The 72,089-nt window shown below is 39.2% G+C and overlaps 2 protein-coding genes and 1 pseudogene across 5 annotated transcripts; 1 reads left to right on the top strand and 2 right to left on the bottom strand.

Annotated features, from left to right (window-relative positions):
- The first annotated feature begins 9,021 nt into the window (after positions 1-9,021).
- On the top strand, positions 9,022-27,728 carry LOC135715332 (protein ROP-like). 4 transcript variants are annotated; one of them, XM_065238655.1, is made up of 8 exons: positions 9,022-9,103; positions 12,257-12,418; positions 12,480-12,635; positions 13,221-13,324; positions 24,158-24,306; positions 24,497-25,271; positions 25,363-25,547; positions 27,126-27,728. In XM_065238655.1, the coding sequence occupies exons 1-8, from the start codon at positions 9,076-9,078 to the stop codon at positions 27,343-27,345; spliced, it is 1,779 nt and encodes a 592-aa protein (XP_065094727.1). In that variant the 5' UTR covers positions 9,022-9,075; the 3' UTR covers positions 27,346-27,728. The 4 variants fall into 4 exon arrangements, with proteins under 4 accessions (XP_065094727.1, XP_065094726.1, XP_065094723.1 ...); XM_065238654.1 differs by having other exon boundaries at positions 27,123-27,728; XM_065238651.1 differs by lacking the exon at positions 9,022-9,103 and adding an exon at positions 9,280-9,328.
- LOC135715330 (uncharacterized) lies at positions 17,230-19,024 on the bottom strand (annotated as a pseudogene).
- A 15,913-nt stretch (positions 27,729-43,641) lies between the features above and the next one.
- Positions 43,642-69,449, bottom strand: LOC135715333 (putative fatty acyl-CoA reductase CG8306). Its single transcript, XM_065238656.1, has 7 exons — positions 69,278-69,449; positions 60,643-60,752; positions 58,860-59,052; positions 56,068-56,187; positions 55,600-55,719; positions 55,279-55,536; positions 43,642-43,888 (listed from the first exon to the last, which is right to left on the bottom strand). Exons 1-7 carry the CDS (start codon positions 69,418-69,420, stop codon positions 43,750-43,752), a joined length of 1,083 nt encoding a protein of 360 aa, XP_065094728.1. The 5' UTR covers positions 69,421-69,449; the 3' UTR covers positions 43,642-43,749.
- Between the last annotated feature and the right edge of the window lie 2,640 nt (positions 69,450-72,089).

Raw genomic sequence — 72,089 nt, 5'->3', positions numbered from 1 at the left:
TTTTTTGCTGTGTAGTATATTTTGTATCACTCAGTGTTGTCAAAAAATGATTATTCAAATACTTCGTTTGAATACCGATACTACCGAAATGATTAATAAGATATTCGCTCAAATTAAAAGTCACTTGAAGTAAACACAAAATTGCGGGTTGCCAAACCTTGCAGATAAAATAACTTTGTTGGCCGTGCAACCAGATTTACTCCGCGCGTCTCTTATTAAACATCGTCTCTGGTTTCCTCTAGTTTCGATAACAATACTTCCTATGCAACAGAGTCAGTTTGTCTACTATGCGCGATCTCGTGCGCGATAGGTAGACGGTTTGACAGTTCGATATGTAGATTTTGGTTTCAGTCTGCGTAACTCTTCTATTATCAACTCTGGAAACAACCACAGCCCCATTCGAATGTATGTTTTTAACCGCAATCAGCGTCGCCATATATACTGATTTATCGGTTTTCGATTTTCGAACTTGGTAGACTTGAAGGTTCCTCAGAATGTTTACCAATTTTTTTAAATAATCAAAATGATTGCTGCCAGCCCGCTCAAAATGATTGCTGCTCAAATGTCAAAGAAAACTATTGTGAGAGACTTTTATCTTTTTATATATCTTAAATGATCAAAAAATTATTCTTCTTTAAAAATTTCTTACGGTTGATAGTCTTTCAGCTAGTGTTTTCATTTCCTCGCCATTCTTGGCTACCCGACGGGAAATACTGTTTTCCAGTGACCTAATAGCTCCATCATTTGATACTTCCCGAATTTTATTTTATTTTCCCTTGGAAAGTTTTTTTCAGGATTTTTTTTTCAGGCTGTAGAAGAATACGCAAAATACTGTTAGGGTAGGACTCGGGGTAGGATATCTGTGCACTGCTTTTCACCATTCAAAGCTTACTAATTTCCTTTTTCAAAATTGATAGGCTGTGGCCTAAGTTGGTGCGCTTCAAAGTCGTAGCGCCAAAAAAAGGAAGTTGAAATTTCTAAAAAATATATGACAAAACTAAGACAAAATAACCTAAGTAACTGTTAGTACATAGTACGTTAGAACTGTTCAGTACATTTGAAAACATCAGAGAATTATAAGCTCTTGGTACAATTGAAAACATCCAAAAAAAGTTTTGTTTGTACATCTAAATGAAGAGAATTAGCAATGTGTGCTGCCCCTCGTCATCTACCGGTTGGTCGTGCCCCACACATCTTTTTTCCATTGGGACGACCAAACCTCGCCGACGCTGAGACGGCGCGAATAGAGAAGTGTTTCAGTTGAACTTTGTACATCCGACAAGAAAGACCCATTAAAAGTTCCCTTTTAATAGTTTTATTAAATCCTCGTGGTCGATTCCTTTTTCGGTAATCCGAAACCAACGCTGATTCCCCTGTGCGGTCAATCCGACTCTCCCACAGGTTATGGGCCCAGGAAGCGTTTCGGAAAGTGCGAAAGAAGATTTTTGAGAAATTTTTCGGTTCGCGTTGCGGTCGTCGCAAGTGGCTAGTCGGCGTCGGGAGTGAGTGAACAAAATGGCGGATTTCAAGGGATTCAATTTCGACAAATTGAACAATTTCAATTGGAGCGCATGGAAATTCCGCATCGAAATGTTGCTCACGCGGGACGAGGTTTGGCACACGATTGCCGAGCCGAAGCCGGAGCCAGCGGACGACAACTGGAAAAAGGCTGACCAGAAGGCGAGAACGGCTATCAACCTTTCGATCGAGGAAAACCAGTTCTACCTTGTGAGAACTGCTGATTCGGCGAAAAAGTGTTGGGATACCCGAAAAAAAAATTACAGTGAAATTTTCAGTGGAAACAATGCTCTAACATTAATATTTATGGTCGACAGTAAAAATGATTGTTATAATGTTGTACTCTTCCGAAAACGGCATAACTGCTACCTAGATGTACAATGAATGTACATAATAAAATATTGTTACAATGATTTTTATCGTATTTTCATTTATTTTATTGTTAACATGATTCGATCATGAACAATAATGAACAACTCTATTACAATAAAAATCGTTGTTACATTAAATATTGATGTATTTTCATTGTGGGTTACTTCACGAACAATAAAAATAAATCTGATTGAAGCATGCAGACTATGAGAGGGTCAGCAACACTGCCAATGTAATTAAGATAGGCGCTGTTCGTATGGCTCTGGCTTTGACAGTTCGTTTGGCTCAAAACCAGGCAGTCCGCGTCCGCTCATATCTTATCCTAGACCCTCTCTAAAGCTTAATGGAGACCTTTTCCGTGCAGTCAATAATCATACATTAATAATAAAAAATTCCACCACTTGAAAATGTCAGGAAGGAACTCTCAGGTGGAAGCATATTTCATGGGCGATTCTCTCCAGTCGAATGCATTAACTTATCAACGACGCTCAACCACCAAGGAGACGTGACCTAGGGATATCGAGCGCAGAGGAGTTGGCCTGCATTTCTCACAAGTTCCGGATCGAATCTCGATCCATAACCAGTAAAAAAAAGGACCACCCGTAACAGACATACCACCCCCTTCCCTTCCCGGGGCAATGTTTTATTTTTTCGATTTATTTTTAAAGTCGATAAAGTAGATCTGTCAAGCCAACACATACACTCTAAAGTACACTGTTATTTTTTTTAATCAAAAAATTCGCCAACCAACAGTAAAATAACAATAATATATAATGTTATTGAAAAAAAATTATATGGGAAAATCACGAAAATTTCATTGTTAAGATACTTAACAATTCCCCTTTTTTATTGTAAATTTTCCATTTACCATGAAATTTATTGTTTTGTACAACATAAATCAAGGTAAATTTATTGTAGACGTAACAATATAAATCATTGTTAAGACAATAATTTTCGTCTTATTGTTACATTGTTTTTTAATGTATTTTTGTTGTTATTTTTTTTCGGGTAATTTGTGTGCACACCACGAAAAAGCGAGCATCACGACGCAAGTGGCGCTGCTGAACAAGCTGTGGCGCATGGATCTTTCCGAGGATGGTGATGTTGAGTGTCATGTTCGGGAGTTGGATGCATTATACGATAGGCTTGCGGCTGTGGGGCACGCTCTAAGTGAATCTTTCAAGATTGTGTTGCTCTTCCGAAGCTTGCCCGAATCGTATCAAGGGCTGACAACTTTGTTGCAGAGCCAGATCGACGCCGGTACGACGCTGGAAGCAGTGAAAGTGAAAGTGCTTGACGAATATGAACGCCGATGTGAGCGTTCTGGAAGAGCTTGTGGATCGGCGAGCGGTGAGGCTACCGCCATGAAGAGTGCGACAAAGAAGAGTCGCGAGAAGAATAGTGCGGGGAAAACGTGCTTCCATTGTGGAAAGGCGGGTCATATTCGGCGTGACTGCCGAGCGTGGAAGAACGAGAAGCAGGGCGATGCAGAAAAGAAGAAGCCCGAAGTGAAACCGAGTGCGAAGAAAGCCGATAAAAGTGCGAAGAAATCTAACGATGTGTGCTTTATGGTTGCCAACGAAAAATGCACCTCGTGGTACATCGATAGTGGCGCAAGCTGTCATATGACGAATGACGAGCGGTTTTTCACGGAATTGGAGAAGAAGAACGGACCAAGTGTTATTTTGGCAGACGGAAAAGTAGTTAAAACGGCGGGTTGTGGTTATGGCACACTGCGCGGAGTGAACGGTAGCGGTGACGTCATCAACGTGAATCTTTCTAACGTTTTGCTTGTGCCGTCGCTGACAAGCGGCTTGGTGTCCGTTGATAAACTAACCGCCAAAGGTTTTACGGCCGTGTTTGGGGCTAGTGGTTGTGACATCCGTGATAAAGCCGGTGACGTCGTCGCTGCCGGGGAGCGCTGCGGCAACTTGTATCGGTTGAAGCTCGGTGAAGTGTCGCGAAAAGTGGAAGAAAAAGTGCATAATCCGCTGTGCCAGCACCAGTGGCACCGGCGGTTTGGCCACCGGCATCCGACAGCGATTAGCCGAATCAGCAACGAGAAGTTAGGTGAAGGCATGAAGGTCGTGAAGTGCGGCATTCGGCTCACCTGCGAGCCATGCATCGAAGGCAAACTGGCTCGGGACCCGATCCCGAAGGAGGCAGAACGCAGGTCTACGCAGCCGTTGGAGTTGGTTCACACCGACCTGTGTGGGCCAATGAAGACAACAACGCCGGGCGGTAAGAGGTTCATCATGACGATGATTGACGACTTTAGTCGTTATACGGTCGTCTACTTACTCGCCAAAAAGTCGGAAGCTCCAGGTAAGATCAAAGAATATGTTCGTTTTGTCCAAACTTTGTTCGGCCGCAAACCAAAGGTTGTCCGATCGGACGGCGGCGGGGAGTACTGCAACCAGGAACTGCGTAAATTCTTTGCGGAAGAGGGAATAAAGGCACAATATACGACTCCATACAGTCCGCAACAAAACGGAGTAGCGGAGAGGAAGAATAGGTCGCTGCAGGAGATGGCGCGTACGATGCTCCTTGACGCTGATCTTCCCATGCGCTATGGGGGGGAGGCAGTGGTGGCAGTGGCGTTCCTGCAGAATAGGCTTCCTTCACGTTCTGTAGATACGACTCCTTTCGAAAAATGGCACGGACGCAAACCAGAGCTGGGATTCCTCCGCGTCTATGGGTGCCATGCCTACGTACACGTGCCAGACGTCAAACGAGGCAAATTTGATGCAAAGGCACGTAAGCTTCGTTTCATTGGGTATTCCGAAGAACACAAAGGTTACCGTTTTGTTGATCCTAGCACCGACAAGATCACCATCAGCCGGGACGCGCGGTTCCTGGAGATGGATGATGGATCTTCCAAGGAGAGCTTGCAGCAGGGTCCGAGCCAGGAGCCTGAATGCGCCGAAGAGTTTTGGCCAATCGAGGACAGCACGGAACAGCAAGCTGAAGAAGAAGATGTTCCTTTGGATCAGGAAGAAGCCGTGGAAGAGGCTGATGAAGAGGATCAAGATGAAGACGGTGAAGACTCGCATTACTTCGAAATGGAAGATCCGGATGATAAGCGCGACCCCCTGGCCGTGAAGCAGGAGGAGGATGAACTGGAAGCACCTGCGACATCGACTCCAGAAGGCACTGGTCGTCAATCTCATCGGCGAACGCGGCTACCCGGCCGTCTGTCGGACTACGTGGTTGGGGTAGCAGCGCACTCAGAGCAGGAGCCGGCTACGTTCAAGGAGGCAGTATCTGGTCCGGATCGGGATGCTTGGATGGCTGCAATGGACAGTGAGATGGCGTCGCAGAAGAAGAATGGTACCTGGCAGCTGGTGCCACTTCCACCAGGGAAGAAGCTCGTCGGCAGTCGATGGGTATACAAACTTAAGCGGAATGAGACCAACGAGGTCGTGCGCTACAAAGCACGAATCGTGGCGCAGGGGTTTACGCAAACACCTGGCGTCGATTTCGATGAGGTGTACGCCCCTGTGACGCGACACGCCACTCTTCGAGCTCTCCTGACGTTGGCTGGGAAGAAGAACCTCGTACTGAATCATCTAGATGTCCGAACCGCCTATCTGTATGGCAAGATCAGTGAGGAAATCTACATGAGGCAGCCCCCGGGCTACGCGGCTAAAGGCGAGGAGGAGCTTGTTTGCCGGCTGCTCAAAAGCATTTATGGACTGAAGCAGTCAGCCCGCTGCTGGTACGAGAAGCTGACGGAAGTGTTGAAGAAGATGGGGTTTGCAGCGAGTGAAGTTGATCAGTGTTTGTTTGTGAGCACCGTGAACGGGAAGAAAGTGTATTTGGTAGTTTACGTGGACGATTTTCTCGTGGGGTGTGAAAGCGAAGCAGTGATTACTCGCGTATACGAACAGTTGCAGAAGAGTTTTGACATTCAGTGTCTCGGCAACGTGAAGTGCTTCCTGGGTCTCGAAGTGCAGAAGAAGAACAATGTGTACAGCGTAAGCTTGATGAACTACATAGACCAGTTGGTAGCGAAGACGGGACTCAGTGAAGCAAAAGTGTCGAAAACGCCGATGGACAAAGGATTTTTGAGTGATGAAATGAACAGCGAACCGCTGGAAGACATTACGAAGTACAGAAGCGCAGTGGGTGCATTGATGTATATTGCCGTTTGCGCTCGCCCCGACATTATGAACAGTGCTGCAATCCTGGGGCGCAAGTTTAGTGCTCCTTCCGAGAGAGACTGGACGGCGGCCAAACGCGTTATCCGCTACCTCAAAGGAACGCGCGATTGGAAGCTGACTCTCGGGGGCGAAAATAGTGGACTTGTTGCATACTCGGACAGTGATTGGGCAGGAGATGTCGGAACACGGAAGTCTACTACGGGCTTCGTCGTGTTCTATGCAGGAGGAGCGATTTCGTGGGCCAGTCGGTGGCAAGAATGTGTAACGCTGTCGACACTGGAAGCGGAATACGTCGCCTTAACGGAGACGTGCCAAGAGGTGATCTGGCTGCGTCGACTACTTGATGATCTTGGAGAGAAGCAGGCCGCCGCAACTGTGGTGAACGGCGACAATCAAGGATGCCTCAGTTTTGCTCGGTCCGAACGATCTAGCAAGAGGTCCAAGCATATCGAGACTAAACGACACTTCGTGAAGGACCTTTGTGAACGCGATGAGGTGGTGCTGAAGTACTGCCCTACGGAGGACATGAAGGCGGACGTTCTCACGAAGCCGTTGGGTGGAGTCAAGCATCACGGCTTTGCCAAGCAGCTTGGATTGGACAGTGGCGAGACGAGGGTCAACCATTGAGGAGGAGTGAAGAGAATTAGCAATGTGTGCTGCCCCTCGTCATCTACCGGTTGGTCGTGCCCCACACATCTTTTTTCCATTGGGACGACCAAACCTCGCCGACGCTGAGACGGCGCGAATAGAGAAGTGTTTCAGTTGAACTTTGTACATCCGACAAGAAAGACCCATTAAAAGTTCCCTTTTAATAGTTTAATTAAATCCTCGTGGTCGATTCCTTTTTCGGTAATCCGAAACCAACGCTGATTCCCCTGTGCGGTCAATCCGACTCTCCCACACTAAAAACATCCCAAAATCGTTTGGTTATAACATTACAATAGCAAAATTTTGTTCGAAAATGTTTGATGTGTTGGATGTGAAAATACCCATGATGGGTATTTAATACTTTTTCTTAAACCGGAAGCCACAAACTTGGATTTCAAAATAGCGTCCGTTATCGATTTTCGGTCTCTAGAGAAAACCCTGATTCCAAAAATACTCATATTGTTGGGTATTGTACAGTATTTCCCACATTTCATACACCGGAAGCGGCCATTTTGGATTTTAAAATGGAGCCGGATATCGATTTTTGACCTCTAGACCTCACTGCGATTCCAAAAATACTCATATTGACGGGTATTTTATGGTACTTCCCACTTTTTCTGATACCGGAAGCCACCATCTTTCATTTCAAACCTCGACCTCGGCGTCATCCTGATTCCAGAAATATCCATATTGATGGATATTTGACGTATTTCCTTATTTTTCGAAAACTGGAAGCAGCCATATTTGGTTTCAAAATGGCGTCGGATATCAATTTCCAATCTCTAAACGTCACCCCCATTCCAAAAATACCCATATTGATGGGTATTTGACAGTATTTCCCACTTTTCTGAAACCGGAAGCTGCCATATTTGGTTTCAAAATGTCGTCGGATATCGATTTCCGAACCCTAGGCGTCATCCGGATTCCAAAAAGATCCATATTGTTGATATTTGACTATTTGGCTGCATCCCCCAGGGCAACCGGAATATGTCCGGATGTGGCCAAAGTGGTTCTTGGAACTAGATTTGATTTCCATTGAACTATTCTTTGAATTGTCATTAGAGATGAACTAGCCTAAGGCTAAAAATCTCTTTAGTAAAGAATAAAAAAAAAAAAAAAAAAAATTGAATTCTCATGTAATTTGATGTGTTACATGATGGGTTTGATCCTAATCAGATGTTGGCCTGTTGTCCCGGGACACCCGGAATGTGTCCGGATGTGGACAAAGTGGTTATTGGAACTAAATTTGAGTTCCATTGAACCAGAAATTGAATTCTCATGTATTATGATGTGTCGCATGATGGGTTTGACCCTAATCAGATGTTGGCCTCTTCCCCGGGACACCCGGAATGTGTCCGGATGTGGCCAAAGTGGTTCTTGGAACTAAATTTGAGTTCTATTGAATCACTCGTTGAATTCTCATGTGATTCGATGTGTCGCATGATGGGTTTGACCCTAATCAGATGATGGCTTCTTCCACCGAGACACCCGGAATGTGTCCGGATTTGGCCAAAGTGGTTCTTGGAACTAAATTTGAGTTCCATTGAACCAGTCTTTGAATTTTCATTTGATGTGTCACATGGTGGGTTTGACCCTAATCAGATGCTGGCTGCATCCCCCGGGACACCCGGAATATGTCCCGATGTAGCCAAAGTGGTTCTTGGAAGTAACTTTGAGTTCCATTGAAATAGTAATTAAATTCTCATGTAATTTGATTTGTCACATCATGCGATTGACTTAGCTTGTAAGATATTATTGCTAGGTTAAGATCTATTTAATAAAAAAAAAACAAATATCATATAGTTATAAGAAAATGAAAAATAAAGTTTATTGATGAAGTCATGTTTATGCTTACACTGTTTTTAATTTTATTAAATTAAAACCCATTGAAAAAGAAAATGGTGGTGAACAACCGTGAGCGCGCGCATGGGGGCGGACAAAATGGCCAAAACGATCAGTTTTCTGACAGGTATCGTTTTCGTCTCAGGCGCCCAAATGTTGCAAATATGCGCGCCGGCGCGGCGGGGGCGACCAAATGGAGCCGCGGGGTTCGAGTCGCCCAAGTCCGCCCCGTCCGCCGAGCCGTCCGGGAGCGAGCCGTGGGCGACTCGCCCGCTGTATGTGGATACTCATAATTCATAAACTGCAGTTTCTTCCATGAGTAAATTTCGTATGGAAAGAAAATTCTCTGAGTCAATTATTCTCAGTCGCTGAGTTGGTATGATTGGCCGTGTGCAATAGTGTGCGCCGATTAAACGTCAAAAAGCTTTATAGCGTAGTGTTCGTGAGATCTAGATTAAAGAACTCTATATAATTCATCATCAAACAAAAAACTCAGTCTTCGATCACAGTTCAGAATTAGTAAATTATCGCGATGGCATTAAAATTGCTTGTTGGCCAAAGTGAGTAAATCTGTGCTTATTTGTATTTAATGTATTCGGTTCAAAACAACTAAAACTTTCAATTCATATTAATATCAAGCTATGACTGGAACTGAAAATTAGATTATAAATTATATATGAGAGTTTCAAATTAGCAGCCAAGTTACCTCACAGATGCACCACCTGGAAGTGAAAATTCAATCGTTTTCAATATGCTATTAGTCATTAGAAAGCAGTGGAAAGAAAGTAATGTTTAGCATTTTCAAGACATCTGTCACCCTAAATAATATGGAGAAATCTAAGATTCGAACATTTAAACGTTTTTTGGAAAATTCCAGAGTAGGGCTACCATATCTCACTTATCAGAAAGAGTAATTATGTATAATTTATAATAGAGTAAATAACAGTACATGAAACCGCATTTAAAAGGGTGTAAATTTATAAATAAATGGAAGTCATGAAACAATTGGAAAAATTGAATGCGTTATTAACTAAACTATATTTATTATCGTCACTGGATGAATTAACTATCGCACAAACCTTCGACAAAGTCCCATCGATTTTTTTTGTTAACGACAAAATTTCTCCATGCAATGAAAAATGTTGCATCATGCAATTTTATTTGAACTAATGTTATTCATGCAGTTAAGAAACTCGAGAATTATTGTTCATTTTGATTGTTCCTATGAATTATTTCGCATTAGTCCATTAGATTATAATTTTGCTGACATTAAACCCTTTTTTCACGCGGTCTTATTTTCGTTTTTTCTGATGTTCAAGTTGAAGTTTGGTGCTACTGGTGTCAAAAAAAATAAAAGTAAAATATGGTACATTAAGAAATTATCTAACTTCACCACAGAATAATAAAAATCAACTGCTTAAAAATAGTTGGGTGTAATTAAATTCTAGCTACTTGATGTCTTAATAAAAAAAATACCATACCCGAGCGATAACCCATATGATTATTTCACAAATTGTTTGGATGATACCCTTGGGCCTATTCTGCGCGGCGTGTGAGGTGAGGTGACAGTGAAGTGATGGTGAAGTGACAATTGTCACCTCGGATGAGGTGACTCTCCATTTGATTTGCACGGAGAGTCACCTCACCCGAGGTGACATTTGTCACTTCACAAGTGACAGCGTGTCACCTCACCTCACACGCCGCGCAGAATAGGCCAACCTGAACACATCTTTTGGCATCACAACCATACACATTTTATTGGGGAATTCTTATGAAGACGACGAAATTCTACAGTCTACTGTTTAAAACTTAATTGTGCTGTTGTTGAAAAAACTGGGTTTGAATTTTTGGAAAATGCACCAAAGTAATTTGCAACTTATACAAAGAAATTTTGCTAATGAATAAACTGTTCTTAATTACACAGTTTGGAATGAAAAATGACGACAAACACCATAATTTTTTTAAATTGAATACCTCACAAATCGCAAGTTGGAATTTTCAGAGAAAACTAAACAATACTGAATGAACTGCGGTGGTGGTGGTTTACATCTCACTACAGTCTGACAAATATACGAAAAACTACCATCAGATGGTTAACCCCGGCGGTGCAAAACCTTCAGGCCTATTTTGCGCGGCGTGTGGGGTGAGGTGACAGTGAAGTGATAGTTAATTGGCCTACTTATACCCTCTGATACCTACACAGCAAAAAATATATTGAAAATTGATCAACGTAATTGACGCTTATGTATTGCCAATTCAGAGAAAAATAAGCATTTGGCGTCAGCTTATCGGAGATGGACTAGCCAAAGCAGTACCAACATTTCAAAGGGGCGTAATTGCTTTTGTAAACAATGGCTTGGGCATAGATTTGTCGCGAATAAAAGCTCACTCGTGAAAGTTAATGACACCAGCAGGTAGATGAATGTTTCCTCTACCAGCTAGCATTGTTAATTTGGTGGGGTGGCTTTTATTTGCAAGAAATCTACGGCTAAGGCCATTGTTTACAAAATCAATTATGCCACTTTGAAATTTTGGCACTGAAAGGCTAAAAATATCCTATAAAAAGAATTTTAAAAAATCAGCTTATCAACTTAATAGCATCCTGCGGCTGTCAGTTTTGTCGTAATATTTTTCCTGAAATGGCAATGTAATGATGAAAAGCTAAAGGGCAAGACAGCTTTTGATCATGAGTAAAATCGGAGTCAATTTTGAGTAACTCGCGTTGATCAACTTCAAATGTAGCAACTATAGTCACTATATTCATAGTCTGGCGAAGACAATCACGGGAGCCAATTTGACCTGTCATTTGCGGGAGCCAATCGAGCATGACTGTTGCTTTATTGATTGTGACAATAATGAGTTAACGACAGAGAATATACTTTTGAAACGATTTTTTACGGATAGTATGGCAAATTGATAAATGCATTGCAAATGCGTTAAATAGTACAAGTTGAACGATATTCATGGAACATATTTCCTTCTATTCAGCCTAAAACTGTAAGCCAGAAGATACTACGAAGATAAACAATATTCATGTTTCATAAACCAAAAACGTCCTGCAAAGGCTTGAGCATTTTCACGGGGTGCCGTATTTTGATTGCATAATCCAAAGTTGCCAGTATGCAGGATTTTGTATCCGCCAGACTATGAATATAGTGACTATAATAGCAACCCGCTAGCTAGCATTTCACATGATTCGATTTACGTCCAAAATAATAATTGAGTGCATCGCAATATTATGTACAATTTCTTGGTACCATTAATTAGCCAACTAAGATCAATTAATCAATAGAGTTAGAATATTGTTTTTGATTCCAAAAACTAGTTGTATTTGAGAAGCACACGAAACATAAAAGTGATTGAATTTCTGTTCTATTGCAATACTCTTAAATTTAATGTAGTAAGAATAAAAAATTCTAATGGGGATGTTCGATTGGCTCAGAGTTTGACAGTTCATTTGGCTCAAAACCTTCTCTCCACCCATCTCTCCTTCTAAGTATTTCTAATAGTGCCTATAGTTCGATGGTATACATATTCCCGACAAATTCAGGTCATTACTGTATGCATGCATGATGTATATGGGGCATGAAACTATCATATTGATTGGAAAACACTCGAACTTTCTGCTGAATTTGGTACCATATGTTCTTAGGGTGGCCAAACTGCCCCATCTCTTCCTAACTGATTTCACGAAAAAAAAATGTTATTTTCAGAAATTATGAACGAGGTGGTCCGCTACAATGGATCACCGAGTAAGATTAATCCCAATGGAAAACCTGGCACAGAGTGGAGGATTTTGATTGTTGATAAACTCGCAATGCGTATGGTTTCAGCATGTACCAAAATGCATGAGATAAGCGCCGAAGGCATAACTTGTAAGTATAATTATGGGAAGTATTCATGCATATATACAATCATTTTACTCCTTTTCCGCAGTGGTTGAAGATATTAACAAAAAACGAGAACCATTACCAGCGATACAAGCAGTATATTTAATCACTCCATCCGAAGATTCTATTAGGTTGCTGATGAGGGATTTCGAGAACCCCGCCAAGCCAACATATAAATCCGCTCATGTATTCTTCACTGAAGGTATGTAAACACATTTTTACCGCATAATTTCTCGCTCAACTTTTCAAATAGACCAATTGCTCGATTATCTTCATCGACTTTCTCTTCCGTTACAAACTTCTCTACAAAAACGATTCCTGACGTATTTTTAGTATTGAATGCTGCATCGTTTCATCGAACAGGGTGTCGAAAATACACAAATGCGTAAACGTACACGTACACGTAAAAATCACGAAAAAACACGTAACAACGATCCAAAGAAATAGTCGTTGAAGATAATCGATCGATAATTAGTCTACACCAGGGTTTTTAAACGTTAACGTCTTCAATGGGAATTTGCATTGAAGACGTTAGCGTCATAACAGAGAATTTAGACTCAATTCTGTTTTTACGCGATTTCCATTTTCCATTTGGATACAGCATTTTTAATATCAGCTAAATTTTCTTTAAATTTAAATTTGGTAGCAATGATCAAAAATAGAAGTGGAAATAATCACGTAACAACAGAATTGAATGTATATTAAAAGTTGTGCGAGATTTGTACTTTTTTTAAAAGAACTTGGGCATTAATTAATTTTTAATCTATTCAATTGCAATTGCTTTCAGTATGTCCTGAGGAACTTTTCAACGATATTTGCAAATCTGTAGTTTCCAGAAAGATCAAAACACTAAAAGAAATAAATATTGCTTTCCTTCCCTATGAATCCCAGGTAAGTTAAAAGTAATCGAAACTAGATGGGGCGACCCCGGCGTAGTGGTTATCATCCATACCTCTCACGCCAAAGTCACGAGTTCAAATCTCACCCTGGACAAGTCACAAATAACCTAAGAGCGTTAAAGTGATTATTAAAAAAATAGGAAAAAAAAATCAACTAGATAAATCTCGCCAAGCTGCCCTAATAAAATTGTTATGGTTATTTTGCTTAACGAACGGTGTCATCCAAACCATTTGTGGAATAATTCTATGATTTGGGTTATCATTATTTTATGGTATTTTTAATTAGGGTGGATTGTCAACATCAACAGGCCCCAATGCTAGTTGAAAAATTCAAACCATCATTGGAAGAACGCATAGAAAAATTAGCAAATACTCAAACCCTTCGCCTGAGGATGTAATCTTTGCTATCAAATTTGTTCGAAGCATTTACCTTTGCGCGGCAGATGACGCGATTGTACCTGTCTCATAGCGTTCGTATGAGAAAATGGAAGAGTTGCCAGTCTTCTTGATTTGTTGTCTTCGGCTTTAGGGAAGCAACCCGAGCAAAGTACAGCATCAAAATAACAGCAAATTGAAATCAAGTTTTGATATCAACATCAAACTGAAATCATAATTTGATTTCAGTTTACGCAATTGACAAATTTTGGTACTCAGTACGGAAAGCAAGATCGAAGGAAAACAAATGAAGGAGAAAAAACAACAAGTTGGAATAAGGGCCTCACAGCTTTTGTAAACAATGACTTTTTATGGTGATTTCTGGGAATTGAAGGAACGGCCACGCAAACCAAAACCTCAATCGGGTTGGGGAAGTCTGATTTTCTTTGGCATTCCCTTGAAGTTTTTCGACGTATGACTACGTCTTTTAGAAAAATACTGGGCTGGAGTGCAAATCAAAAATTGTGTGACGAAATAGTGTCAGGTTTTAAACGCTTATAACATGGCCATTTATGTTTAGATTTCAATTCTTATAACACCATTTGATTCAGATTTGGTGTGAGCTTCGGCATACAGATTATAGTAGTTTATCATTTGCAAACTATTGAAAATTTATTAAACTTATTGGCCGTAATCAACCAATCACGTGCTTGCTTGATATAACTATCGACAAAACAAAAAGACAAGCCGATAGCGAGGTTATAAAATAGCATTACTTTTTTACCGTTTGTAACATTTGTTGATGCATTTCTGTATGTTTATCGTATCCTGCAGGTCTGTGTGAGTTTGAATAATAATTGCCAATCAAATACCCCTAGGTTTACTACACCACACAATACCACAGTACACTACCAACTGGTGGAATAATAAATAGCAATAAAATCAGTTCAGTGGACTGAACACGAACAGAAAAGCTGATAATTATCGAATGATAGGGACAATCAGAGTTGCAAAAAATCAAATTCATTTTGCTGACGCAGCGAGAGCTGAGTCAATACGGAATTCAGTATACATCTTTCCATGATTTCTACCCAATGAACAACAATGGCACTAATAATTTTTGCTTCCACTTTCTGTGCATTTTATATTTCACGCAATCTTTCTACACTCATTCGTATTTGGATTCTATGACAATGAACCAGGAAATAATTCACGTTCATCTTATCATGTCACAAGGACTGCAAAATTCATTCATTTCACTTTATATTTACGTAATGAATTTTCCAAGCATAGCAACGCGGCACCTCAACAAATAATTTTGGTTGAAAAATGAATTGAATATCTTGGTAGCATTATTTTTTATTTCCAAATAAAAGTGCGAAAGACGTACCGTCTCCTCGTCGTTTAACCTTACTCAATCAGATGTAAACAGGTATGATCCAGTGAATTTGTCATTTCTGTTACTCTCCCGCTGCTTTACAAAGCTGACGTCACACCATCAACCATAAAAACAGCGGGAAAACGAAAGAGACGAAAAATTCACTACACGGAGAAAAAATACTACCCAAAATTTGAGTTTTTTTTACTTAATTTTGGCTTCAGCCTCTCACTTGCACTCGTTATTGTTGTCAAAAAAGGAACGAGAGATTCGACCCAACGATATAGTTCAGCCCAATAAGTTACTTTTGAGTAAATTGCATATTCTCAAATTTACGTGAATTAAACTCAATTTTGGGTAGAATATACTTAAGTGTAGGTAATTTTTTTGCTGGTGTTAAATGAAAACTACTATATGCGATTTACTCAAATTTGGGTTATTGGGCTGAACCCCGGAATTGAGGGAAAAGTACTTAATTTTGGGTAGTTTTTCATCTCCGTGTAGACCATACCTGTGTTGAAACGTCATAACATAGCAAGCCGTGCAGTCATAACCAAAACATACCAGTTTCTTCGCTGCGCGCCGTGTGCGCTGAATGTTAATCAATCGAAAAACGGACTTGTTTTCACTAAGGATCACTCATGGGAAGTATAGTTATAAAGAAAATAATTCAGTGACAACATTTCAAAGGGGCGTAATTGCTTTTGTAAACAATGGCTTTAGCTCTTGATTTCTCACAAATAAATGCTTACTTCTCCAAATTAACAATGCTAGCTGGTAGATGAAACATTCCTCTACCTGTTGATGTCATTAATTTTCATGAGTGGGCTTTTATTCACGAGAAATCAGCTGCTAAAGCCATTGTTTACAAAAGCAATTACGCCTCTTTGAAATGTTGGCACTGAATTATAGTTTAAGAATGATACTTTTCGTTTTGCAGCAGGTATCTCAGGTAACGTTCTAGAATCAGCAGCAAAAGGAGCTGGAATTCCTATAAGCATTTGATGTCATAGGACGATTGAGGATTCGTTTTTGGTGATAGAGCGCCCCGATTATCAGATCGATTATAAAATCTATCCAAAATGCTACATTCCTTGACAACAACAAATCGCAGTGGCACGGAACCTACAAGAATGAAGACGGAAACCCCATACACCAGCAGATTTTACCACCTACGAGGACAGTGAAGAAAAACTCCAGATAAACGGGATCCTAATCCCAATAATAAATTTCGCGGACAGTCCACGGTGGACTACGTTTGTAAGAAGGAATCTGTTTTGCGGAAAGTGCACAGCATCAATCTAACTCATGCTCATGAAGAATTCCAGGGAACCTTCGCACGTTTTTCTGTTCGTAGCATCTTAGTAATCGGCAGGCAGGAGCAAATTTACTATACAGCATTCCCTCCATATCTGCGGTGGGTGATATCGTCCACCCACAGGTATTTCTTTGTTGCCCTTAAAGCAATTCAGCTGATTTTTAATATGTGATTAGAGTGAAACAAACTAGTTATCTACAGAAAATCAACTCAATTGGTGAGTAATCGGCGTTTGAATTCAATTGTTTCCATTTGGCACTAAGGTCCTTACACATGTTGTTCACGTTTTACGTGAATTCCGGACTGAGTATTTGGACTTGCTCCACCACTATTTTATAGCAAAGATGGAATCGCATCTTTGTAGGCTTGGTATTCTGCTGAAATTGTCATCTATAGTTTCCAGTGCTAGATCGCTCGGAGAACAGTAATCGAGATTGGGTGCTTGTTAGGGATCGTCGATTAATTATGTCACACTTTTAGGGGGGAGGAGGGGTTTTGAAAACTGTGACGAGTGATACAAAAAAAAATTAAGGTCCATACAAAAAATGTGACAAAGGGGGGAGGGGGGGGTTGAAAATGGGCCAAATTTGCGTGACATAATTAATGGACCTTTCCTTATGTGGTGTGTGCGATTGGAGTAGGTTGTTCCATGGTTTTGGAAAATAGTTTCAACATATTTTTACTCTTTTGGTTTTATTTACTCTTTTACTGCAAGTTAGCTTCTGATTGATTATTGGAATAAAAACATATATCAAAATAAACAAATTGAAGAGACTAAACAAAAGGTTCTGATTCAACAATGGAATGAAAAGAAAAATGAGCAAAATTAAACTACCATCGATGTTTCGTCACCGCAAATTTCAACATATTCCTTCCAATTGTAAACTGACTGAATAGTTTTCTGGAACAAATTTTTGTTTAGTTTTATCATCAAGATATTTGCCAATGTTTCCTCTGCCAGCCCTGTTCGTAGATTAGAGAGAACCAGTCCAAGGGCACTAAATGACCTCTCAACTGAAACTTGGTTCGAGGGTGTGGACAACACAATCATAGCCACTGCGTGGAGCTCAGGATGCGTGGTTTTACGGCGTAGCCAATGATTCCAGACTTTATAGTTGTGATTTTGGCGTGGCTCCAAGTCAAGGGACTTGACTTGCTGGAGGAAATTGGTTGCGTTTTCTTGGATGCTGGTATCAATTGAACCACCGAACATTTCAGTAAGGTATTGATCAAATTCATCAGTAGATCCCGACAACGATTCATTGTTCATGTTGGTGGATGTTGGTTCAAGTTGACGGATCCGTTCCCAAGTTTCAGTTATGTATCTCTGAAATTAAAGTCACACTTTTTAATTTAGGACGAATACCAGGCAAGTAATACGCACGCGCGCTTATGTGTGTGTGTTGGTGATATTATACCTGTATTTCTTCTTTTTCATTTCCCGTGAATAATTTTGAAGCATGGTAGTTGAATCTGGGATCGAGAAACAATCCCATTTTGAATGCTATTGAATGACGCAACGCATCCAATCTGGTCCTCAATGATTGTATTAAAGCAGGAACAAAAGGATTATCGGTAACCTTTTGGACTTCACTTGTGGCCATGAGCCAAGCCATGTAGAAATCAGGTAGGGATACATGTGACTCCTGCATTTTTTTGGTGCAGATGTACAACGGCTTGAACGCATCATAATAATGGTCTACAAATGTCCAAAGGCTTGAAAGATCTGTGAAATACGGAATGTTTTATAGATGAGTGTTTGAGTACTATTTTGGAAAACTGTTTTGTACATACCAAGCTCGGGAAATTGATCGGCAAGTGTCGTGAAGAAAACTTTTTGATCTTTGAATGATTCGACCATTTTAAAAATACCACCCCATCTTGTTTGGCTCCAAACGGGGGGGGGGGTACGACGCGGTGTGGAACTCGAAGAAGGTGCGATATTTGACATTTTTGCACTTCTTGGCAACATCAGTGAGGCTCTTGACGGATTCATTGGACTTGTTCACAACGTCCAATATTGCGAGTTGGAGAGTGTGGACGGCACATCTCACGAGATTAATCCTTTCTTGGAATTCAATGCATAGCTCTTCACTGATGTCACGCTTCGATTCTTCTGCTGACTGACCTTCTTCACCGTCATCTCCATCAGTTTTCTCAAAAAGGGTTAACTCCAATTCGTGCTTCAGTTTTCTAACGGTTGCCAACATATTGGCCCCGTTATCACAGGTCACTGAGAAAATCTGTTCAACAGACAGTCCGTATTCAGCCAACGTTTCCATAACTTTCGATTTCAAAAAAGCTGCTGTCTGGCTTTCTTTTACTTGAATCATTCCTGGAAGAAATGCATTGCAAAGAAAGATTAATTATGACCAGGTATCATGCATGTGTGTGTGTGTTAGTGAAAAAAATAAGGACAAGTTAAACCACTTACCGAGCGTACGAATAACCACTTTGTCACCTACAGCATATTGAACATTTATTCCTAAAATGTGACGGTTGTGCCGGGCCGCGGAATCTACTTTTAGGCAAATTAGCTTTCCGTGCATTTCTTCCTTCAATATTTCTTTCAAGCGCATCGCAATTTTGGTGTGGTGCTCCCGCATTGTGGATCGATTCAAAGTACATCCGAGAGCTGTTGTGATCGGTTGCAAAAGATCTTTGAAGCCCTCCCACTCAAAACATGACAAAGGAAGCTGATGGTAGGTTGTTAGCTTTACCGTAGATTCAATGAGCAGCTGCTCATTGGGACATTTTGGGATGACTCTTGGCTTCTTTGCCGTCGGATCGAAACCTTGCAACAGGCCATTTGAGTTCGCCAGCTCGTCGTGTCGAAGTCGGAAATGACGGATGAAGTTTCCTACGTCAAACCTAGCTTGAACGTATTTACAGTTGCCTGCGGGGTCGATGTTGCAGAAAGCTTTTGCTCCATCCTTCAAGATAAATGTGGAGGCTATATCGATTAGCGTTCGTTTACGTTTCTTGCTGTTTTCTCCGCTTGTCGAGGCCATCGTCAAGTGATGATGGAGAAAACAGGGATGCGTATCATATATTAACAGTCAATTAAAACTAATACGACTTCACGCGAAAACGAAAGTTTTACAGCACGCTTCAAATTACTGCTGGTGAAAAAAATCACTGTGCGCAAATGAATGCGATTTTTTTCTATATTTATCTTCCGTGAATCCAAAATGAAATGAATATTCTGCATAGAAAATAGAAATAAGAGGGAACTAAAACCGACATTCGTGGATTAACAACAAGAGTTCACGCGTGTTGAATGAGAAAGATAACAACAAAACAAACCGAAAGTGAGAAATTCACTGAAACGTCAAATCATAATGACCTGCGTTAAGAAAGCAAGGAATGAATTTCAGTGAACATTTTTGCACTGATGTATATCTTATTGTGATTTTCAAAATATAAGTTCAACATTTTTCAACTCTGGGGACAATACATCTCGAAGAGAAATAGGGAGCCTATTCGATTGTGAATCAGGTCATATCCTCTAAAAAGTGAAAGTTAAAGTTAAAGCTTTGGTTTGTTTTTTCCGTCGATCTTGTTTTCCGTGCTGAGCACCAATGCTACCGACGTGCCAGGAAGGCAGCTCCCACACCTGGACCCTACCTATCGACCCATCAACTCATGAACCGGGGACCAACGGCTTTACTTCCCATCCGAAGGAAGGCGTGATCAGAGATGTTATGCCTCAGAACATCCCGGCGGCGCCGACTGGGATTGAACCCAGGCCTGCTGGGGTGAGAGGTAATCACGCTTATCACTACACCACCGGCGCCGTTGAAAGTTAAAGCTAGAAGTGTTGAATGTGTTAGTTGGAAACTATGTGATTCGATGTGGAAGTAGTCGTTTTTTCTTAGTATTTCCAGAGGAAATCAGCAAGGAGTTGTGAAAAATCCGTAGCAATCCAAGCCATGTGGTATGTAGGTGGCTAATGTGGCCTTCCTTTGTTGTCCAGCCATCAGGCCTTCCGTGGGCGACTTGACCGTTAGAGAGTTCAGATGCATAATGCTTATTGGATGGGAACAGGCTAGTTCAGACTTCAGAAGGTGGCAAAATTTGGACCATTAAATCAAATGATGGCTACTAGACTGATGCAAAATTTGACTTTTTCGCTCCACAGTGCTTAAATGGTTTCAAATCGGGTCTTGATTAGCCTCCCAAAGTTACAACTCATTTGGTTAGAAACAGACTTCGCACAAGCCATTTGAAGTTTACATGTAAATTACTATGGGAAATCTCAACTTTTTGTTCATTGCCTTCTAGTATTTTTCTATATTGAGCTGCGAGAAAGTTTGATAGCCATTCTTATAGAAAATTTTCTCAGCTACAACTTTGCTCAAGATCGTTTCTATGTAAAACGAGACAGGAAAATGTTATTAATTATTTAAGAGATTGGTAAACTTATGACATGATCAAGCAGCTGCTCTGTAGGCAACACTGTATTTTGCAGTGTGGCATAGTAGCCATGATTTTTGTGTCCTATTCAACGCCCCAGAAACACCAATGTTGCCTGCTGAGCAGTTGATTGAGCATGATCATAAGACATCAGCGCATTGAACCATTGATAACTTTCAATCCTTGCATTTAATCAAAAAGTGGTCTTCAGCAAAGTTGCAACTTAGAAAATTTCCTACAAGTACAGTTGAAAGTATTTGAAGCAGACCAATATGGTGAATTATTAGATAGACATGAACAAAAATCTTGGTTTTACCATAGTAATTCCCATACAAACTTCAAATGGTTTGTGCCATCTCAGTTTCTCACCAAATGGGTTCAAATTTTGAGAGGTTAGTCAGGATCCGATTTGGAATCGATTAAGTATTGTGGAGCAAAAATTTCCAATTTTGCATCACTCTAATGGCTACTTACATCAAGCACTGCGAAACTATTGACTTTACAATGATAAAAACCAAACCAAAGCACCACTTCAATTTAGTTCGTAATTTTAACACGTAAAAATACAATATTATTAAGGCAAAGGCCGCTTTATTTATTTTACATGTAATTTTTTATTCATTATTACTATTAAAAACAAAGAATGTAATTGTTAATGTAACAAAACGGTCTACATATGATTGACGACAATAAATAAATAAATAAAAGTTATGTGCCTTGCTTAACTTGACATCTTGATAAGATATAAGTTTTCTGTCTTCAGCAAAGTTGTACAAGTTATGAAGCCTTATTAATGGAAAAATATTATGTGCGTACCCAATGTAAACTAAATGAAAATTTTGTTCTTTGTTTTAACGCTGATGAAACATATTGAACATCCAACAATCCCAAAAATCTACAAAAGAAACAATATCTTTGTATAATAAGAGGTTGAAAAAAACTCGCAACAAATTGCGATCTCCTTTTTGGCGTTCATTCAGACGATTGAAGCTAAGGACTATTTAAGTTATAAAACAACACACACTTCCAGTCCCAACTTTTTTATTTGACTACTTAGCTTAATGCTTTCTTCAGCAAGTTTTAAGCTCTACTTATAAGCAAAATATAAAACAATAATAAACAATATATGCTGCTTCAAGCATGCAATTTTTATACTCATTTCAGCGCTTAAGAACTGTTTGTTTACAAATGCTGATGAGCCCTTTTCTATTGTTAATCCAGATTTTTTTATAGTCATTTTACCACGAGGACAACAATTACGAATTTAGGTGAAGCTCACATTAATGTGATGAATATAGTGGGTGAGGATGACATCAAATGTTTCCACTATGGGATTTCACTAATTTGACAGTACCCTCTTAACTGGTCTATAAATTTATGGCCCATAACAAACTTGAACAATACATACGAACTTTACGGCTGTATTGCATTTTACACGAGATTTTACAGCTGTCGCGTACACCGCATGTGTTTGTTTTGCGTTGGTTGTAAGTGTGTTGGTGAAAAATAGCAGACAACAGAAAAATGCTGGCTTAGCATCCCCTACACTAATAAAAATCCAAAGCTAATTTGTATGTTTCCCACACATGAATTTTTGCAATGTGATAAACAAACGATATATATGTGTCGGACACAAATAGTTCTTATGTGTACACATAAAATTCATGTGTAACTACACATTCTATTCATTTGACTCATAAATTTCATGTGTACTTCTGAGTGGTTTCTGTTTATGTGTGGACACATGAAAATCATGTGGAATTTTACATGGCAATTCGCCAATAAAAATGTGTCGAATTTTATGAGTGATAGGTTCATTGCGACAAGAAAGTCGAACAAGGTCGTATTCGGTCGAGGAAGGTTTGATAGTTATTTTTGACAGAAAAATCCGGGTAACAACTTGCATATTCGCGTCAGTGCTAGCAAAATCAGTAATCAAAGTCTTTTCAATCAAAGTCTGAAGTCTTTTTTTACACGGTTTTTTTTTACGCGGTTTTTTTTACACGTTTATTTTACACGGTTTTTCGCGATTTACACGGTACATTTTTAACGATTTCTCGACAACGATACAACCTATCGACTTGATTCCAATCACATTATCCGTTTCAAGCTATAGGTAATCGCATGGCATCCTTAAAAAAAATCACAATTTTTGGTGTAAATACAGAAATTCTTAAAATATGTCTATATGGACCATAGCATGCTATAATTACAAATGGCATCAAAATCCGATTTTTTAAAAACATTTAAACATGTGAAAAATCAAAATCTCGTAGATTTTTTTTACACGGTACATATCCCCGTGAAAAAAAAAAACGAGGGTATATTGCGCGTTTCACACCTAATAAGCACGTTTTCACTTATTAAAAAGTGTGATGAAACTGCAAGTTTACGTCTAATCGTCTTGGTGTCTTCAGTGCACTTATTCCTTATGATGCAAGCAATAAGTCAAAACGATTTGACGGAAACGTGCACTTTTATCACACTTTTTGCATTTTTGGGACAGTCCAGTTTTAGATGCAATCAGCAATATTTTCCGCCCTTATACGCTCGGTGAGAAGCGCGTTACCAAATTTAGCAGCGCGGGAGAAAGGTTGCTATTCGTAGAAATGTCAAAATGCTCACTACCGGTGTTCCGTCTCCGCCGCAAGTCAACTGATACGAACACCACCAACAAGCAGCGAAGAACGAGACCATCAATAGGCTACAACATCCACCAATCAGCGACGACCACATCAACGCTCGCCGCTTTAAAAGAGGCATGCATCACCGTGCAAAACAAGAGTTCTTTTCCGACCAAGCACCAGCAAACATCAGCAGCAGTAGATGCAGAATTTGTAGAGAGAAAGAGGATAGAATAAACAGTTGTTAGCGTAGCCGTCCCGATCAAGTTTATTCTGCACACATCCCTGGTTTGGAGCAGCGTCGAACCCACCAGCTCTTTTCAGAGCCCTTACGAGTTGATTTCCGATCGACGCTTGCTTCCTCCACCACCCTGCCGATACAGTCCACTACCGAAAGGGAAAGTTCCCTCCCAGTCCGAACAACCGGTACGGACTACGGCGAGTAAATTGATAACCGCGATAGCAGCAACCGGTGTGGAGAAGAGTGAATAAACTAAAATGAGAGCGCTGTACGGTGTTAAAATAGTCGCGCAAATGACAACGACCGTTACGGTTGCTCTAATATCATCAACAGTTGGCCGCTTGTGTGTGATCTTGGGCATTGGTGAGATTTGATTTTTTGATATTTTCCAAACACTGATAAAAATGTTATTATAAGCATAAATCCAAAAAAACGTGTTTTACATTATTAATCAAATCTCCGTCTTCTTTTAGGTATTTTCACTCGATTCTCCGTTTACATTCCAATGTGCTTACTCACCGGCCCACGCTTCAGAAAGAGGCAGCAACATGGAACGTATCGCTGAGCAGATTGCTACACTTTGCGCCACTCTTGGAGAGTACCCATCGGTACGATACCGGACGTAAGTATAACAGGTTGTTCAACTTATTTGGTGGGTTGACGAGTGTCCACGACAGTGTATGGAAGATTATCCACGCAAGGAGATGTGGTGATATCTTAAATTTGACTTTCCACATTCAATAAAATGGTTGAAACCCTATTATAACAAAGGAGGATGCTATTCGAACATGTTTATTTATTTTCCTTTTCAGCGAGGGGGAAGGCAACATGGAACTGGCCCAAATGGTACAACAAAAGCTAGATGCGTACAAAGCAGATGAACCAACGATGGGTGAAGGTCCAGAAAAGGCTAGATCTCAACTGTTAATTATAGACCGCGGCTTCGACTGTGTTTCTCCGTTATTGCATGAACTGACATTGCAAGCAATGGCGTACGATTTGCTTCAAATTGTCAATGATGTATATAAGTTCGTTCCATCACCGAATGCCGCCGAAAAGGAAGTTCTTTTGGACGAAAATGACGACTTGTGGGTTGATCTACGCCACCAGCATATTGCAGTTGTGTCACATAGTGTTACACAGTATTTGAAAACATTTACTGAATCCAAGAGAATCACCCAGACTGAAAAACAGTCAATGAAAGATCTTTCACAAATGATCAAAAAAATGCCACAGTATCAGAAACAATTATCCAAATATTCCACTCATCTACATCTGGCTGAGGATTGTATGAAAACGTACCAGGGATATGTAGACAAACTTTGCAAGGTAGAGCAAGATTTGGCCATGGGCACTGATGCCGAAGGAGAAAAAATTAAAGATCATATGCGGAACATCGTGCCAATTTTGTTGGAGCAGGCGGTGTCCAATTACGACAAAGTTCGCATTATTGCCCTGTATGTCATGATTAAAAATGGTATTTCCGAAGAAAATCTGACAAAACTGATTACGCATGCCCAAATAGAACCAAAGGAAAGGGAAATGATCACCAACTTGCACTATTTGGGAATCAACGTTATTGCTGACGTAAGTATAATTTCATTAAGTAATTTAACTCGAATACCCAATAGTTTCCTCCAGAACAGCCATAGCAAATGTAATTTATCGCTTATTTTAGGGTAACCGTAAGAAGGCATACAATGTACCAAGGAAAGAGCGTTTAAACGAACATACCTATCAAATGTCCAGATGGACCCCGGTCATCAAAGACCTCATGGAAGATTCCATTGATAACAAACTAGACGAACGGCAGTTTCCCTTCCTTGGTGGACGCAAAACAGCCGGATTCCATGCACCAACCAGGTAATTATAAAAAGATCCATCATCAAGAAAACATGTTATAAAGTCCCCAGTATGTCCAGTGTTTCAAACACATCATGTGAGTAGTTTAAAAAGATGTTTCCTACACGGTAACCGCAAAATACCCAATAATGACTATAAAAGACTCTATATTGACTACAATGTAGTCAATATAGAGTCTTTTATAGTTATTATTGGGTATTTTTCTCTCTTTATTATCGTGATTTTTAGCCGTAGGCTAGTTCATCACAAATGAATACTTACGTCAACGTCAACGAATACAAGTCAAACGCGCATTATTTTGCCTGTAGATAGTACTTCTTAAGCCCCCTCATCCAATAAGTGAGCTAGGCAAAGAAATGCGCTATTGATTAGTATTGTCGCATCAATGGTCCTTCGTTCAATTTCAACTTCAGGATTAATAAGTAAAGTTAAGTTTTCTTTATTATGGAGGCTTTCAGCCTAAGGCTTCCAGGATTAATTATCAAAAGGCTATGTTCATAAACAAGCTTTAATCGATTTCACTCTTGTGCCCCATAGGGGTTGGCACTCTTGCCCCATTGCAGTTTCAAAAAAAGATTTTAGGAGACATTTTGAAACAACTTTTGGCGAGATTTAATTTGCATTGCATTGCAGATTTTTATTTCCGTCGATCTTGTTTTCCTATTGAGTACCAATGCTACCGACGCCAGGGAGGCAGCTCCCACACCTGGACCCTACCTATCGACCTACCAACTCATAGACCGGGGTGCAACGGCTTTACTTCACTCCCGAAGGAAGGCGTGATCAGAGATTTTATGCCTCAGAAAATCCCGGCGGTGCCGACTGGGATTGAACCCAGGCCTTTTGGGATGAGTGACAATCACACTTACCACTACACCACCGGCGCCGCTCATTGTAGATTTATGAAGGCAAAATTATGAACTTGTAATACGGTGAATAAACTCCTATAAATATCAACTATTTGGCATTCAATTGTTAAAGTGACACTTCTGCTCCACCAAACGCTTTTATATTGGTGAATAAGTGCTTCAATCACGGCTGCATAACTCCACCACAACGTATTGTAGCATGGCATATGGTATTCCCAAATGCCACTACAGAAGCACACCACGTCATGTATCACGAATAGTTATTTGAGTAAAGTATTTATGATTGTTACTAGCTTCGTCTACATAAGCGTGAATTGCGGAAATACCCGCCAGTATCACACCTGATGTCAGTGCCTTTATATAAACGTACTCTACGACGTTTCAAAGAAATAAAAGTACAGAATGTGTGATACTTTCACTACTGGTCAAAATGTTGGTCTCCCATCCAAGCATAAGATTAAGCCCTCCCCTCGGCCCTCCCACCTTCGGCAAGGTGATAAAAGTGACCAATGGGAGGGAACCTCGAAGGGTTCAATGCTTATCAGACACTTATCTATAGCAACTACTTCCGATAGATTTTATTCAATACAATTTCGTCAATGAGACGAATTGTTATTTAAACTATGCATAGTTATATCTCGTAAATCCATTATTCAAACAATTTTGTATGCCCTTATTAATATGTTTATTTACTTTCGCTTTACAGCAGTGCGCGATACGGCCATTGGCATAAGGACAAATCCCAGACGGCGGTCAAAAATGTTCCACGCCTAATTGTGTTCGTCATTGGTGGTGTAAGCTACTCGGAAATCCGTTGCGCCTACGAGGTGACGGCTGCAGTAAAAAATTGGGAAGTCTACATTGGCTCATCACACATCTTAACACCAACAACTTTCCTCGAAGACCTGGGTAAATTGAACAAGGAGTAAAGTCAATACAAGCTTAAAACGTTACATTTAGATAATCTTAACGGACCTGTACGCTACATTAATTCAATTAAATGTGCATGTTTCGAAATAATTAAACTAATATCAAAAATGATTCAATTTAACATTTACGAAGTTGTTGGCTTTGTTATTATTTAGTGTTCTGTACATACATAAAACGCGGAAATGAATACATAAGGCATTTAATAATTCATTTATTCCAGCTTAGGTATAATCAACAGTCTAATAGCTTGTATCTTCATAAAAAGTTTTTACATTTATAAGTAGTATTTTAATAGCTGTCCGGAAGATAAGGATAGAATTGTGTTAATAGGACAGCATCTATTCAATTAATCAAACGCATTGAATATATAGAAGTGTACCTATCTCATTCTTCCCACTATTGTTTACTTATAATGGTATCATATCACATCCAGTGAGCATCTGTTCCAGGTTTGTCCAGGACATCATTGAAAAATTTCCAGGTTTTTAAAATTGTTTTTATTTTGGTTAAAAGAACAACTAAAATGCAACAAACGTTTTTTAAAACATATGACAACCAGTTTCAAAAGAACAGCTTTACAACTATTAAAAAGTAGGTATATGCTCAGGAATCTGCTTCTTTGATGTCACCCAGACACTAAAATCCTGGTCCACTATCGCACATACTTTCCCACTTACACAGTCCCCACTACAACAGGATCATCACCTACAGTATGGGCCTTTTGGAAGATGTGATGGATGGTACTCTCGATCAGACAACACTCTTTCTCTTCTCGATCCTAATATGATGGTTTTAAGGGGAATATTTCGGAACACCATCATCGATCGATCAGAATTTAGAGTAGGATGAGAGTTTATTTTAATAGATCGACACTTCTGCACCCACTAGTCAATGGTCGGGAATGGTTAGTTGGGTTGGGGTACACGAATTTTAATCTGTTCAATGTTTGTGTTATGGTAAATAAATTTAAATTGGCATAAGATTTATTTGGGTGAATATATGGTTTGGTGATACGTTTTTAAAAAAGGATAAAATTAGAATTACGAACTTACTCGACTGAAGGTCTGAACTAGAATGATTTATTATTCCAAAACAAAGAGTGTCAACGTGGTATATACTAAAGGGTTTAATGAAAAACACTAAGTGCGCGAATTATTACTTATATGCTATCTATGTTTTGTCTTCTGCTGCTAACCGTCTCGTTGTCGCTGATGGATGGTCGCCTCGTGGAAAGGAATGGGAATGCTGATATACAGAAATATGATTATGCATTGGGATGCTGTTCTGTTGTTGTTGTTGTTGTTGATGTTGTTGTTGGTGCTGGAGTGTTCTTGCTGATATAGACTGAAGTTCCTGTCGATAGTGTCGTTGCTGTTTCTCGGATTTGTTGAATTGCTTATAGTTTTGGGTTCTGGTATGATTTCAGGAAAGTGCTGTACTTAACTTATGTAGTTTACGGTAATCCGCGAGTGTATGTTACGTGTTTTTATGGAAGAAACCAAGAAACCTGTGGCATCACCGGAAGTAAATTAATTACCCGTGTTGGGGTTTGGATCCAACCCACTGCTTTGACTAAAAATGAATCTCTTCAAGTACCACTCTCCAACATAGAGTCTAGACCAAAAAAATTTGTATTTGAAAAGTAGTTGCACCAATCTCAAATCAGTTCGAATGTATGGTGTATGTATGTATTTCAGATCATTGGCGTAGTCAGACTCCAAATATTTAAGGATCAATAACGGCGCCGCCCACGTCCTTGCAATCAGATGGGAATGGGAAGGGAATGTTAGTGCGTCACTTTTCCTCAATGCATCAGATCCGGTCCGGATCTAATGGGTGGCCTGAACGAAGGCTGACAAATATGAATCAATCTAAAATAAATCTGAAGATGTCCCTTGATCGGAAGAATTGAAAACAAACTAAAATAATTGAAATAAACAAATCCAGACGGACTAACGGCGCCGGTGGTGTAGTGGTAAACGTGATTACCTCTCACCCCAGCAGGCCTGGGTTCAATACCAGTCGGCGCCGCCGGGATGTTCTGAGGCATAACATCTCTGATCACGCCTTCCTTCGGATGGGAAGTAAAGCCGTTGGTCCCCGGTTCATGAGTTGATGGGTCGATAGGTAGGGTCCAGGTGTGGGAGCTGCCTTCCTGGCATGTAGCATTGGTGCTCAGCACGGAAAACAAGATCGACGGATAAAACAAACCAAAGGAAAAAAAAAAAAAAATCCATACGGAAGGAAGGCTGACAAAAGAGAATCTAATGATATTCTTTCATCTAAGAGCTGAAAGTAAACTTATATAATTTAAAACAAAAGATAAAGCCTAAACGAAGGCTTAAAAAAGTGATTGTGCTACATTTCCTCGAACGCCATTCCCCCACATGCCCATATCCCCGAATCCCATGCAAACATATACCCCATTTCTCCGAATGAAATCCAAAAATTGATAAAATACCTTGACTGTACTACATTTCTTAGGTTGGTTTCGCGAGCATAAAGAAGACATCTTTATATATTGCAACAATTAACCTTAAAAGATCAGCTCATGATTAAAAGAAGGGAAAATCTCAGTTCAAACAAAGTCAATTGGGCGAGAGTTTTCGTGAGGCGGCGGCAGTACCAGAAGCGGAAGTGTAAAAATTGGTAATATATTTTTAGGAGGTTTTTCCTTCTTTTATACATGACCAGTTCTTTTCAACGATTCAACGAAAATCGAGGCAATAACCAAGCTTTCGCCTCCCACTGACGTCTCTGGAGTACGATCTTTCCTCGGCACAATAAATTATTATGAGAAGTTTTTGCCGAATATGCGAAAGTGGCCTAACACGCTTCAAGAGCACTCACCAAGGCGGAACAAAATTACAGTCAACCGGATCGCGAAGGTCTGGCCATAGTATTTGCCGTCGCCAAGTTTCATAAAATGCTGTTTGGTCGCCGTTATCGTCTACAAACGATGCACTGCTTCGAATCTTCGGATCCAAGAAAGGTATTCCCGTTTATACTGCCAACATGCTGCAACGATTTGCCTTGACTCTACTGCTGTATGACTTCGAGATTGAGTACGTATCGACCAAAGCCCGACGAAGATAGCGTCATCGCCAGTATCCGTCTCGAGGAAGATATCAGGTCGGTAGCCTCATGTACAGTTAACGCTCTTCCTCTCAGTTTCAGAGTCGTCGCTCAGAGAAAGCAGTCCGATCCACTCCTTCGCAAGGTGTTCCAGTATGTCAAAGATGGTTGGTCATAAACGCAACTCATCGAGACGGAACTCAAGCGATTCCAAGCCAGGCAGGAGTCGCTCAGTCTAGTGTGTTCCGTCTCCGCCGAAATTGAACCAACCATCTTGACAATCGCCGTTGACGAACAGCGACAAAGAACACTAACCAATCAGCGACGTCCATATCACCATGCGCAGACAGCGTGCTTCTATAAAAGTGGCATCCATTAGGCAAACTCAATTCAGTTACCTTTTGACCGACCACGAGCAAGCATTAGCAGCAAAAGAAAGCAAACCTTTGTAAAGAAAAGAAGTAGAGAATAAAAGTAGTTACTAGCGTAGCCGTCGCCGTTTGAATAATTACCCATTGGTTCGGAGCAAGCGTTGAACCCACCCCCCAGCTCTTTTCAGAGCTCAAAGAGTTTGATTTAGATCGACGCTTGCATCCTCCACCAATCATTGCCGATACAGTCCACTGCCGAAAGGGAAAGTGCCTTCCCAGACCGAACATAGTGGATGGCTGTATCCTGTTCGGAGAACGACTCGTGATTCCTTCGCAATACCGAAAACAGTGCTTGAACCAACTACATCTTGGACATCCCGGTATCAAAAGGATAAAAGTACTCTCCAGAAGCTATGTGTACTGGCCCTCGCTTGACGAAGCAGTAACGGCCTACGTCAAGGCTTGTCAACATTGTGCGTCAGTCGCACGATCTCCTCCTCACTCGGATTCTGTCCCATGGCCCAAATCTTCTGGTCCGTGGCAACGTGTTCATGTCGATTTCGCCGGTCCAGTCGAAGGCGAATACTATCTTATCGCCTGAAGTGGTATAAACTCCCACGCTACCATCAGCATTCTGCGTGGACTATTCGCTCGTCTTGGGATGCCCGCAATCTTGGTATCAGACAATGGAACACAGTTCATCAGCGCTGAATTCGCCAACTTCTGCATGGCGAATGGGATAGAACACATGACAACAGCCCTGTTCCATCCACAGTCAAACGGGCAAGCGTTTTGTGGACACGTTCAAATGCTTACATATCAGAGCACACCAAATCGCTCCTTACCGGAAAGAAAAATGCCATCTGAGGTCATGTTTGGTCGCCAAATCCGGACATGCCTCGCCAGAACAAACAGTAAGAACGATCAAGTTTACGCCAAGGTCTACACACGAAACAGTTGGAAATGGGCACCAGGCATCGTGTTACAACGGCTGGGAGACGTCATGTACAATGTGTGGATCGAAGACCGTCGAATGCTGCGCTCACACATTAATCAGTTACGAAGCCGGACCGTGACAAATTCAGCACCAAGCCAGTCAACTCACCCAGTCAGCAGTTGTGAACAGAAATTACCATTGGATGTTCTACTTGAAGCCTGGATCTTGCCTGAATCAGGTCCGAATACGCAAGCTCCACTTCCAGCTCCAGTAACACCATCGTCTGAGCAAGCTTCTTCATCAGCCAGAACATTGCAAGCTTCTACGGCACAACGAGTATCATCTACTCCGCGGCATGACCAGCCGCTAGATCCTGTGATGAGTCCGTTGTTGTCTGTCCAGTCCCCATCAACGTCAACATCAGTTTCAACCGAATTTGAATCATCAGTTGAGGCAGATCCAGTGGTAACAGTTCCTCGGTGTTCTTCTAGGTATCGAAGGCCGCCGATGTGGTTTGACCCGTACCACCTTTATTAAGAGGGGAGATGTTGGAGACGACTGTATTCGGTCGGAGTGCTAACACCTGCGCGTGCGTTGCAGGGACTGAGCTATTGAGTGACAGTTCATATGTCACTGCGACTATGCTGGAAGGCGCATAAATGTATGTGTAATGGACAGTTGTCATTATTCAGGAATGACTTCCGTTTTAACTAGTCAGTAGAATGGTAGAATGTCGTGTGTATTTTAGCTAAGCAATAAATTATATCTTATCAGTTAATGTGCACGTCAGTTATTCCGTATATAGGGAGACCTTTCATTCACATACCGAGTTTCCCGTAAATGCAAAATTTTATAAACGAGCAGTTCATCCGAGAACTTAGACAATATGTGAGGTTCATGGAATTTAAAAATTGGTAACATAGTTTTACGAGATTTTTTTAACGAGGAATTTGTTATTTGTCTGTGATATTACTGCGCACCTTTGCAGACTAGACGCTGAAATCACCGACGTTCCTTTCCGAGGGTGGTAAATTTCCTTCAACGCCTCACAGTCTGATACCAGCTTGAAGCGATGCCCGTAAATGTATTTGTGGAAACGCTTCACCGAAAAAAATATGACTGAAGCTTCCCAATGGAGCTGTGATTATTTTTTTTCGGCAGGAGATAAGGTACATGAGGAAAAAAGAACGATTTTTTTCTTCTCCGTCTACAATGTGAGATAGAATAGCACCTACACCATAAGGGCTAGCATCTACAGCGACCACTATCGGTTTTTGAGGATCATAGAGCTGTAACAGATCATTCTTCAAAATAAGCTGTTTGCTTCTTGAATAGCACTCTTCACAATCTCTATCCCGGACAAAATTTACATCTTTCTGAAGCAATCAGTACATAACTTTTAGTTCTGCTGAGATGTTAGGTATAAATTTCGAATAGTAATTTACCCAAGGTATGATTGCAATTCACTAATATTTTTCGGAGATTGCAATGCGTTCACAATTGCATCTACTTTGGATTGTTTTGGTCTAGTGCCATATTTGCGAATGGTGTGACCCAAATAATCCACCGATTCCAGAAAAAACTTACTTTGTTTCAACGTTTATCATCACGTTATACCGACTCCAGAGTTCTAGAACATGATCTAAAATACGTCTACACTCCTCTACTGTTCTTGTTCCAATTAGCACACGCAACCCTCTACTTTCCCCAAAATCTGGCAATCAAACATATTGAAAAAAGTCCAATGTGTGTATTAATCGTGAGATATTGCTGAGAATTCTTTGAAACATTCAGCTGCAGATATGCCCCACGAAGGTCAATAACGCAAAAGAATTTACAATTCGCCAATTGAGCGAAAATGTCGTCAATTCTCGGTAACGGATAATGTTCCGATCGTAAATAAGGATTAATTGTCACTTTGCAATCAATGCATAACCTCAAACTCCCATTGAATTTGGGTACAACTCTCTTCGAAATATTTTCCACACAAAGTCTGTTCAACTCGGCTTCAATGGCAGGGCGTTGTTGAAAAGGAGGCGAATAAGCCACGTGGAAGATAGGACTCACGTTATCTTCCATGATAACCTCCGCTTCGAAATCTCGAATGGGAGTCTTGTCGTTACAAATAGCATTTGGATATTTCAATCGAATGGAATCAATAAGGGAACATTCAACATGGTTCATACTCACGATGTTCTCCTTGAACTTACTCCTCCATCCGGGCCAGATGATATCCATCCATGTGCGTCCAAGCAGCGGTCTGAAAGCCTTGTTACTTTCGATCACTACTAGCAATAGCTTTATGCCCGGACCACGTTGGTTTTTAGATACTTCTTTTTCTTCTTCTTCGCATTTCAAGCTTATTGCATATCGCATATTAGCTTATTGCGTGCTCTCAACTTAGTGTTCTAGATGCACTTCCACAGTTATTAATTGAGAGCTTTCGATGCCTGCACCATTTTTGCATTGGTATAATTGTGTGGCAAGTCCAATCATACTTCTATGCCCAGGGAAGTCGAGAAATTTTCCAACCCGAAAAATTCCTAGACCGGATCGGGAATTGAACCCAGCCACCTCCAGCATGGTCTTGCTTTGTAGCAACGCCTTTGCCGACTGAGCTAAGGGAGGCCCATGTGATGGGAGATACATGTGCACTTAATCCCCCGATTACCTTGATTCCCTGTCCCGTTACGGTTGAAAATTCATCGTTAATCTTGAACAACGGAATGTTCGAAAAACACTTTTCATACAAGCAATCGTTTATCACCGTTGCACAAGCTCCACTATCTATTTCAAATTCAACTGGTCGACCTTCGACGTATAACACCTGCTATCTGGTATTTTGCAGAAAACACTTATTTTCAGTATAACTACGCTTAATGCCGTTAAATCTACCATGATTTCAGTATAGTTGACTAAAAATATAATCAAATTTACTACCATTCTGTCAAAACTACTATGCTTACTCAAACGGCATAGTAGTTTTGATAGAAAAAATAGTAAAATTAAATGAATTTCGTTTCTGCACAAATCTATTGGTGGGAGTATTTAATTTAAACCATCAATATAGTATTTTTGCCAATGGATTTTGTTTCTGTGTACGAGGTTATTGACCCAATAGGCGTTGGTTCAAACAATTACATCTCTCCAGTCTGCTGCCGCCTCAGTGTAGAAGGTATATCGTGTCGCTGTTGTTTTGTTCTCGCCAGTATCGCATCTCCCTTGTTTCTCTGGTCCAATATTAGGCTGGTGCATAATTATGGCGATCCAAAATTTTGTAAATAGTATTTGGATAGATGGAAACGGTCTACTATGTTCCCTGTTTTCAAGAAAGGAGACAAACGCAATGTGGAAAACTACCGTGGGATTACCTCGCTTGGGGTTGAATCTAAGGTGTTTGAGTCGCTGATAAATGAGAGATTGTTTGCTTCCTGCAAGCACTACATAAGTACATGTCAACATGGTTTCTTTCCTGGCCGCTCCGTGGAAACTAATCTCGTCAGCTTTACGTCGTTCTGTATGGAAAATGTATGCAAGAAACTTCAAGTGGATGCCATCTACACTGATCTTAAAGCTGCATTTGATAGAGTTGTGCACGACGTTCTGCTAGCAAAGCTTGAAAAAATTGGATGTTCTGTTTCCTTCTGCAGCTGGCTTAGATCGTACCTCGTGCAACGTGAAGTTACTGTATGTATTGGAAACTACTCATCGTACTGTTTCTCGAACAGATCAGGAGTTCCACAGGGTAGCACTTTGGGACCAATGCTCTTCTCTTTATTTGTGAACGATGTAACGTTTATTCTACTACGAGGAGGTAAATTGTTTTTTGCCGATGACTTGAAGATTTATCTAGTCGTTCGAGGCTATGCCGACTATTTAGAACTACAAAACCCTCTTGAAATCTTTAATGATTGGTGTGAACGTAATTTTATGGTCCTGTGCGTCTCAAAGTGCTGCGTAATTAGTTTCCGTCGAACTAGGACTGCCATTTTGTTTGATTATAACGTTGCTGGAACTGCAGTTCAACGTGTCGATCACGTTAAAGACCTCGGTGTCATGTTGGATGAAAAGCTCACATACACTCGCCACTTCTCAACCACGATCGACAAAGCTAATCGACAGCTTGGATTCATGTTCAAGATATCTAAGGAATTTCGTGATCCTCTGTGTTTTAAAGCCCTTTACTGTTCATTGGTACGCTCACTACTGGAATTCGCGTGTGTTGTCTGGAATCCCTACACTCAAAGATAAATTAAATCAAAAAAGTTTAAAAAGTATGCAGTTTCCCGCTTCACCTTATTGAGTCCGAGCCATGATTACTTCGGCAGTAGTCATGCATGATTAAAATCGAAATAATTTTTCCATTATTAAATTTTATTCTTTTTCAATACTGATATATAATCAAAAAAGATTAAAATTCAATCAAAAATTATTAAAATAGAATCAAAAATGATTAAAATTTATTCAAAAAATGATTATCTACCATCTAATCAACCATGATTAAACTGGGATTTATATCAGATGCTTATTTTTTAGATAGAGAGGATTAATTTTTAATCATTAGATATGATTAAACTGAGCTTAATGCCAAATTGATTAAATTTCAAGCAAAATGGGAATAGTTCAATTTATCAGTGTACCAAGCTGTATGGAGTGGACGATTCGAAGCTGTTCAACGCAAATTCGTCAGATACGCACTGCGCTATCTTCCATGGAGTGACCCGCTGAATTTACCACCGTATGCTGACCGCTGTCGTTTACTGGGTTTGGATACTCTTGCTAAGCGACGAAACATATCGCAGGTCGTCTTCGTTGCTAAAGTTTTACTCGCAGAATATGATGTTCCTGAGTTACTGGCCAAAATTAATCTGTATGCTCCTGCCCGAACACTCCGTCCGAGAACCTTGCTACATGAAGTAGTACATGCAACCAACTATGCTGCAAACAGTTCCTTTGTCGCCATGATTCATCAATTCAACGAAGCCTCTGACCTATTTGACTTTGACATCAATGCCTCGATGTTTCGTCATCGTTTGCTGTTGGCCAATTTTTAATTTTTAATGAGTGACTACATTTAGATTTAAGTGTTTCATTGAGACTATCAAGTCAGATGGACTATAATAATAATAAATAAATAAATAAATATAAATATTTATTTATTTATTTATTTTTTGATTTTTTTTTATTTTTTTTATATTACTCTTTAGTAGAGTGAAACTATATATTTTTACCTTATTTTTATATATTTTTCTATTTTTGATATTATTTTAAATTGCTGTAATTATTTGGAAAATATTTACCAAAAACAACCCAAAAACAACGATATTCATCCGCAATGGATGAAAATGGTAAAGGCGGGGGATGGTCGCTTTCCATCTCAGACGACGAAACTCTTAACTCCCCCTCACACGAAAGTCTCGAGGACCTTGTTGAAATGGATACCCTTGACGTTCCAGTTGACTCGCTCTCCAGCAAAAATACTGGAGCATACCCTAAGAAAAGTTATCGCCTACAGCCCTCTCCCCACCATCTCCTCCTCGTCCTCCTGCACCCCCCAACACCATTACCCCCGAAAATCTATGCGCTCCCCCGCCTAAAGGCTTATCCAGAAGCTTCGAAAGGCCCATGGGTTGTTTTTTCCGGCCCAAACAAAAACCTTTGAACATTCCAAGGATCTCTAAGGATCTAACAACACATTTTTCGGCCGTTCCCGATATTTTCAAGGTGACACCAATAAAACTGCGCGTTACCGTTGATGACCGGAAGCAGGCTAACCAAATTGTGCAGCATCATGAGAGCCCTTGCAGTTCTCCTCCAAAATGCGTGTACTGCAAGGAGAGCCTGTATACCCTGACTGACTGCCCGAGGTATAAACAGCAGGGAGACAACATTAAGCGGTCTCTGCAAGCTCGCTCCAAGAGAACAATAGCAGAACTCTTGAAGAATACCGCTTCATCTTCTCAGATCACTCAAAAAAAAAACAGTAACACTTTCTCCAGTTTTGCCAGTTGATGATCCAGACTCTGACTCAGAAGGCGGTGAGGGTAGTCCGTTTGTCTTTAAAGGCAATATGAGAAAACGAGCCAAAAAACACACCACCGAAAAGCCTTGTAAGGCCACTTGTATGGACCACCCTCCCCCCTTAGAAAAATCAAGAGGTAACGGAAATGAACCGAAACCCATTCCACCGGGTTTTAAACCTTGTAATTATGACAAGAGCTTTCCGTCACGTCCAGGATCATCTAAAACCCCAGATGTCTCAGTTTTTTGGCCAGAAAATCAGCTGAATAATCAGCAAGAACATGCCCCCATGTTCACGTTTTCTGGTATATCTTCAGTATATTCAATATCTCTGACTCAACGAGGAGCATTATTAATTTAGTGCTGCCAATGGTGAAAACTCTTTTGAAGCAACTAGCTTCTAGGTGGTCCTTCATTGTATCGATCATATCCTTTGTTGGATAACTCTCCGAATGAGGTCGGGGATATGATCTCTGTTCTTCAGTTGAACTGTTGAAGCCAGTGGCGTCACGTAACCTCACTTTTTACCTGTGCACCAACTTTCATAAACAGATTTAATGCCATATTCATACTCGAATCAGTTGAAAAACACTTTTAATCTTCTAGTTAACTCAATATCCATCCATTGCAAGCAATATTTTGATAATTGTTTATGTTTTGAGAGTTGTTGCACAGGTAGATTGAGGTTAAGGCGACGCCACTGGTAGAAGCCTTCCCTAATAAAAAATAACCATAAACGAACGATAACCCAAATCATTGAACTATTCCACAAATGGTTTGGATGATACCCAGAACACGTCGTTAAGCAAATTAACCATACAATTTTTATTAGGGTTATACCAAAACTTGAAACATTTAAATTTTTAGTTCACAACTCACTCTCTGATGCATTTGTCCTTTGTGAAGCAAACGATCTTGCTTTCCACGATTTCAACATTATTCGTCTTGACCGCGCAGATTCGTATGGAAGGGTGCTTCTCGGGATCAACAAGCTCCATTCCTTTTACAGAATCGATCTGCCTTCGGTGACAGGCATTGAAGTTGTTGCATGTCAGGTTAACATTCGAGGTAAATGCCTCAGTATATCTTCCACCGAGAACTGTTGATCATGCGAGATTTAAACTCTCAGGGTACAGGCTGGGGGAACTGTACGACGACAACCGCTCAACCTTGGCTTGATATACGACATGTGCGACTTCTTCAAAATGACAATTCTGAACACCGGGGAAGCAACACGAGTAGTCAAACGTCCAGCAAAAGTAAGCAGATTAGACCTCTCACTTTGTTCGAGTTCACTATCGTTGGATTGCTCGTGGAAGGTAATCCAAGATCCCTACGGTAGTGATCATTTGCCAATCAAAATTTCTATTACCATGGTTCATCTCGAAAGACTTCCAAGGTTGACGAAGACAGTTGGATATTCAGCTTCGCGTGGAAAGTTTTCCCGGTTTCGGTGTCGGTTCAAACCAACGTTCGTGATCGTTCGTCGGGTAGTAGAAAATCCGTTTTCGATGGTGGAATTCTCAGTTGTTCTTCTCTCGTGTAACAATTCAGCTCCAGGAATGGATAGAATCAAGTTCAACTTGCTCAAAAATCTCCTAGACGTCGCGAAGAGACGCTTGTTGAATTTAATCAATTAATTTCTGGAGCACAACATTGTTCCGGATCTAGGAGCTTCATGAAAGGTGACACACAAGGAAGAAGTATTAGTTTGTTTACTAAAATGAACTATGCCCATTTTGTTATGGCAAGTTTTGCTATAAGAAATGCTCCTCGTGTTTATTAGCGAGGCATTTGTGACCAGCATACACCTTCCGCTCGTATGAAACAGGTAAAAAACCATCCAAATCCGCCCATACAAATTTTTGTTTTGAATTTCTGTAGGGCAAAATAGTGAACTTTTCGTGAACATTAACGGCAAAGAACTCACCAACACTGGGAAACCGTGAGTTCCTGCCCACCTGTCATAAAAACATCTCGGTTCCGGATGACTGGAGGCAAGTAAGAGATATCGCCATTTGAAAAACCCGGTAAAACCGCGTCGGATTATAACTCGTACCGTCCCATCGCGATGCTGTCCTGTATACGGAAATTGTTGGAGAAAATGATTCTTTTTCGTCTAGACAAATGGGTCGAACGAATGGTTTACTTTCAGATACGTAATTTGTATTTCGAGGAGGCAAAGGAACGAGCGACTGTCTTGCGTTGCTTTCAACTGAAATTCAACTGGCCTATGCGCAAAAACAGCAAATGGGTTCAGTTTTCTTGGACATTAAGGGCCCTTTGGTTCTGTTTGTATCGATGTCCTTCCGGATAAACTCCACGATAGTGAGCTTTCACCAATTATGAACAACTATTTGAGCAACTTGTTGTCTGAGAAATATATGAGCTTTTCTCATGGAAACTCGACAAATTTACGAATCAGTTACATGGGTCTCCCCCCAGGGCTCATGTTTAAGCCCCCTTCTTTATATTTTTTTTATGTAAAAGACATTGATGGTTGTCTTGATGAAAATTGCTCGCTACTGCAGCTTGCAGATGACGGAGTTGTGTCCGTTATAGGACCAAGTGCACCGGGCCTGCAAGGACCATTGCAAGATACATTAGACAATTTGTCTACTTGGGCTATGAAGCTGGGTATCGAATTCTACCCGTACAAAACTGAGTTGGTTGTTTTTTTCTAAGAAGCAAAATCCTGCACAGTAACAGCTTCAACTAAAGCGTAGAGCAACCACTCAAAGTATATCTTTCAATTATTTAGATGTCTAGTTCGATTCCAAAAGCACGAGAGGAAAACATATTGCGTTTGTGAAACAAAAATTCCAACAAAGAATCAATTTTCTTCGTACAATGACCAGAACTTGGTGGGGAGCACACCTGGAAGATCTGATTAGGTTGTACCGAACAACCATCTTGTCGGTTCTAGAGTACGGTAGCTTCTGCTTTCAATCCGCAGCAAAAACACACTGCACTCTGCTCGACAGGAATCCTCAAACAAGATTCATGAGTCTCTATTACGAGTACATGACGGTAGAGATAAGCCTCTCCTCTGTAAATTTTGATCTGACCATGTTGCAAGAAATCCGTGGAATACCAGATCACCATCGGTTGTTCCCTTAATTTTTGCAAACAAGTACCACCAACAATCAATACGAAACTAACGATTTTAAATTGGCTCACTACTTGACTAGCTTATTGGTCCCAAGCAAACGATTAACGTACCCCATTCTAGTCGAAATTCTAGTACTAAGCAATGTTTGTTTTGATTCGCTATGAAAGTTTGACAGATAAAATGAGGGGTTATTGGTTTTTCTTATGTTTCGAGGGGTGAATCGATTAGCTTGGGACCGAAAAGAGTACCAGAGCTGAGCCAAAAAGTTGAGCACGTTATTTCGGGACCTTCTAGTCTTAGAGTTACCTCTATGGTACCACCATGTCAGTAACAATAGGAGTTTTTTCACAGATGGGTCAACTATAAACGCTTCTACTGGATTTGGAGTATTCAACGAATTTCATAGCGCCTCATATCAACTGCAAAAACCCTGTTCCGTGTATGTTGCGGAACTAGCAGCCATATGCTACGCAGTAGAGCAAATTGCCTCACTACCTTTTGACTATTATTTCATTTTTTCGGATAGTCTTAGCTCATCGGCGGCTATTCGTTTAATGAGGCCGATGAAGCACTCCTCGTATTTCCTGACCGAAATCCGAGCCAAATTGAGTACTTTATGTAACTGCTCCTATACCATCACTTTAGTCTGGGTCCCATCTCATTGCTCTATTCCGCGTAACGAGAAAGCGGACTCGTTGGATAAAGTGGGCGCTATGGAAGGCGATATTTTTGATCAACAAATCGCCTTTGCTGAATTTTTCTCAATTACCCGTCAGCAAGTCCTCATCAACTGGCAACAAAAATGGAATGAGAGTGAGCTGGGAAGATGGTTACATTCTATTCTCCCACAAGTGTCGAACAAGCCGTGCTTCAAAGGGTCGGACATGAGCCGTGACTTTATACGTGAAATGTCGACGCTCATGTCCAATCACTGCTTGTTAGATTCGCATTTCTTTCGAAATGGGCTCGCAGGCAACAATTTGTGTGCTTGTGGTAGTGGTTATCACGAGATCGACCATGTGCTTTGGTTATGCACCCTCCATTGTGTTGCTAGATCCGAGTTATTCGCATCCCTCAGCGGCCCATTAGAGACATCTTGGCGAGCCGAGATCTCGACTATTGGAATTTAATTTATTTGTTTTCAAAACGGATCGATCTGAGGATTTAGTAGTTAGTGTCATCTTGTGTTCTCCCAAGTTGTTAGTTCCCCATCTGTGTACCCCCATGTCTATCTTTTTCATCAATATGTCGCTTAGTCTGAGATCAAGAGCACATTGCGCTCCAAACCTTGTGTTTTCAATCCCTACCCTGCCATCCATTTGTTACAATTTGTTAACCCTAACCCTAACCCGCTTTACTAACGTTAGTTTTAAGTAATTTTGTAATCTAAACAATGAATATCGGATCCGCAAAGCTACGACAAATGCGCCTGGAAAAATAAACGCATTATATATACAAAAAATACTTTTACACAACACGTGGCCTTCTAATCTCGATACGCTATTGTACGCTGATGATATTATTCACGACTCACTTGCACTAACAAACGGTAGCACTGTTCTTAATTCCGTTACATCCAGTTTAACTCAACACGTGGTCTCTTCAATTAAATACACTTCCAATCCTACATCCTCGTCGCCACAATTGATATATTCGGGGCACTCGGGGATATGTAGTGAAACACACGCGGTATGGTTTACTCTTTATTCTTACCTATTATTATTTGTTTATTTGTATATTGAAAAATTCAACTGACAATTATTGTCTAAATGAATAAAACTTAAACTAAATAGTTACGGTCAACGGTACGGAAAAGGCCAAGTAACCGATGACGAAACACGACAGCTGATACATTGAAGTCGAACATATAAAAGAAGTTGTTGAATTACCGGAAATACAATGGTTGTTTCGTTAACAATCGTTAATGTTATCTAGATATATTACACACCCGAGGGGGCGACTTCTACACTCTGTAACTTTCAAAAAATCATTTTTTTTGGGCTTAAAAAATTTTTGGGAAATTTTACCCTTTATTTAATAACAGCATTGTCCTCGAGATTTCAATCCAGGATTGTAACCCAAAACATTACGTATCTGGTAAAGGGCAAGCAAACGATGACCACAGGGATGGGATTGGGTGGCTACCACTGGTAGCACGCAGTTCAATGTGCAGAGTGATTCCCAGTGACTTGAACTTCTCAGTGATATCCTGTGCTGAACGGCAGCATAACGACGTAGAGCGAAACCTCATCACGATCAGCATTGTCTTCATTTCATCTGTAACACGGAAAATGTTTTCTTTCCAGATCAGTGAGCTCCGAACACAATCTCACCTGAAGATCCAGCTAATTCTGGCTTTTTTCTAAACGGTTTTATTCTTGTAGGAGGTTATTTTACAAGCTTACATTACTCTATTTAGAAAAACGGAAGTGTGATAAAAACAAACAAACTGAAACTGTCAAAACCATCTCACTGAATGCTAATGCAAATTAGCGCACACTATGATTTGATGTGCCAGTTTTTGGTCGCACTATAAAATCATGAATTGTAGTATTCAATTGAAATACTTCGTACAGAATTTGACACATTTCTGTTAAAGTATCGCGAAACAAAATGTCAGATTTTTAGCCGAACTTAAGTCCCACTTTGAGAAGATATATCTGATTATTAGCTACAATTCTCTCATAAAACTGGCTCACCTACCATAATTAGTTTACGAATAATTTATTTAAAAGCGCAGGGAAAAGGCAGTCATCAAAAATATGGTTTTTTCTTCTCCTTTACCACACTATATTTCAATCCACCAAAAATGCTTCAAAGTTAGTTCTTAAAAACGACCTAAACCTCGTAGAAAAGATTTTTGTTTCTCATTACCTACCACAGGAAATTAAAGAAGACTGAGTAAGAAGTACATTACAGGAACAACCAACACACAACTAAACAATGAGAGTCCGCTAAGCTTCGATGCCAAAGCCCAGAACAAGGCGAGGAGCAGAACTTGGAATGCGATATGAACGATGTAGAGCCTGTGAAGAATAAAGATCGATTATTTAATTTTATTACTATTTAGAAACTGGTTTCAACACATTTGTAAAAAAAATCAAGATTTTTTTAAGTTCAGTTTCGTTTGAATGCTTATCAAAAATGCTAACTTCGCTGAAATTGGACACATTAACCGTTATGTGCGTGAGGGATACCCGGGTACCGTAACCTGTCCTAATTCCGCGAAGCACCTAATACCGTGGGTTTTACAATAAACTTGAATATTTTGCGATGTACCTATATTGATTTTTTTTTCCAAATAATTATCGCAAACGTTAGCATATCGAGTCACCTTTCCTAATACATAACAAATTTTACAACTGATTACACACATGTTCAAAACAGAATATTGGTAGAATAAAACGTGGGGCACATTGCACATCTCGAAACGAAAGACTTTTTGTACGAACGCTTGTATGAAAAAGTTTTTCGTTTCGAGATGCGCAATGCGGCCCCGGATTTGGGGCTCTGTCGTACTTTTTAGTTCCTAATACCGTGGTTTGAGTGCAGCAGTAAAATGGTTTAATAAAACCACAATTGAACAAGACTCTGGGCAACGTTAGAAACAGAGGTTCTATTCATGATGCACCGCGCGTCTTTCACCTTTCAAAGCCCAGTTTCTCGTTGTTTTGAGATGCAAAAATGTATTTTTGAAAAACCTAAAATTCTCGAATGCATTAAAAAAAAGTTTTTGCTTTAAATCAATAGTATGCTAATTGTTTTTTTTTTAATAGTTTTAAATAAAAAACAATTAAAAATTGACGAAAATCATGAACACACTGAGAAGCTTTAATAAGTAATGACTATTTCAGGCATAACATTTGATAACGGCACAAAAGCATTTGTAAACAAACTTTCTAAGGCCCTTTACACGCGAACCAAAGTACGCTCACGCAAACCAGCAACATCATCGGCTAGGGGCAACTATCACCTTTCCGAAAGTGGTATTGGTTTGCGTGTGCGTACTTTGGTTCGCGTGTAAAGGGCCTTAGAAAGTTTGTTTACAAATGCTTTTGTGCCGTTATCAAATGTTATGCCTGATTTAATGGTTGATTGACATATATGAAACGATATTATGACATGATATGTTTAACCATTACCATTTTTTTATGATGTAAAAATATTGAAAGATAAATCACTGCGAATTCATTTTTTGCTAACTTATTTAAACTTCAAGCGTTCTTACTCCACGGTAATAGGGCTTGTCACGGTACCCAGCTTCCATTTAAATAATATGGTGTAGAAAAAAAAAATTAAAATCTCACGCACATAATGGTTCAAATTTACAAAAATCGTAGAACATCAACTTTCAGTAAACATTTTTTAAATTTTTCTGCTCGTTTTTTTTTATTTGTGCATAGGAAACTATTTTTTTTTGACTAAATAAATAGTTAAATGTTAACTAAAAGTCATATTATTATTTGTTGCTAATGAAAAATGGATGAAATGGAAACATGCATATTCGTAATTTTTGTATAGGCCTAATATTAGGCAATCTTATGCCGCCATTAGGGACATAAACCCTATAATGTCCATATAAGAAAATTACTCGAGAGCACATCTTGCACCCCTTGGACAGAATAAGGAAATGGATAAAATTAGGAATGAATAAAGTCAATATTTTTCGTGCTAAATTTGCAACACAGAAAGCTTCGCCACTTCCTGTACGACCAATTTCACGTCAACTCGGCCAGAGGTAGCAGCATTCCTATGCAACTTTGTGGATATGTAGTCTTTTTCTACATAAGCAACTGTGCATACAAAAAAATCTAGACTGTAATTTGACTGATCTTGTATCGATTTTTTTTATTATTAAAGAAATATACTTGCTGAAAAAAAATATGAGACTTACATAAATTTGGTCAATGAGTGAATTGCAGTTCAAGTTCAATTGTTTTATTGAAGTGTGGTCACCGACAAACCGACATGAATAACCATAGCAAAACAATAAAATTTCTGATCAAAGCACACTACTGACATCTGGCTCCGTGTTCGCGGGAAATTTTGAGCTATTCCATGAACCCGCATGCAAAAGTTATGAATTGGTTCGTGTCTGATCTATTCCGGACAAATTATTTTTATCTAGATAAAAAATCCTATGGTTTTGACAGTTCGGATCACTGCACATTTAAATCGGCCGTTTACGATTTTCGGGCATAATTCAGAATTAAGTGTTATGTCAGTTTGTCGGTGTCGTTATGCGAAGAGAAAATCGATGAAGAGAATCGATCAACGCAAGAAATTATATTAATTTTTTTTTTTCAAGAGTGACATTTCAATTTGTTTATTTGGCAAGGCTCAACTGTCTTAATAAACAATTACTTATTTATGTCTACACTGAAAAAATAAATTCAAAAGAAAGAAATACACTGAAGTCTTTTTTTACGCGGTACGTTTTTTACACGTTTTTTTTACACGGTAGTGCCGCTGAGTCGCAATTTACGCGGTACGTTTTTAACGATTTCTCGACAACGATATTACCTATCGACTTGATTCCAATCACATTATCCGTTTCAAGCTATAGGTAATCGAATGGCATACTTTAAAAAAAATCACAATTTTTGGTGTAAAAACATAAATTTTTTAAATATGTCTATATGGACCATAGCTTGCTATAATTACGAATGGCATCAAAATCCGATTTATAAAAAAAAAATTTAAGCATATGAAAAATCAAAATCTCGGTAGTTTTTTTTTTTTACGCGGCACGTATCCCCCGTGTAAAAAGCGACTCCAGTGTATACTTTTCTACACACTTAGTTTTTTCTACCGAGCTTGGCGGTGCAAATCTCGGCAAAAATAAGTTTCACTGAGATTTCAGCAAAAGAGACATTTGATTGCTGAGTCTTGGATAATGCTAGGGGCACGCAATAAACTTTAACTCCAACGGCAGCAGGCAACGGCTGTAATTAAATTAATTCCATTAACTACTGCTTTACTTACATTAATTACACAATGTAGAACATTAACTACTTTTTAACTCCATTAATTACAGTCGAAATTTCGTAATCAAAGTACATTAATTACTTTTTCAGTATAAAAGTACTGTACATTAGTTACGGATAGATAATTTTAATTATCGTCAGTACTACTTCAAAACGCATTAATTACATTAAGTACTTTTGATTGCATTTTAACTTCAACGCACCGGTTCTTTGTATTGCGTGCCCCTCGGGATAATGCTTAGCTGAATCTCAGTAAAATATTTTTTGCCGAGATTTGCACAGCCGAGCTCGGTAGAAAAAAACTAAGTGTGTATGAAAATAAGTAGGCATGTTGCTTAGCTAGTTTAAGTCTTCTAAATTTGCCGAACCTCTGAAGAGCTTTGAGTGTGTTGGTTTATTTCCTTTTAATTCCGTTATAATTGCTTATCTTTTAACAGATACGCGTATTTCGTCTACTACTTGCAGACTTCATCAGTGCCAAGTACTCAACACCAGGCATGGAAAATCATTTGCATTCATTTCGTGCATTCATTTACATTCATTTGCCTCTAACTTTTTTCTTGAACAGCATTCCGCGAAATGATATATAGAGCTTATGTAGGTTTTGTTATTAGCAACAACTTTTGTTTGCAAGTTAAATTCGTATCTCTTATGCATGACGAACCAGAGCGAACAGAAGCCACTACTGTTTTCCAGTGAATGTATTTTACAATCACTCAAAAATAGTAACAAGTTCTGCCCGCTCTAGTTCGTGATGCATAAGAGATACAGATTTGAGTTATGAACAAAAGTTGTAGTTAATAACAAAACCTACTAAAATTCTATACATCATTTTGCGGAATACTGTTGATGAAAAAAGTTAGAGGCAAATGAATGTAAAAGAATGTATGAAATGAAAGCAAATGATTTTCCATGCCTGCTCAACACCACCAGTTTACACACTTAATTTTTTTCGCCGAGATTCCAACAGCCTAGTATTTCTGCAATTTATTTTGCTGAGATTCAGTAAAACAATTGCCGAGACTCAGCAAACAAATATGATTTTGCTGAGATATCAGCTAACAAACAGATATTTTTTTTTTTTTTTTTGTAGTGATCCAGTGGCAGCAACTTGCTAAAACTCTACACTGGACCCCTTTTATTGATAAATTTTGCTTCTATGAGCCTCTATTTTAAATCAACACACAGACGTTCCTAGGCTATGGTGCCCGTTTGGTCACTGTTGTTTTTGTGCTGATCCAAATAGTTTTGATAATATAATTGCATTCTTGTTTTTTTAAAAGGTTGATTTTCATCCCAGTCTTGTCTTCTGTCGTCACTTATTTTGTCATTTTGTCTTGTGTATTAACCCCCACTTGTCTTGTTTATTGTGTCAACTTGTGTCTATTGTCCTTCCCCATCTGTTACTCTGTCATGACTAATTTCATTGATATATAAAAATAGTAATATCAATTACAGGATAATATGGTTATTTCTCGATTACTTTTTCAAAGGGAAGCACCAGCTCCTGCAAACAATGCATCCGATCGTCGATCCGGCGCAACCGGCATCTCGCACACGCTTATCAACACCACCAGCAGGTAGAGGAAAATTTCCCCTATCTGATGATAGTGCCAGCACGCGCGGGCGAGCCACCAGTTACGCCAAATCGACGACCAAACGCACCGCCTACAAAGCCGATACGCTCCCTTGAAAAAGTTATCGAGATTTCTACTAATTAATGAATTATTGACAATTACCTCTCATGATCCTTGGCTCTGATTTTAACTTACCACTTTTTGATTATTTATCAAATACCTCTCCCAGAATATATAACTCCCCGATGCTTTGTTGATTTCTGGTCTCATTTGGATTGGTCCTGAATTTGTTTGACATCCTGTTCGAAGTAATTCTTTGAGTTCCAGCTTGTACGTGTCTCACGTCATATGATTTGCCATTCATAAAGATAATGGGTTAAAAGGGAGTAAAACATACATAAAGGTAGATTAGTATTAGTTGTACTTGATCCAAACAATAGAAAGAAGCATAGATGACTTAGTAGAAAAATAAAACTAATAAATAACTAAAAGTGCAATGGATAAGTGTTAGTTCCGGGATCACTTCAGTGCCAGTAGTTATGCTAGCCTTGATCCGTATTCAGCCCTGCCGGCCCCTCAAGCACTATTTGCAGCAATTGTGATAAGATTATGCGACACTGCCACTACTACTATATTAGATGTATGACTTGTCAATTTTCGCAACGCAATGTCTTTCAATAAATCACTCAATCAATTTGATGTTTGAAAATTTGCTCAAAAGGGCTTTGTTGACACATCATACCTTACCGAAAACTAAAGCACAACAATCCTAATTCTTATTTCAAACCTATCAACATATTTAACACATCTTTCCTAAAATTTCACTTGTTCGTAAGCGCCTGGTTGAAGATATGACTTTCGCTATTGACATTGTCTGTAATTAACAAATGCACTAAATAGGAAGATTTATTATACTACTTCATAGGCTAGTCGCCTCCCTAAGCGGACCCCCCGCGTCCTATCTCTTATGTTAATTAACTTTCTGAATTCTATAATTGAAGTTTATTTAATAAATAACTGAAATCTCTAATCTACCTACATAACCCATGCTTTTAAACTACAATTTAACGTGTTTCAAGTACTTCTGGCTTTTACATATCTTATCTTATATCTTTGTTCGTCCCAGATGACACCTTCAAGTGACTAAAATGCTTCACTTTGAAGTTAGTTTCCAAGCTAATTTTAAATTGTATATTGTATAGGGTAAATGTTCCAACTACGCTCTCACGTTTCCACTATGTGGCACCACAAAAATACATATGGGTATGTCACAATAGAAGCACACCACAGTGGAAATCCCGAGCCATAGTTCAAACACTTATCCCAAATCAAAATGAAGCACATATTTTTTTTTTTTTTTTTTTTTTTTAACTCTTTATTTGTTCCAAATTCAAAATAAATTACATTTCATTTTTAACCTAGGTGCTCCAGTTACTACAGTAACTTACCAGCCTTAATTGTTATGATATATATCTAAGTGTTTTTACATTGTTCCTGTCTTGGCAATTCAGTATTTTAAACAGGTTTTTTAAACCTGCATGTCAGTATAACAATTGATAGCTTAAAACTAAATCTTATCTAAGTATAAAGGGAATTAATCGTTGCAATTGAGGATTGTAACGATTTTTGCCGGAAATTATTAATTATTTTGTTGGACATTTGTGCTAAAGTCTCAACATTCGAAATTCTATGTACCTCAGTAGTACTGTACCAGGGAGGCAACTTCAAAATCATCTTCAGAATTTTGTTCTGAATCCTTTGAAGTGCTTTTTTCCTGGTAGTGCAGCAACTAGACCATATTGGCACAGCGTAAAGCATGGCCGGTCTAAAAACTTGTTTAAATATTAGAAGTTTATTCGTCAGGCAAAGTTTGGATTTCCTGTTAATAAGAGGATACAAACATTTTGTATATTTGTTACATTTGGCTTGAATTCCCTCAATGTGATCTTTAAAAGTTAATTTATGGTCAAGTATTAATCCAAGATATTTCACTTGGTTTGACCAGGAAATTGGAACTCCGTTCATAGTGACTATGTGACTACTACTAGGTTTCAAAAAGGAAGCCCTGGGCTTATGTGGAAATATTATAAGTTGAGTTTTGGAAGCGTTGGGAGAAATCTTCCATTTTTGTAAATAAGAAGAGAAAATATCTAAACTTTTCTGCAGTCTGCTGCAAATAACACGAAGACTTCTTCCTTTAGCGGAAATGCCTGTGTCATCAGCGAACAAAGATTTGTGGCAACCCTGAGGCAAATCAGGGAGGTCCGAAGTGAAAATGTTATACAATATAGGCCCAAGAATGCTACCCTGAGGAACTCCTGCTCTAACAGGTAGTTGATTAGATTTGGAATTTTGATAATTTACCTGCAGAGTTCTGTCAGTTAAATAATTTTGAACTAATTTCATAATGTAAAGTGGAAAATTAAACTTTTTCAATTTAGCAATCAAACCTTCATGCCAAACACTGTCGAATGCTTTTTCTATGTCTAGAAGAGCAACTCCAGTTGAGTGGCCTTCCGATTTGTTTGAACGAATTAAATTGGTAACTCTTAAGAGTTGATGAGTAGTTGAATGCCCATGGCGAAATCCAAACTGCTCATCTGCAAAAATTGAGTTCGTATTGATGTGAAGCATCATTCTATTCAAAATTATTTTTTCAAAAAGTTTACTTATTGAAGAAAGCAAACTTATTGGACGGTAGCTAGAAGCTTCAGCTGGATTTTTATCCGGCTTCAAAATTGGAACAACTTTTGCATTTTTCCATTTATCAGGAAAGTATGCCAAATGGAAACATCTGTTAAATAATTTTACCAGGAAAGACAAGGTACTCTCTGGGAGTTTTTTGATGAGGATATAGAAAATTCCATCATCACCTGGAGCTTTCATATTTTGAAACTTTTTAGTTATAGACCTTACTTCGTCCAAATCAGTCCCCCAGGAATCATCAAAAATATTTTCCCGAGAGAAAATATTCAGAAAATCCCGAGCAACCTGATTCTTAATAGGACTAGTAAGACCCAAACTGAAATTATGGGAACTCTCGAATTGCTTAGCAAGTTTCTGAGCTTTTTCCAAATTTGTGATCAAAATTTTACCACCTTCTTTAAGCGCTGGAATTGGCTTTTGAGGTTTTTTCAAAATTTTTGTGAGTTTCCAAAAGGGTTTGGAACTCGGGTCTAATTTAGAAACATTATTTTCAAAAGTTTTGTTCCTCAGGGCAGAGAATCGCTTTTTAATTTGTTTTTGCAAATCCCGCCAGATAACTTTCATGGCAGGATCGCGTGTTCTTTGAAATTGTCTCCTACGGACATTTTTAAGACGGATCAAGAGCTGAAGATCATCGTCTATTATAATTGAATCGAATTTAACCTCGCATTTTGGTACTGAGGCAGCTCTTGCTTCAACTATAGAAGTAGTCAGAGATTCAAGAGCATAATTAATTTCATCTTTGGTTTGCAAAGGAATGTTTGGATCGAAGTTATATTCCATAAATGTTTGATATTGCTCCCAATCAGCCCTATGGTAATTGAAAGTAAAGCTGTTGGGATTAGAAATTATTTCTTGGGATATTTCAAAAGTTACTGGAAGGTGATCAGAACCGAAGTCAGCATGGGTAACCAATTGGCTACAAAGATGACATGAATCAGTTAAGACCAAATCAATAGTTGAGGGATTTCTTGCAGAAGAAAAGCATGTTGGGCTGTTTGGATATTGAATAGTGTAATAACCTGCAGAACAATCATCAAACAGAATATTACCATTGGAATTGCTTTGAGCATTATTCCATGAGCGGTGTTTTGCATTAAAATCACCAATAATGAAGAATTTAGACCTATGACGGGTAAGTTTCTGGAGGTCACCCTTGAGAAAATTCTTTTGCTGGCCTACGCATTGGAATGGCAAATAGGCAGCTATAAACGTAAGTTGTCCAAATTTTGTTTCAACAGAAACTCCCAAAGTTTCAAAAACTTTGGTTTCAAATGAAGAAAGAATTTTATGCTTGTCTATGAATAATGATGGCAACGCCACCACAGGGTCCATCAAGACGATCATTTCTATAAATCAAGTAATTTGCGTCCTTCTTAACCTTATGGTCAGGTTTAAGGAACGTTTCAGTTATAACGGCAATATGCACGTTATGAACTCTCAAAAAATTAAATAGCTCGTCTTCATTATCTTTAAGAGATCGAGCATTCCAATTTAAAATGTTTAATGCTTTAAAATCCATTACTGAATTTTAAAGTCATGACAATATTATTTGCAAATTTTACTCCAGTTTGAATAGCATCAAACATGGAGTTAGATTTAAGCATATCAGAAATCATGTCAATTAATGAATTCTGTAAAAATTCCATTTTAGGGGCAGTAATGCTTCCTAAGTCAAAATTGTCAAAATTTCCGTTAGTACGTTGGTTAGTATTTTGATATCTACCCGCTGCAATAGCAGCATAGGTAGCTCCATTAACTCGCTGAACATTGTTAGCAGCGAGGGGAGTAGGTACAGATGAAACATTTGAAGCAGGAGTGATATTTGTACCTACGGGTACGAATGTAGAATTTGTTCCTCGCTGACCGTTGTTAACAGCAGAGGAATTTGTACCTGGTCGGAAACGTGGAGCGTTTCCTACCTGTCGGTTCGAACGATATTGTAGGATCGCTTTGCGAGTCTTACATTCCCAAAAATTGGATTTGTGGTTTTCACCACAATTTGAACATTTAAATTTCTTAGGATCTTCCTTCACAGGACAGTCGTCCTTTGCGTGAGAGGAATCACCACAATTCATGCATTTAGCTGGCATGTAGCAATTTTTAGTTCCGTGACCCCATCCCTGGCACTTACGGCACTGAGTGAGGTTTTGGAAATTTCCTCCAGTCTTCCTGAAGTGTTCCCACTTCACTCGGACATGGAGCATAAGGCTAGCTTTTTCTAAGGCCTTAAGGTTGTTTAGTTCACTAGACTTGAAGTGAACTAAATAAAAATCATTAGAAATCCCGTTGCGCGAATCGCCAGGACGGGATTTCATTTTCATTTTGATTACTTGGAGTGGCACAACTCCAAGTAATTTTGCCAGTTCATCTTTGATCTGATCCAGGGATTCACCACTGGGCAGTCCTTTCATGAGAACCTTGAACACACGTTCAGTTTTGGTGTCGTAAGTAAAAAAATTGTGCTTCTTCTCAGTAAGATACTTGAGAAGACATTTAAATCCGTCCAAGGTTTCAGCCAATACACGGCATTCACCCCGACGTCCAATTTGTAGTGAAAACTTAACTTTCACGAAATTCAAAAGTTCCATGCGAAGAGCATGGAAATCGGTAGTGGTTATCACAATAGGGGGAATCTTTTCCTTCTTGGCATTAAGCCGGGAAAGTTTACTAGAATTTTTCTTGGATGATGGATCATTCTCATCATCCGTGAGCAAATCAAATTGATTACTCAAATTAATTTCTTCAGAAGGGGGGTCAAGAGTTTGCCCCTTTCTTTTGCGTTTAGGCGCCATGGCGGCAGTAAATTTTTTATCCAAATCGACTTCCAAGCAGATTACTATAAGAATCTGAAGGATCGAAGAGGAATTTTCCAAATCGATATCCAAGAAGGATTACCTCGGGTAGGGTCCAAACAAGGATCGAAGAGGAATAAGAGGAGTTGAACAAGGTAGAAAATTTTTACAGGTTGAGCACTGAAAAGTGCTGTTTAAATTTGTTGTAGCTTTAGGTAGTAGTAACACTTCCTTAAGCAAAAAGCAAATAGATCCGCACGGCAAGAGAGCACGATGCGAAATGATGAAGCACATATAAGATTAGTTACAATACCATGTACAAAAATGATGTTTAACATTGTTTTCTGAGTAATACTTCAATGAAAACAACAATGAAAGCTTGTCACGCAAATAGAAGGAGCACTGTTGGGCACTTTCTGAAATATTTCAATAGTATAATTCCCTTGCAAACCCAAATGAATCTATCTGCGTAAAAAATAAATAAAACAAGAGTGATTTGCGGCAAAACCCGCCAGTATCACACCCAACGTCAGTGCCTATACGTAAGCGTACTACGACGCGGCTCTCAATAAAAGGAGTAACAAGTGTGATACTATCACTGCTAGACTAGATCTTTGGTTCTCTCATGCAGCGGTTTATCAGAGAGGGGAAGCTTAGTAATCCCCATCGCCTGCCCATGTCGCCATTCTATCGCGGCATGAGCCAGCAACGCCGACCATAAACCTACCGTCTCTAACACTCCACTATAAAGCATGAAATTAAGCCCGCCCACCAACAGCAAGGTGCAAAAACTAGCCAAGGGGAGGGAGCTAACAAACAGATATTTTGCAGAGATATCAGCAAAAGTAAATGCCGAGATAATCGGCTGTTGGAGATTTTACCGAGCTATATTAAGTAGTAGAAAGTATTAAACACACAAAGTTTCATTGGATTCCGGGAGAGTTCTACCAACTCCATTTTATGATGAAATTATTCCTTCAATACTGATGTGTGAAATGTTGGCTCAATGTGAAAGTGACTTATGCCTTGTTCAGACTACAGAATGATTACATGTTATAGCGCTATCTTTATGGTGGTTTCTGTGTTGCAATTATTTGATAACCGTTATAACATGTTATAACATTGTAGTCTGAACGTACTATTAGTGAGTTATTAAAAATTTCAAACATGGTTTTCTCTTATACATTGCTTAAGATTGGAAAAAGCTCTTGTCGTTTTGTGTGAAATAATAAAAGGAAAACGTTGACGAGAGCTTTTTACAATCTAAAGCGATGTTTCAGAGAAAGCCATTTAGGAAATTTAATACATATATGCTAACAAGAAACTTAAAAATCACTTATGGATTACTTACACAGTATCCTTTTTCCTAGCTGCTTCAAGTGTTTTCGGTTGTTCATTATTCAGGTAGCGTCTGACTCCTTGAGCCAATCCGACAAAATATTCTGGCCATTTTAGTTCCGAAATATCGATGTTGAACAACTCGCGATCCAACGGCTGCAATCGTTGGCTTACTTCGAGCGTTCGAGGGTTGTTGAATTTCCACTCACTGAATATAAACTTTTCAAGTCTGTTCAACGATTCCCAAACATTAGTGTGCATTCGTACCAATCTAAAAAAATATAAACAATTTGATAAAACTGGAAAATTCATATGTTCGCTACTCATCCCGTACATTGGTCGTCCACCGAAAAGCTTCGTAAGGAAATCAAGGAAATATGCGGGCATAAAATGAACAAAAATTGCTGATATCTTGTACATCCACAAGCTAGGCAGAAATTTCAAGTGCGGATACCTGTAACGAAAGAATTAGTTAGGGACAAATGATAAATGAAGTGCAATGAAACATGGATCAATACAAAGTTATAAGGATTTATTTTTAGTAACAAATGAAGCTCAACAACCTAGAGGATACTAATAGCGAATTCGTTTATTATTCAGTTCCAACCTGGATCGGGTATCAAGATTTGATCTGCTTGTTTTCTGACAAATGTCAGTTTGATCGTTTGTTTTTAAAACCCAGCTCAGGTTGAGGTTCGCACTGACAAAAAGTTCGTTTTCGCACACCCCGATAATAAACGAATTCGCTATAAGACTGATGAGCAGGTTCCAATATATAACACAATGAATGATTTATACTTACCAAACAGCAGACTTCAACGGGTACTTGTGTAAATACTCATTCACTTGCTCTTTCACACTATCCCACCTGAAGGGATTGCATGTGCTTGAAGTGCAATGATAGATTGAAAGCTCTTTGAAGCTGAAATAAATGAAATAATAAATAATAAATAACCATAAGTCTTAGCTATTCGAATTAAGGAAAAAAAAACAAGCAAATTTTTTTTTTAAACTTTATTAAAGAGATTTTTAGCCTAAGGCTAGTTCATCTCTAAAACAAGCTAAGTCCCTTAAAGTGATACAGTCTGGATTGTGTCCGAGATTTACTGCAAGTCAGCCATCCAGCCGGTGATGTGTGGACGCTGTATCGTATCACCTTTTAAGAGCTGTTCACAAACTACTTGGATATATTTTGAGAGATTTTAGGCATCCCGTGAATGGTAATTGAAAAAAAACTACATAATTATATATTCCAAAAATGACATTTTTTTAAACATCATAACTTTTTAACCACTCGGCCGATTTGAATGATCGAAATATCAAATGAAAGGTTATAAAAAATACTTTTCAGAAAAAAATATATATATTTTTTTTAATTTGGAGTTTTATATAGAAGAACTTTGATTGTATGTGTTTTTATGCTTCATTTGTTACCAATGGGCTTAAAACGTTTTTATATTTTTCTTTAGAAATTTAGGCTTTTCTACACTAGACTAAGTAGACTAGAAATTTCAAAAAAATCGTAATTCAAAAACGAAGAAAAATACATCGCTGATTTTTTAATATGTTGTGTAGCTTAAATTTTCAAAGTAAAATATAAAAACGTGTTACGCCCATTGTCTACAAACCATGAAAACCATAAAAAAGACATTCAATAAAAGTTCTTCTATACAAAACTGCAAAAAAAAAAAAAAAAAAAAAATCTGAAAAGTATTTTTCATACCTTTTCATTTGATATTTTTATCATTCAAATCGGCAGAGTGGTTCAAAACTTATGATTTAAAAAAAAATCATTTTTGGAACAAATTGAAAAAATCAATTATTTGGACCACCCTAACATGGAAATGGGCACCCTACAGAGAAAATAAAAAAAAAATATGGCTCTAATATTTTTCAATAAGGAACAAAACTACCAATTGTTACGAAATTCTGAGAACCACTATATCGTTTTGCTATGGAATGGCTGTATATATATATATATATATTATTTATATAGGCAGCTCTTGCTTCAACTATAGAAGTAGTCAGAGATTCAAGAGCATTTTTTTTTATTATAGTCACTTTAACACTCTTGGGTCATTCGGGACTTGTCCGGGGGTGAGATTTGAGCTCGTGACTTTGGCGTGAGAGGTATGGATGTTAACCACTACACCGGGGTAGCCCCCAAGAGCAAGAGCATTATTATTTCATCTTTGGTTGCAAACGAATATTTGGATCAAAGTTATATTTCATAAATGTTCGATATTACTCCCAATCAGCGCTATGGTAATTGAAAGTAGAGATGTTTGGAATAGAAATTATTTCTTGGGATATATCAAAAGTTACTGGAAGGTGATCAGAGCCTAAGTCAGCATGGGTAGCTACAAAGTTGATATTAATCAGTTAAGACCAAATCAATAGTTGTGGGATTTCTTGCTGAAGAAAAGCATGTTGGGCTGTTTGGATATTCAATAGTGCAATAATCTGCATAACCATCATCAAACAGTATAATTGGAATTGCTTTGAGCATTATTCCATGAGCTGTGTATTGCATTAAAATTACAATAATGGAGAATTTAGACCTATGACGGGTAAGTTTCTTTTTTCATTTGAATGGCAAATAGGCAGCTATAAATGTAAGTTGTCCAAATTTTGTTTCGACAGAAACTCTCAAAGTTTCAAAAACTTTTGTTTCAAATGAAGAAAGAATTTTGTGTTTGATACGTCTATGAACAATGATGGCAACGCGACCATCGGCTCCATCAAGACGATCATTTCGATAAATGGAATAAATTAGCGTCCCTTTTAACCTTATGGTCAGGTTTAAGGAACGTTTCAGTTATAATGACATATGCACGCTATGAACTCTCAAAAAGTTAAATAGCTCGTCTTCATTATCTTTAAGAGATCGAGCATTCCAATTCAAAATATTTAATGCTTTAAAATCCATTACTGAATTTCAAAGTCATGGCAATATTGTTCGCAAATTTTACTCTAGTTTGAATAGCATCAAACATGGATTTAGTTTTAAGTATATCAGTAATCATATAAATTAATGATTTCTGTAAAAAAAATTCATTTTAGGAGCAGTAATGCTTCCTAAGTCAAAATTATCAAAATTTCATCCAGAAGTCAAGGAGGAGATCGGTCGGATGAAAAACAATAAAGCTGCTGGCATTGACCAACTACAAAGTGAGTTACTAAAATACGGGAGTGAAGGCACTATCTAGAGCATAGCACTACGCTATTACCAAGATTTGGGAGGAAGATATATAGCCGGAGGCATGTATGGATATTTTTGTTCACCAATGAAAATTTAGTCGATTGCTGAATTTAGGTATGGGCCCAAATTAGGGGCATTTAGGCCGATATTACATCCATTTCCCCTAAGTAAATAAATACAAAATCTTTTTTTTTATTTGGCTTTATTACATCCCTACTGGGACTTAACACTCCCACAGTTGATAATTTAGAGCTTTCTTGCCTGTGCCATTAGTATAATTATGTGGCAGTACAATCATATTCTATGCCCAGGGATGTCGTGAAATTTTATCAATGTATCTATATAATAAGTCTATCATTCATTTATCAGAAATTTCGTATAAAATAAATTACCTGTTCTGCTGTATATGAAATGCTGTAACGAGTATTTGGTTAACGACCATATCCACAGGAATATAGTCATATATAAGTTCAATTCCGACAGGAAGTCGACGGATTACTCCTTTGGCAGCTCCCATAAGAAATCCTTGAGGTCCATTTTTGGAAATCGTCCATCCAGGTACAGGATCTTTCCACGCACCAGTAACTGAAAATAAAATAAGGTTAACAAGCATTCACTTATGTTTACTCTTATAGGGGAACTAGGGGCAAAAAGGTCACCCGGGGGATGAGTGCCATCCTCAATATATTTTGAAAATGAAATCATTTCAATCCTATCTCACGATGAACCTATGCACGGTATTCCTATGAAGCATTCTAAAAAGTTCTGTCCGAATCGAAGTCGTAAAAAAATGCAAAAAATCATTTAGTGTTGATGCATTGAAAAGCTAGTTTTTTATAAGAATAAGGCATCATAAAATAAGGTTTTCGAAATTTCCAATTTATTTTTTTCACAATTTCTGCATTGAGACGTCACTATTGATGGTTGATTGAAACATTAGTAACAATAAATTATTAAATATTTTCTTTAATTAATCAAAAATTATATTCCTAAAAATAAACTTTATACGGGGCAAGAGTATCACCCCTACATTTATGTATTAAATTGTACAAAACTGTTCAGAAATTAGCACAATTGGGCATTTATGTTTCCAAAATACATTGTCTTCGTGAAATTTGGGAAAACAAACTGTATAAAATAGTATCAAAAATAGTTTCCATTTGAATTCTTTGACGCGCATGGTTTATATGTTTTTGATAAAAAAAATATCAATATTATAGTGGAATAAACAATAAAAGCAGTTGCTGTCATACCTAAGAATAGTAATTTGTTGTTTAGAAATGAACATTTATCAGTTTCACTTCATTTTAGACATATGGTCTTTTTGAAAAAAATAATTAACATTTTTTGATGGGGTTTAATTTTAATTTCAATGATGACACATGGAGACAAGTTTATAAACTTACAATTCGGTTCACGAACTCCTATAAATATTCACGGAATCGCATATTAAAACGCGTTATCGTTAGGGTGACCTTCTTGCCCCTAGTTCCCCTATCTAGGATAACGGTACATGAAAAATTAAGATGATCCTTGACATAGGAAGAAAACAATTGTAACCTACGTGTTACAATTTGTTCCGTGTTTCAATTTACTTTGATGTATTTTTTAAAAATTCAAAATCAGTTTTTTTCGACGCGTTATTTTAGATTGCAAAAAGCTCGCGTCATATTGTGTAAAATACCAAAAGGAATCGAATAGTGCGAGCTTTTTGCCATATGAAATAATGCGTCGGAAAAAACAGCTTATGAAATTTTCCAAAAAGCATCAAAGTAAATTGAAGCTTAATCAATTATTGTACTACTGTTTGTATATGAGCCTTGCTAATATATTGGACGGAACTTATCGTGTGTCCTTGGACCTTCTAACTCTCGAATTGAAGCTTTTTGCAGTCATATGAAATAATTGCTAACAGTGAGAAACAAATTTATAACTTAATCATAGTCCATTTGATTGTTTATCACTGTGAATCATGCCAGTGAATTATAGATTTTCTACACATATCGCTGTGAAGAAACTGTAAACTATAAATGAAATTTATATCTGTAGGTGTAAAAGGTTGGAACCAGTTTGATTTTGTTTGCCAGTCTGATTGAGATGTTCATTCTTTTAAAGCTAAATCGTAAAAAGGTGGGACCATCATAATCATTGTTATATTCAATTTCAAACACTTACTCATACTTGGCCGTACAATGCCACACGGAAATAATGCAGCACACTTGTTTACTTCATGTTCGGCCAAATGTTTTGTGAATGTGTACGTGTTCGGATGATCCATTAACAATCTGTTAAGAATAGAGAAAAAAGTACTGGATTAAATGACCGTTCTGTCAATTAATGATAGCATGTTGCAATTGATATTAATTTTGAACCAAGGTTCCAAATACTCATTTCCTGAAAAAAAAAATTGATTTGGAATAATATAATCATTAGATGATATTATTATATTTTGTACTACAGTAATGAACCGAATTTGTCAGTCCGTTTTGAAAATCGTTTTTATTGTTCAAAACATGAACGTAAAGGATTTGAAATTAAGGTTATGTTGGCCATTTGGCATAAATGTAAAAAAAAAACTTATACCGATAAATAGAGGTCTTACCATCTGGGCTGAACTTCAACGGAATAAGGTAGAACAGCCCTTAATAAAAAGAAGGGAAAATAATGATATAATAGATATTTTTCTTTCTTTTGAACATGAGCTTTTCTGAAAAACGGCGTTATGCCAAACAATATTATTGTTGAGACGCCGCTTGGACACCCCTAGTTAACGAGCATAGCTGCAGCATGACAGCTCGCGCGCTGGAGTGTTAGTAGTAGAAAGTACAAAACAATACAGATGATAGTGGAGATAGTACATAAGGAAAACAAAACAAAACAGATAGAAAAGGATAAGTTCGCCATTGCAACAAAAGTCGGTTGTTTACGGTGCAATTTGTAGCAATTAAATTCAACAGTAAAAGTGGTTTATTGAGTTCAATTTCGCAATTAGCTAACAGATAGTGCAACAAGAATCGGTCGGTTCAAATCGTGGTTCAAAGCTGTAAGTAGTGAGAAGAAGTGAGATTAATTCATTTACTTACCTGATTGTGTTTCTCCCAGAAAACCCACCAAACAGATTACGGTGAGGGTAGCGGTACTCAAGTTCGCCAAATTGAGGGAAATCAGAAAACGGAGTCTAGTGGTAAAGGAAACCACTTTGTTGTGAGTAATTTACTTAATTATTATTATGATTATTTATTGATGATAAATAAATTACAGTTTAAGCGTTGCATCAAAAAAAAAGTTGCTGCTTTAAAAATTTGGTTTCCCTTCGGGAACATTCTTAAAAACAAAGTGACACTCAAAGTGTCCAAGTGAGAAGTCGGACCTGCCACAAAATGACATCCGATTCCGAATCCGTGAAGGACAAAACCGTCCTTAATCTCACGGAAACTCCGTGTGGGATTTGCGGTCCATCAACGTGCGCGGAAGAGATGATCGGCTGCGACGGGTGTTCCGAATGGTTCCATTCCCGTTGCGTGGGCATCTCGGAGGGCAAATCGATGAAGAAGTGGTACTGCCAAAGTAAAGCCTGTCAGGAGAAGGCCCAGGAGTACCAAAAGCAGAAGGACGCCAAGAAGCAGGCTCGGAGCAAGAAGCAAACTGACGAGTCTGACAAATCCAGCGTCAACTCTCGCTTAGGGGCGTCTAGCGTGGAGGCAAAAGTGCGGGCGCTAGAAGAACGTCAGAAGAAGCAATACGAAGAGCTGGCGGTGGAGCTGCAGCTGCGAAAAAAGGAAAGGGAGATGCAGCGTGCGTTCGAAAGTAAGAAGATGGAGTTGGAGCTGCAGATGCGCGCGGAAGAAGAAAAGGAGCAAAAGGCTTGGCAAGCGGAGATGCTCAAGAAGAAGATGGAGCAGATCAAGCGGATGAAGGCGAACCAGAAATCGTTCGAGGAACAAATGGCGGATCTTGATCAGGAGTTAGCAGGGCTTTCGGCCGTCAAAAAGCCCGTAGTAAATAAAGTAGTCCGAAACGAGATGCGAGCGGAACCTAGCGGTAAATACAACAAAAACCAGTTGAAGCTGAGTAAGGAGAACGTGAAGAAGCTACTCGATGACGACGAATACACCGATGAGCAAGACGACGAAGAAACTGACGATGAGGACGATCAAGACGACGACAAATCCGATGATACAAGCCTATCCGAAGCATCGCTGGAAGAGGAAATCGTGAAGCCGAAAAAGGTTAAGAGGATCGGACCGACAAAAGCCCAGCTGGCCGCGAGAAAGGGATTAACGTACAAACTTCCCAAATTCTCGGGCAATCCAGCGCAATGGCCATTGTTTCACGCGGCCTACAAAGCATCCAACGATGCATGTGGTTACATGAACCACGAGAACCTGATGCGATTGCAGGAAGCCCTTGAAGGTGACGCCCTCGAGCTGGTATCTGGTCAGCTGCTTCTTCCAGAATCTATTCCGAAGGTCATCGAGAAACTTCGCAGACATTACGGCCGTCCGGAGCAACTGCTTCAAAGTCTTCTAGACAAAGTTAACCAGCTGGAACCTCCAAAAGCGGATAACCTGTGGAGCTTTGTCCCATTTGGAAACACTGTGGAGCAACTCTGCGGACATCTGGAGGCCGCGGGACTTCGACATCATCTCGTCAACCCGCTTCTGATAAAATCTCTGGTTGCCAAACTACCCGATCGGGAAAAGCGTGAATGGGTTCACTACTGGAGAGGCAAGAAGGAACCAACGCTACGAACGCTAACGGATTTCCTGATGGACATCGTGTCGGATGCTTGCGAGGCCAATGTCGATATCGATTTCAAGCCATCATACCAGTCAAAAAGTGGGCCATCGTCCTGGAAGAAGACGCCGAAGGAGAAAGGTGCGCTGTACTGCCACAACGAAGCCAATGGTCCAGGTCCCAGTTCGAACGACCGGAAAAGATTGAAGCCATGCAATCAATGTAACAGCACGGAACACCGTCTTCGGCACTGCGCGGATTTCAGGAAGCTTCGGTATGCGGACCGGATGAAGGTAGTAACTCGCGACAAACTATGCAACGTGTGCCTCAATGATCATGGAGGGCATTGCAAGTTTAAAATCCGCTGTAACGTCAGCGATTGCAGGGAGTTCCACAATCCGCTGATGCATCCAGTGAGAAACGCTGTTGGAATGAGCGCACATATTCGTTCCAACTGCACGGTCATGTTCCGTATGGTTCCGGTACAGCTCCACTGTGGTGGAAAATCGATCACGGTGCTAGCGTTTCTAGACGAGGGTGCCTCCGTCACGTTGGTAGAGAAGAAACTAGCTGATCGGCTGGGCGTCGTCGGAGTACAGGAGCGATTGACGATCAAGTGGACGGCCGATATCACGCGCGAAGAGAAGGAGTCCCGGCGGATGAATCTGTGGGCGTCGGGTGTTAGTGCCGATGCGGGCAACAAGCTGCTGCTGCATAGTGTCCGTACGGTTGGAAAACTGATGCTGCCACGCCAGAGGCTGGATTTCAAAGAGCTTGCCGCACAATATCACCACATGCGAGGATTGTCAATCGAGTCGTACGACGGGCAACCGGAACTACTCATCGGACTGAACAATATTCACTCGTTTGCTCCGATAGAGGCGAAGGTTGGTGCACCGGCAGATCCGATCGCGGTTCGGTGCAAACTTGGATGGACGGTATACGGTCCAAGGCACTCCACCACGGTTGCAGCGGGAAATTACTTCGGATACCACCAAGGAACCACCAACGAGGACCTACACGAACTGCCTAAAAGCCATTACGCTCTGGAGGAATCGGTGGTGGCTGTACAGCAGGAGTCTACGGAGGATAAACGAGCACGGGAAATTCTCGAGCGGACGACCAAACGGATCGGCGAACGCTTCGAAACCGGCCTACTGTGGAAAACAGATGATCCACGGTTTCCGGAAAGTTTCCATATGGCCGTCAGAAGAATGAACCAGCTGGAGAGGCGTCTAGAGAGGAATCCGGAGTTACACAAAAACGTCTGCAAGCAGATCGACGAATATCAGGAGAAAGCCTATGCACACCTGGCTACCAAGGATGAATTAGCTGGAACTTCTCCCAACGAGGTATGGTATCTCCCACTCAGCGTAGTGCAAAACCCCAAAAAACCAGGTAAGATACGTCTTGTGTGGGATGCGGCAGCGACGGTGCAAGGGATTTCTCTGAATTCACAGTTGCTGAAAGGGCCCGACATGCTGGTTCCGCTGATCAAGGTTCTCTTCGGTTTTCGCGAATGGCGAATTGCGTTCGGTGGAGATTTGAAGGAGATGTTTCACCAAATGAAGATTCGCGCCGAAGACAAGCAAAATCAGCGATTCGTTTTAAGGAAATCTCCGGACGATTCGCCAAACATCTACGTCATAGACGTGGTGACATTCGGATCGACAAGCTCTCCTTGCTCGGCTCAGTTTGTCAAGAACCGCAACGCTGAAGAATTCGCCGCTCAGTATCCCGAAGCAGCTGCTGCCATCATACATCGCCACTACGTCGATGATTACTTCGACAGCGTCGACTCGGTGGAAAAGGCTGTGAAGTTGGCGCAGGAGGTGTGCTTGGTCCACCAGAAAGCAGGCTTCGAAATCCGGAACTGGGTTTCCAATGCCCCAGAAATTCTCCAGGCTCTGGGAGAGCCAAAGCCGCCCGTTCCAGTACACTTCGGGCGCGACAAGGAGACATCTAAGGAAAGAGTTCTGGGAGTCATCTGGTATCCAGACATGGATGAGTTCGCATTCTCGACGATGCATCGTGAGGAGTTGAAGCCGTACCTGTACGAAGGAAAACGACCAACGAAAAGGCTTGTTGCTAGCTATGTGATGGGATTCACCATACACGGCAAAATCATTATTCAACATCTGTGGCGTTCGAACTGCGATTGGGACCAAGAAATCGATGCCATTTCCTGGGAGTTGTGGAAGCGTTGGACAAATCTTCTGCCAGAGGTTGAACCTATCTGGATTCCACGTTGCTATATCGGTAGTGCCAAGGCTGCCGAAGTCGACTCGATGGAAGTACACATCTTCACCGACGCCAGCGAACATGGATACGGCTGCGTAGCATACTTGAGAGCGGTCATCGAAGGAGAAGTTCACTGCAGTCTGATGATGTCCCGGGCGAAGGTGGCGCCGATAAAACGTCAATCGATTCCACGCCTGGAGTTGATGGGTGCTCGGATGAGTCAAACGATCCTGGGCACGCACTCTTATCAGATCAGTCGCACCGTTTTCTGGACGGACTCTCGCACTGTGTGCAGTTGGCTCAATTCCGATCAACACCGATATAAGCAATTCGTTGCATTCCGGGTCGGTGAGATTCAAGAGCTGACGAAGGTAGAAGATTGGAGATGGATTTCGACCAAGCTGAACATCGCAGACGTGCTGACGAAGTGGGGACAAGGTCCGCCGTTGCAAAGTGAAGGAGAATGGTTTAACGGGCCAGCGTTCCTGTATCGGTCGCAAGAGCAGTGGCCAAAGCAAGAGACGGTGATGAAGGGCTCGGATGGAGAGCGTGGTGAACCTAGCGGCGATGGAGGTAAGGAAAATCCTAGAATGCCGGATGTTACGGGCCGGGGTGTTGAGACGCCGCTTGGACACCCCTAGTTAACGAGCATAGCTGCAGCATGACAGCTCGCGCGCTGGAGTGTTAGTAGTAGAAAGTACAAAACAATACAGATGATAGTGGAGATAGTACATAAGGAAAACAAAACAAAACAGATAGAAAAGGATAAGTTCGCCATTGCAACAAAAGTCGGTTGTTTACGGTGCAATTTGTAGCAATTAAATTCAACAGTAAAAGTGGTTTATTGAGTTCAATTTCGCAATTAGCTAACAGATAGTGCAACAAGAATCGGTCGGTTCAAATCGTGGTTCAAAGCTGTAAGTAGTGAGAAGAAGTGAGATTAATTCATTTACTTACCTGATTGTGTTTCTCCCAGAAAACCCACCAAACAGATTACGGTGAGGGTAGCGGTACTCAAGTTCGCCAAATTGAGGGAAATCAGAAAACGGAGTCTAGTGGTAAAGGAAACCACTTTGTTGTGAGTAATTTACTTAATTATTATTATGATTATTTATTGATGATAAATAAATTACAGTTTAAGCGTTGCATCAAAAAAAAAGTTGCTGCTTTAAAAATTTGGTTTCCCTTCGGGAACAATTATGATAAACGGGGTAGAGCCCTAGGTCTGTCGAAGACAACTCACAGTCTCCTTCAGACTGCTGCGATGGATTTCAAATAAATCAAATCAATGCATGACTATCCCGTAGCCAATGTTGTTGAGTAGATTTTTTAACTAATCATGTTTGTATTCATTCGTGAAGTTAACAATTTACATAGTTGGTTATGCTCAACGTCAAATATCAGACTTAAAGCTGTCATTTTTATACGATAGATGAGAATATGAGAGTATACAGTTGATACGGCAGAGTACGACAGTGTGAAAATTGTATATAGAGAGTAGAAACCGAGCAAAGGTGAATTTTGAGGAAGTTACGAATTAGGTTGATCATCATTTCACACTACCGTACTCTAACGGAACTATAAAAAAATCATCTATCATATACACGGAGAAAAAATACTACCCAAAATTTGAGTTCTTTAACAAGCCTCTCACTTGCACTCTTTATTGTTGTCAAAAAAGGAACGAGAGATTCGATCCAACGATATAGTTCACCCCAATAAGTTGCTTTTGAGTAAATTGCATATTCTCCAATTTACGTGAATTAAACTTAATTTTGGGTAGAATATACTTAAGAGTAGGTATTTTTTTTTGCTGGTGTTAAATGGAAACTACTAAATGCGATTTGTTATTGGGCTGAACCCCGGAATTGAGGGAAAAGTACTTAATTTTGGGTATTTTTTCATCTCCGTGTACAAATGACCACTTTAAGTCTGATATTTGACGTTAAGCATTATCAACTATGTAGATTTTTTTCGTTTTTCGATAGCAGTTAGAGCAACCGGTGAACACTCGTGTTTATTTCAGTAACCGTGGGGACGTAATTTTTGATTAGCCCCGGTCCCTTTCAAGTTGTATCATTATTTATGTATGGTCCTAATATTTGAAATGACGTTTCACATTCATCTAGTGATGGCCGATTTTCATTCGAATTATCGATTAATCGATTAACGAACCGAAAAGTAAAATATTTGTAATCGGTTATATCATGCCGATATAAGCATTAACTTCTTTAGAGGATCATCACCGATCGTTTCAAACATGTGCTGCACTCTCATTGGTGGAAAAATGGTAGCACAGCGAACAAAAAAATCGATTAGTTTTTAATCGAGTAATTAAAAAATGGGACACCTCTGATTTTGGTGTGTTTGTTTTGATCAAAATGAGCGCAAAATTTCATCTCTTCCGAGGGGCACCAAAACCACAAAATTACCTTAAATACGGGGGGTATTCATTGCATGAAAGGGACCGTGAAAGAGGACACTAAAATAGAAAGTTTTTCTTCCGACAGTTTCATCTTAGTATTCATCTTTGGTTAGAGTGTGGCGCTACGAGAAGATTGTGTACATGTACTGGTAGAATAACATTCTTGTAAAAGAATCAGTATCACTGAAAAACCTACCAAACAAAGTTGTAAGTGTAACTCTGTCATTAAGGGCAGGGTATTATCAGAAAATGAGCAGTTCCACGCCAAATGACGAATCGATCAGACACAACCTTCTCCGATTTTCTTGAAAATTTGCACAATTGTTTATTATGGGCGTCATTTATATTCTCGCTAAAATTTGGAAATTTTGAATCTTACTGTTACGTATTCGATATTGTTTAACAAATCATAACTTAAAAATGTCACTTCTTAACGAAATGATGTTGAAAAAAATATAGGGGAAGTGCACCAGTATTGGCCAAAGGTTCCTATTTTGGCCACACCTCAGAAAACCGATTAAATTACAATATTCGTGCATTTTGTGGTCGAAATGTTTATGTACATCGATGAATATGATTTGTACCATTTTTTTATTTTTTATTAAAAAGCTCATGTAAAATGCTAGGTAAAATCGAAGACAACAAATCAAGAAGTCTTGCAACTCTTCCATTTTCTCATACGAACGCTATGAGACAGGTACAATCGCGTCATCTGCCGCTCAAAGTTAAATGCTTCGAACGAATTTGATAGCAAAGATTACATCCTCAGAAGAAGGTTTTGTGTATTTGCTCATTATTCTATGCGTTGCTTCCACCTTCACTCAAGCGCAGCGCCACTGTATCTGTTGCTTGGATTCTGGCAAAGTTGCCAGTCTTCTTGATTTGTTGTCTTCGGTAAAATGCTAACCTCTATGAAATTATTCAACATAAAACAACAACTTTTACGCATATGTAGAACAACAACCTCTACTAAAATTTTTGAACTTTTTGATTTCTTTGTCTCAGATGTCATTTCGATTGGAAGTGACGTTTTCGCGTTATGATTTGAGGAAAAATATCAAAAACGCCATTTTGAATGTTTTTGAAAAATTTAAATTTAAAAATTTAAAATGGCAACTTTTAGCTAATTTAAAATGGCCAACTTTTAGCGAAAATGTGACTGACCACCCATAACAAGAAATTGTGCAAAGTTACATGCAAATTGGAGAAGGTCAAGTCTGAAATTTAATGTTTTTGCTATTTGACCTCGAAGTGCTCAAATGTTACTGATTGGAGCTTACCTCTATAAGTGGTTTGCATACATAAATCTCTTTATATTAAAATTGATTTTCGATATGTTCAATAAGAATTATCCCGAATAAAGGTAGTCATATGAGAATTGTACCAATACCATATACTATTACTTACTTTTCAGTCAGTTGATCAAGAGCATCGTCGCTCAAAGAGTTCACCAAATCAATGATTTTTTCTGCATCCTCGTGCACTGGATACAACTTTTCATCTGCTTCCTTGAGGTAGGAGTTTACATAAGCACTAGATACATGCACCATGCACTGAAATTGTAGGAAAACTAGAGATTAATTTCGAGAGCATAGGATTTTTTGAATTACACTATTCGAAAAAAAAAACGGTTTTTATTGCATGTCATTTTTTCTTGTTTAGGAAATGATACTGAAAATAAGAACAATTGCTTGGATGGAGAGTTTTTTACGAAAATGGTGAAAAGGCTGCCTACTGGTGGGAATTGAACCCACACTTCCCAATACGCTAAACGGGCGCTTTACCACTTACCGTTACCGTTGACGGAAATGTAAAAATTCTATCACAATTAATTACGTCCTTGATTCGCTCTTTCTCTGTATGGTCTACTGTATGTTGTAGCCTATACAGAAAAGGAGAAAAGGATCGAGCGTAACAATAATGTTCTCATGAATATGAATAGAGGTAAGCTTTTTCAGGATATTTACACAAGTCATGACCGGGATTACCAGTATTTCTCATACCTTCCTGAGCCAATGAGTGATATTGTAGTTAATAATGTTACCCTCAACGAAATCTTACATTCACTAAATACATTGGATGCAGGACCAGATGGATTGCCACCTGTATTCTTGAAATCAGTATCGCAGAAGACAGTAACGCCATTGTTTTGGCAATTTAGGAGGAATCGTTTTTGATTCCAATTTTCAAAAATGGAAAAAAAATCAGACTCAAAAAATTACCGTGGAGTTGCTATATTGTCATGCATTCCTAAACTCTTTGAATCTATAATAAATCAAAATGTTTTCGCACAAGTTAAACATTTAATTACAGGCAAACAGCTATTCAAATTATCTAAGTTAGGTTTTAGTCAAAGTGTATTCAGTCATACTTGACCGGTAGGACACAAAGAGTTAGATTGGAAGGAGAATTAATGTAAGTAGTCAATGTAACATCTGGTGTGCCACAAGGTTCCTATCTTGGACCATTACTGTTTATTCTATTTGTTAATGATGTAGAGCACATATTGAATATCCTGAATATCTCAATATATGCAGACGACATGAAACTTTTCCTTGAAATTCGTGAAGCGTCTGATCTTGTATTTCAACAAGAAATTGATAACTTTTACACTTAATGCACACAAAGTTTATGGACGCTTAATGTGAAGAAATGTAAATGTGCAATCAAGTTAGAGATTTAGGTGTTATACTAGATTCAAAATTAAGCTTTGTTGAACATTATCTACAAGGCAAGCAACATGATAGGGTTTATTAAAAGGTTAAGTTTTCATTTCAAAGATCCATACACAATCAAAACATTATACGTTGCTGTAGTATAGGCTGGGCTCCATATCAAAATACTCATGTAAACCGCATTTAATCAGTTTAAAACCAGTTTCCAAACCAAAACCATTTTATGAGTCTCGATGTATGTTGATCAATTTGGATGCACTTGAAAAGCAAAGGCAGTTTGCAATGATAGCTTTTATAAACGATGTTGTAGCACAAATACTGAATGCCACAGAGATTTTAGAAAATCTAAATTTGTATGCTCCCACTCGTTCCGTAAGAAACATAAATGTTAACATGTTAACAACCAAAGAACAAACTATGCCAGGAACGCGCCTTTAAATAGAATGATGTCTTGTTATAATGAACATTATGAAACAATTGATTTGACAATGAACAAAATACTCTTAAAAATGTTTCTTTTCGAGGTTAGTCATAGATTAAAAATTAAAATAGATGTTAAGTGTTTTTAACTTAAACTGGTCTACATTTGATTGAATAAATAAATATCGGAAATCGGAGAAGATCAATTCTGAAATTTGTTTTTTTATCCGCATTTATGCATTTGGCATGGATTTGCTAAATTATAAAAAATATGATTCAGGTATTACGATTCAGGTATCAAATTTCCCTATTTTTCCCGGTTGCAACATTGTTATTCCGGTTTGAAAGAAAGTTTCTACTAGTTAAATATGATAAATCATGGAATACCACCATTATTGGTTTAAGATGTTGCTAGTTGAAAAAAATGGCAGAAAACCAAAAAATATATATTTATGATATTGGAACCTTATTTGTAAAACAAAATTGGTAATTTTTTTGTTGAGATACCAGATTTTATGATAGAATTTAACAACTGATATTCCCTGATTTTCCAGTCATTTTAAAATAAATTTCAAACATAGATAGAAAACTAACCGCATTTTTCTGCATTCAAAACTTTTAAGTGTGGCACCAGGTAATTCAAGCAGTAACCAGGATGTTACTTTGATTGATAGTAATGTGCAGCGAATCCAACCACATTAAGCAACCAACGATAAAGACAAAACGCTTTGTACTGCTACCACGATATACTCTGTCTGTAATATAGCTTACTCAGAGTTGTAAAATGAATCTTCCGGAAATTTTAAGTTTAACTCTAAAGGAAATCAAAGGAATTATTATATGAATTGTTGCGGACACTTTGGAAATGGTATGAAATTTACCTTATATTCCAAGGGATTCAATATTCAGGATAATCCTGGGTGAAATTCTTAGATAGATCTATTAAACATCACTCCTTACCAAAATTCAAGAATCAAAGGTAAATTTTGGTAATACTGCATTTCTTCTAACAGATTCTGGGACAAGGGTTTTGTTTTCCAAACATAGATTGAGCAAAGTTTTCGACGTGCATCGTAAACATAATTCTATAAATATAGGCATAAAAAACCGACTACCGGTTGTTT

The sequence above is a fragment of the Ochlerotatus camptorhynchus genome, unplaced genomic scaffold, assembly GCF_037179485.1.
Source record: "Ochlerotatus camptorhynchus isolate MF236.1 unplaced genomic scaffold, CSIRO-AGI_Acam_v1.1 ptg000856l, whole genome shotgun sequence".
NCBI classification, from domain to species: Eukaryota; Metazoa; Arthropoda; class Insecta; order Diptera; family Culicidae; genus Ochlerotatus; species Ochlerotatus camptorhynchus.
This window is presented reverse-complemented; position numbering and strand designations above follow the sequence as displayed.

Bases quoted from the DNA above. Each gene is read 5' to 3' on its own strand.
- LOC135715332 (XM_065238650.1), top strand. From the start codon at position 9,295: ATGCTATTAGTCATTAGAAAGCAGTGGAAAGAAA. The intron at 12,419-12,479 runs GTAAGTATAATT...CCTTTTCCGCAG, and splicing joins AAGCGCCGAAGGCATAACTT to TGGTTGAAGATATTAACAAA. The intron at 24,307-24,496 runs GTAAGTATAACA...TTTCCTTTTCAG, and splicing joins CCATCGGTACGATACCGGAC to CGAGGGGGAAGGCAACATGG.
- LOC135715333 (XM_065238656.1), bottom strand. From the start codon at position 69,420: ATGGTGCATGTATCTAGTGCTTATGTAAACTCCTACCTCAAGGAAGCA. The intron at 55,720-56,067 runs GTAAGTATAAAT...CTTTCGTTACAG, and splicing joins CCGTTGAAGTCTGCTGTTTG to GTATCCGCACTTGAAATTTC. The intron at 55,537-55,599 runs GTACGGGATGAG...ATATTTTTTTAG, and splicing joins CTTTTCGGTGGACGACCAAT to ATTGGTACGAATGCACACTA.